This window comes from Salvia hispanica, chromosome 2, assembly GCF_023119035.1.
Source record: "Salvia hispanica cultivar TCC Black 2014 chromosome 2, UniMelb_Shisp_WGS_1.0, whole genome shotgun sequence".
Taxonomy (NCBI): Eukaryota; Viridiplantae; Streptophyta; class Magnoliopsida; order Lamiales; family Lamiaceae; genus Salvia; species Salvia hispanica.
Window position 1 is genome coordinate 39722330 of NC_062966.1, and position 68918 is coordinate 39791247.

At 37.7% G+C, this 68918-nt stretch overlaps 11 protein-coding genes, 1 long non-coding RNA gene and 4 pseudogenes across 12 annotated transcripts in view; 8 read left to right on the top strand and 8 right to left on the bottom strand.

Moving 5' to 3' along the window:
- The first annotated feature begins 1751 nt into the window (after positions 1–1751).
- LOC125204348 lies at positions 1752–2274 on the top strand. Its single transcript, XR_007173542.1, has 2 exons — positions 1752–1890; positions 1980–2274. It is a non-coding gene; the product is annotated as an uncharacterized LOC125204348 (long non-coding RNA).
- A 1758-nt stretch (positions 2275–4032) lies between these two features.
- LOC125207051 lies at positions 4033–6562 on the bottom strand (annotated as a pseudogene).
- A 4354-nt stretch (positions 6563–10916) lies between these two features.
- LOC125207052 lies at positions 10917–15698 on the bottom strand (annotated as a pseudogene).
- Positions 15699–17419: 1721 nt separating this feature from the next.
- LOC125207053 lies at positions 17420–21516 on the bottom strand (annotated as a pseudogene).
- Positions 21517–22679: 1163 nt separating this feature from the next.
- LOC125207054 lies at positions 22680–28330 on the top strand (annotated as a pseudogene).
- Positions 28331–29646: 1316 nt separating this feature from the next.
- LOC125203684 (60S ribosomal protein L18a-like protein) lies at positions 29647–31947 on the top strand. Its single transcript, XM_048102091.1, has 4 exons — positions 29647–30012; positions 30537–30615; positions 31156–31270; positions 31674–31947. Exons 1-4 carry the CDS (start codon positions 29808–29810, stop codon positions 31725–31727), a joined length of 453 nt encoding a protein of 150 aa, XP_047958048.1. The 5' UTR covers positions 29647–29807; the 3' UTR covers positions 31728–31947.
- A 537-nt stretch (positions 31948–32484) lies between these two features.
- Positions 32485–33941, top strand: LOC125207055 (acyl-acyl carrier protein thioesterase ATL3, chloroplastic-like). Its single transcript, XM_048106258.1, has 5 exons — positions 32485–32669; positions 32713–32813; positions 33485–33576; positions 33755–33850; positions 33936–33941. Exons 1-5 carry the CDS (start codon positions 32485–32487, stop codon positions 33939–33941), a joined length of 480 nt encoding a protein of 159 aa, XP_047962215.1.
- Positions 33942–34366: 425 nt separating this feature from the next.
- Positions 34367–35964, bottom strand: LOC125207937 (WEB family protein At1g75720-like). Its single transcript, XM_048107458.1, has 3 exons — positions 35943–35964; positions 35685–35855; positions 34367–34983 (listed from the first exon to the last, which is right to left on the bottom strand). Exons 2-3 carry the CDS (start codon positions 35823–35825, stop codon positions 34543–34545), a joined length of 582 nt encoding a protein of 193 aa, XP_047963415.1. The 5' UTR covers positions 35826–35855; positions 35943–35964; the 3' UTR covers positions 34367–34542.
- Positions 35965–37176: 1212 nt separating this feature from the next.
- On the bottom strand, positions 37177–41182 carry LOC125207057 (SH2 domain-containing protein A-like). The gene is made up of 10 exons (XM_048106259.1): positions 40809–41182; positions 40209–40400; positions 39529–39738; positions 39355–39444; positions 39153–39230; positions 38905–39069; positions 38396–38758; positions 37938–38218; positions 37499–37658; positions 37177–37278 (listed from the first exon to the last, which is right to left on the bottom strand). Exons 1-10 carry the CDS (start codon positions 40974–40976, stop codon positions 37177–37179), a joined length of 1809 nt encoding a protein of 602 aa, XP_047962216.1. The 5' UTR covers positions 40977–41182.
- A 116-nt stretch (positions 41183–41298) lies between these two features.
- On the bottom strand, positions 41299–43257 carry LOC125207058 (probable sodium/metabolite cotransporter BASS1, chloroplastic). The gene is made up of 5 exons (XM_048106260.1): positions 42718–43257; positions 42038–42131; positions 41924–41957; positions 41730–41844; positions 41299–41611 (listed from the first exon to the last, which is right to left on the bottom strand). Exons 1-5 carry the CDS (start codon positions 43180–43182, stop codon positions 41438–41440), a joined length of 882 nt encoding a protein of 293 aa, XP_047962217.1. The 5' UTR covers positions 43183–43257; the 3' UTR covers positions 41299–41437.
- A 2164-nt stretch (positions 43258–45421) lies between these two features.
- Positions 45422–48826, bottom strand: LOC125207059 (ABC transporter E family member 2-like). Its single transcript, XM_048106261.1, has 9 exons — positions 48756–48826; positions 48570–48687; positions 48402–48491; positions 47460–47767; positions 47200–47389; positions 46921–47125; positions 46579–46853; positions 45616–45861; positions 45422–45541 (listed from the first exon to the last, which is right to left on the bottom strand). Exons 1-9 carry the CDS (start codon positions 48824–48826, stop codon positions 45422–45424), a joined length of 1623 nt encoding a protein of 540 aa, XP_047962218.1.
- Positions 48827–55367: 6541 nt separating this feature from the next.
- Positions 55368–58537, top strand: LOC125205903 (trifunctional UDP-glucose 4,6-dehydratase/UDP-4-keto-6-deoxy-D-glucose 3,5-epimerase/UDP-4-keto-L-rhamnose-reductase RHM1-like). Its single transcript, XM_048105096.1, has 3 exons — positions 55368–55548; positions 56235–57809; positions 57893–58537. The coding sequence occupies exons 2-3, from the start codon at positions 56250–56252 to the stop codon at positions 58343–58345; spliced, it is 2013 nt and encodes a 670-aa protein (XP_047961053.1). The 5' UTR covers positions 55368–55548; positions 56235–56249; the 3' UTR covers positions 58346–58537.
- Positions 58538–59540: 1003 nt separating this feature from the next.
- Positions 59541–62363, top strand: LOC125203858 (B-box zinc finger protein 22-like). The gene is made up of 3 exons (XM_048102357.1): positions 59541–59781; positions 60723–61154; positions 61964–62363. The coding sequence occupies exons 1-3, from the start codon at positions 59599–59601 to the stop codon at positions 62210–62212; spliced, it is 864 nt and encodes a 287-aa protein (XP_047958314.1). The 5' UTR covers positions 59541–59598; the 3' UTR covers positions 62213–62363.
- Positions 62364–62425: 62 nt separating this feature from the next.
- On the top strand, positions 62426–63467 carry LOC125207060 (putative late blight resistance protein homolog R1A-10). Its single transcript, XM_048106263.1, has one exon. It carries the CDS (start codon positions 62433–62435, stop codon positions 63465–63467), a length of 1035 nt encoding a protein of 344 aa, XP_047962220.1. The 5' UTR covers positions 62426–62432.
- A 1514-nt stretch (positions 63468–64981) lies between these two features.
- On the top strand, positions 64982–67632 carry LOC125207061 (putative late blight resistance protein homolog R1B-16). The gene is made up of 2 exons (XM_048106264.1): positions 64982–65968; positions 66089–67632. The coding sequence occupies exons 1-2, from the start codon at positions 65170–65172 to the stop codon at positions 67630–67632; spliced, it is 2343 nt and encodes a 780-aa protein (XP_047962221.1). The 5' UTR covers positions 64982–65169.
- A 313-nt stretch (positions 67633–67945) lies between these two features.
- Positions 67946–68918, bottom strand: part of LOC125207062 (putative F-box protein At3g52320) — a 1239-nt gene continuing 266 nt past the window's right edge. Inside the window, exon 1 of the mRNA XM_048106265.1 lies at positions 67946–68918. This exon is cut by the window's right edge and continues 266 nt beyond it. Within this exon, the coding sequence (XP_047962222.1) occupies positions 67946–68918 (973 nt within the window).

Sequence of the window (68918 nt, forward strand, 5' to 3'; positions counted from 1 at the left end):
CATTATAATTGGCATCCTTGAGTTTGCTCTGTGGACTGGATTCAATGTCTTTATCATTTCCCAGATGGGTCGCCAGTTTAAAGCAGTATCTTCACATTTGATTCAGGATATCCTTTTATTGTTTGTAAACATGGATTAAATTTTCATGCATGATGAAATTTTTGAGTTGGGGCTGTTCTATCTGGAAACCATATCATTTTCCTTTTCATATGTAATTGAAAAATGTTGGTAATTGATTTTCTTAGATAGGTGTGAAAATGAATTCAATTGTCTACGATTTTATGTAGTCATTTATCCTGATTCACAAATGATGTCTTTTTAGCAGGATCAACAACCGAATATAACCTCTTTGGTACTGTTGTACATTCAGGTTTCTCTCCGATTCTGGGCACTACTATGCATATATCAAGGTCTTTTAGAGTTATTGCATTTCTTCAAATTGTTTCTCTTGACTTTAGTTTGTAACCAGAAGTATATTGTCTGACTTGGTTTGTATAATCAGGATGCGATTGGCCGCTGGTACTGCTGCAATGACTCTTATGTTTCAGTCTCAACCCTGCAGGAGGTTTTACAGAAAAAGTGTAATCTTTTTTTCCCCGTGCAAAACAGAGACCAACTCGGTTGATGCAGTGGTTAATGGATCTAAGAAAAAGGGCAAATGGCAATAAAATATCACAATGCCAAAATCTGGTTCTAAGATAATTTTTTTCCAAAAAAAATTCCAATTTTTCCAGAGACCAAAAGCCCAATGGCAGTGGACCCTTTTTCCCAAAGTCAGGTTGTGCAGAAAACCTTTAGCATGAAAATTTCTGCCAACTTCTGACTAACAGGTAAAATTCACGAAATGGCACTAAACACATACAGGCCAAAGGCTGTAATGTGGAGCCCCTCCAATTGGGGAGATCTTCTGATAACCAACCTGGGCGGTAAACCTTTCCTTGGTTTTTTTGGGTAAAAACAATTTTGGGGGGGAAAATGCTTCAAAGTCTTCACCCACCAAGTCAGACAAGTGATTCATTTAAAATCTAAGATTGATCGGGGCCCCTAGTCAGCAGAGAACATTATGACTCGGGGAAACCCAAAGGTCTTCCCCCGGGAATATAGGACCTTCAAAGAAAGAGCCCGGGGAAAAAGGCCCCAAATTTCCCCTTTTAGTGGGGGCGGGGTAAAAGTGACATTTTTTTGTATGGGAAAAGTCAGCTGATATTCAGGGGGGGTTTATTTTTCCCCTGAAGGGGGCCTATGGGGGGAACTCCAAAAGAATTCCGGAAGTAAATATTGGGGTTAACAAATTGTGTAAAAAGGGGAAATAAAATATTTTTCATTTTTTTTAAAATGACCAATCTATTTTTAAAATGAAGCATTCAAAAAATCGTTTTCCCTTTACTTTAATAATTAAGTAAGTTGAATTTTTTCAATTACTATTTCTGCTTGAAAATGATATGTTTAGGACAAAGTTTTTTGCTAAATAATTTTTCCTACCCCAATTGGGAAAACTTATGACAAGTTCTGTAGGCCAGGAAGTCCACATCACAAAAAAAAATTTTAAGAAAAAATTTATAATGCGATGAAATGGTTTTTTATTTATAATTTTCTTAAAATGTTTTGATTTTCTTTGCTCCATCTGGTTGGGTTTTTATACTTGACTTTTTCTTTGTTTTTTAAAAGGATTTGTGCTATGTTTGTCTTCTTTATTCTCGTTTTTGGATATTCCTGAACACCTCATTAAATATTTTATATATGGTGGTTGAGCAGGAGCTTACTCGTTTCACAAGCGAAGAGAGCTTTTCTTTCTAAGGTTCCCGAATCACTGAAAGCAAAATTGGTTGAGCGTCTCAAATCATTTAGCCAAGAGAAGCAACTATCTGGAACTTAACCGAGCAAGACATGGTATGCTTCGCACTTCAATGTTTGATATAACAGTGTCTGTATGATCTTATGCATAGTTAGTGTTCATTTTTCATATTTTGGTCTTGCAGCAGTTTTGGCGAGAGTGTAATCTGTTCACATTCGATGAATATGATTGTAAATATTTTGCGGATGCAAACTGAGATAACCCGGTTGGTTGAGTTAGGCAAGTCTTGCTGAGGCGGCGCAGCTGCACAGTTGGTCCAGAGAGAGAACAATTCAATCTTTGTACAAAATTATTTTTGTCCGTAGCTCAATCCTCATTTTTATAGACTAACCAGTTTTGAATACGGTCTGTCGAGGAGTTTTGGATGTATTGCAACTTTTAATGTTATAAAATCTACAGGCATCGTTCCATTTGGTTTTGGTTTTGGTTTTGGTTTTGGTTTTGCTGAGTGTGGAGGGAATTGTGTATACTGCATTTGCTGTCGGTTTTGGTTCAGAGCAGCCAGCTTCGGTTCCAAGGGAGTGGAACCATAACCGACCTGACCCGACCATGTCAACCGGAACTGATTATTCATCGTCAAATATGTTCGATTAAGTGGCCCTCGGACAAGCCCTTTCAACCAAAACAAAAAACAGCCGGCAGCCTTGGTAGCGACGGCAGAACATTTCTCTCTACCTTCAATTTAATCCAAAAACAATGTCAGGTGAAGAGAGAGAGGTTGCTAGTAAGGCCCAAAAAACACCACCAAGAAACTGGACAATCATCAATCATAAAAAAGAAGCAACCACTTCGGTTAATCCGTCCCAGGTGCAGGCTCGGATTTCCTTCTCTTGGGCTCGTTCTCGACCAGCTGCAAAGAAAAACTTAGGTCCTGATCACAGGCGTTTCTCAAGGCAGACAGATTCTCAGACTCCACTCTATCATGTCTATCATCATGATGGCCACTGGAATTTTGGAAAATAGATGCAAAACTCTCTTTATATTACTCCCTCCGTCCCACAAAGATTGTCCCATTTTTCCATTTCAGTCCAAATCCCACGAAAGTTTATACTCATTTTACTTTTACCATTTTTGGTAGTGGGACCTAAATATCCATTTAATTCATTCTTACTCACATTTTATTATAAAACTACTCCCTCCGTCCCCCGATTAAGAGTCACACTTTGACCGGAGCACGAGTTTTAAAGAAATGTAAAGAAAAGTTGATTAGAAAAAGTTAGTGGAATGTGGATCCCATTTTTTATATTGATTTTATAATAAAATATTAGTGAATTGAGTTAGTGAAATGTGAGACCTACTTACTATTTATAGTAAAAATGAAGTGTGACTCTTAATTGGGGACGGACCGAAATGGAAAAGTGTGATTCTTAATTGGGGACGGAGGGAGTAATATATAAGTATGACAATTCACATTCCATTTAACTCACTTTCCATTACATTTATTAAAACTCGTCTTGCCGGTCAAAGTGGGACAATCATTGTGGGACGGAGGGAGTAGCATAGATAAGGCCAATATTGAGTGATTATTTTATACTCCCTCCGTCCCGCTTTAGGAGTCCGGTTGATCAATTTTTTGGGCGTCCTGCTTTAGGAGTCCCGGTTAGGATAAATTAATAAAAAAATGTCTGAAAATGTTAAAAGTGTTAAAAATGGATCCCAACATCCACTACAACTAATAAAAAAGTATTAAAAGTGGGTCCCAACATCCACTACAACATTTATTTATTGGACACTCAACTAAAAGTGGGTCCCAACATCCACTACAATATTTAATTATCTACACACGTCCGTGAAAATTTGATACATATTTACTTATTTCTGCGTCTGTCCCTAAAAGTTTGATACACTTCACTTTTACCATTTTTGGTAGTGGACCCCATATTCCACTAACTCATTCCTACTCACATTTTATTATAAAATTAATACTTTAAAAGTAGGACCCACATCCCACCAACTTTTTCAACTTACTTTCCATTACATTTCTTAAAACCGTATCGGGTCAAAGTGTAAGCAAATTTTGGGGGACGGAGGTAGTAGATACATACTCAAAACTCTCTTTCTTAATATATGTAGTATAGATTCAGATAGAACTCCTAGAGTTCATTGGATTTTATAATCTTCTCCAAAGAGTTTGATTCAAATATAAGCGTCATAGACATAGATTTCATACTGAACGACGTAAATCTCTTGCTATTTGAACTTTTGCTCATTGACATCTACAACTTAATTTACACCAAATATTCACAAATCAACCAAAAACCTCACATCTTGTGATTAACATAAGAGTAACAATTATGATTAGAGTTCAACCTATACTTAGACGACGACCCCTTAACCCTCACAAAATCCCTTAGCCTCTTCCAAATGCACCGCCGCGGCAGCGCTCCCCCCACCTCCGGCGGCCGGTACGTCCTGATCAACGGCCACTTTATCCCGCTAAAAAACACGTGGCGCTTTATCTCCGTCGCACCCTTGGCGCACCCTAGCCTCCGCGCCGGATCCTTCACCAGCAGCTTCTCAATCAAATCCCGCGCCGCCGCCATCCCGCCGCCGTCCTCCTCCGCCGCCTCCGCCGCCGGAAACCTCACCTCTTCCGAATCCGCTATCTTCCGAAGCGTGCTCTCCTTGCTCCCGCCCTTAAACGGCGTCGTTCCGTAGAGAAGCTCGTAGATCAGGATCCCGAACGCCCACCAGTCGACTCCGCTGCCGTGCCCCTCGCCGGCGACGAGCTCCGGCGCGAGGTACTCGTGCGTCCCGACGCGCGATCGCGAGAACGCCGCGGTCGGCTCGGCTGAGAATTCCGCGATGTGAGTTTCCGACCGCGTGTTTCCGAAGCAGGAGTTGGAGGTGGAGGCGATTTCAAGGTGGCGGTGTAGGGCTGGGGAGACGTCGGATTGGAAGGAGAGGTCGAAATCGGAGAGCATGACGTGGCCGTCGTCGCGGAGGAGGATGTTCTCCGGCTTGAGGTCGCGGTAGACGATCCCCTGCGGGCGGACGAAAAAAAAATTTATTTAAACTATATTCATATACTCACTCTTTCCCGTAGATATATGTCATATTTTCTTTTTCAATCGAAAATTTATGGAAATCTTTTTCTCCTTTTTCTTTATCATTTATGGATTCCACAGTTCACTTCACAATTTCAATTACTTCCTCCGTTTCGCCATAATTGAGACAGAACTTTTCGGCACAGAGTTTTAGAAATGAATATTGGATGTGTTAATATAAATAAATACTACCTCCGTCCCCTAAAATTTGCTACACTTTGACTGTGGACACGGGTTTTAAGAAATGTAATAAAAAGTTAGTTGAAAAAGTTGGTGGAATGTGGGTCCTACTTGTAAAGTATTAGTTTTATAATAAAATGTGAGTATGAATGAGTTAGTGGAATATAAAGTCCACTACCAAAAATGGTAAAAGTGAAGTGTATCAAATTTTCGTGGACGGATCGAAATAGTAAACTGTATCAAATTTTCAGTGACTATGAGGTAGTACTACATAAAAGTAAGAGGGCAAGAAAGGTAGAGAAAATAAAATATAAAATGAATAAAGTTGAGAAAGAATAAAGTAAAGAAGAAAGGAAAGTATGGAAAAGAAAAAAAGTTACCATATAGAAATGTATCAACTATGAAAAACTTTCCGAAATGCAGTAAAAAAATTACTCAACTATGGCGAAACGGAGGGAGACTTTTTCTCCTTCTCGGTCCTACTTTACCAATTCCACGTTAAAACACGCGCACGATCTCAATTGTCTATTTCTGCTGGGACATAGAGAGTATTAGTATAGGGGCTTTTGTCTAAGAATTTGCATAAAATTAGTACTCCCTCCGCTTTCTTCACAAGCTTGAGTCATTTACCATTTCTAAGAAGTTTTTCCATAGGTTGAGTCGCTTTCCTTATAACTTTTTCCTTTCTTCTCTTACTTTATTCACTTTATACTTTATTCTCTCTACCTTTTTCTCTTTCTTACTTTTTTATCTATTTATTTAACACCCATATTCATTTTAAAACTCAGTCTGAAAAGTTCCGTCTTAACTATGAAAAACGGAGGGAGTATGAATTAAAAAATTTACAAAGATAAAATATAAAAAAAATTCATGTTTATGCGTGTCCGCCGGTACCTGCGCGTGGAGGTGCTCGACGGCGAGGAGGACTTCGGCGGCGAAGAATCGGACGGAGCGGAGCGGGAGCGGCGGCGGGGGTGGCGGCGGAGGAGGGAGTGGGGTCGCCGTTGGGGCAGAAGTCGATGAGGAGGCACTGTAGTGCGAGGCCTCGACGCGTGCGTAGAGCGTGGGGAGGAAGGGGTGGTCGAGGGCGGAGAGGATTCGGGCCTCCGTTTCGACTGTCGGCGAGCTTTTGGGGGTTAGGGTTTCGCGGTCGATGACTTTGAGGGCGAAGTTGGACTGGTCGGGCCGCGGAGGCGGCAGTGGAAGACGCGGGCGAGGTTTCCGAGCCGACGAGGCGGAGGAGGTGGAGGTCGCGGAGGCGGAGGGGGCGGCGGTGGAGGTGATGGCGGTGTAGTTGGGGTTGTGGTGGGTGCGGTGGGGGCGGGGGTGGGGAGTGGGGGAGGGGGAGAGGAGGGATTCGGTGAAGCTGGAGCGGCGGAGAGGGTGGTGGCGGTGGTGGTGGTGGTGGGGAGGTGGAGGTGAAGCTGAGGTCGAGGTCGGAGTCGGTTAAGGAGGAGATTGGGTCGTTTTGATGATCCATTGATTGGATTTGGTTGTGGAGTGCATGTGTTGTTGCTCTTTTATATACATGTAGGTGGAGGAGAGATGGAGAGAGAATAAAATTAATGTTGATGACGTGTTAGGTTCATGCAACTACGTGGTACATTTTGTTTTGATCTTGAAGTTTAATGCTACGTGTGAATTACTCCTCGGTTACGGATAATTGGTCCTTTGACCTAGCACGGGTTTTAAAAGTTGTAATGAAAAGTGAGTTGAAAGAGTTATGGAATGGGTCCTACCGTTATATATTAGTTTTATAATAAAATGTGTGTAGGAATGAGTTAGTGGAATATGAGATCCACTACCAAAATTGGTGATGGGACAAATTATGTGGGACGGATCGAAATGGAACGGGACGAATTATCCCGACGGGGAGTAATTAGTAGATCAGTTAATGGATGAAGAGAGTGTAGTGTGTGTTTACGAGACATGACGGAGGTCTATTTAATGATGGATTTGGGAAAATGTAACTTTGTGAGTCTGAGTCGAATGAAAAAGGTTGTTACTCGACGTTAAAGAGCGTCGGATGTACGTTAGGAATGGACGACGGGTGAAAAAGAACTGAATTGCAATCTTGATTTCGAAGGTTGAATTTGGTGGATTTTACGATCTATGTGGGCTAGCGCTGAGGTCGGTCAACCCTAATCAACCTCACTTGAATTTGTGTTATTCGTGATCCAGAGAGTCGATCCAACACGAATCTATAGAAGATGGGTCACGTATGATAAAGTTGTAAATAAGTGAAAAAAATGTGACACAACATAAACATATTTTTGTATCATAATCTAAATAAAAAAGTCTGCAATAATTTGTTGAACTAAGAAGTTCATGTTTGTGCAAGAGATGAAAATAGTAGTTTCACATTGGTAATTACCCTTCCGTTCCCAGATAATTTGAGACACTTTGACCAACGGGTTTTTAAAAAATCTAATGGAAAGTAAGTTGAAAAGTTGGTGAGATGTGGGTCCTAATTTTAAAGTTGTATTAGTTTTATAATAAAATGTGAGTATGAATGCGTTAGTGAAATATGTGGTCAAGCACTAAAAATGGTAAAAGTGAAATAGAACAGAATTGTCGGACGATCCGAAATAGAATCTGGACGGAGGGAGTAATATAGATAAGAACTCTAGGGCATATCTCATGAATGTGATATATTGAGAAGATTTTTAGTTCATATATAGACACGTAACATGTTAGTAAGTATTAATAACAATATAATGTACCAACCTTTTGAGTTAATTATATATATTAACACACATGCATCCCACTCTCCTCTTAAATCAGATCTAATATGAGCATTAACTTCACTTATTCCACTATATGATATATGATTTGTGGATTCCCTTACTTTATTTTTTTCCTTCAATCCTTACAAACCTTTATTGGACATAAAAGATTCCGACAAAAATCTTACTATTTGATGAAAATAAATATGGACAGCGACCATATGCAATGAACTGTACTTCACCATTTCGATTCAAAAACACCAATAAATTGATATGATATAACAAATGATATGTGACATGAATTTGACTTCAATTCCATATTAGTTATGGGCTTCATGTATGCTTGTTCTTCAACAATTTACTGACTATTGTTTTATCATTTATAGATTTCCCAGACTTTGTCCTGTTCCCTTATTGCATCAAATCTTGCTGCAGAAGGTCGATTCAAAGAAAAATATTTAAAAGTTTCCTATGCTTTTTAACAGTATTTAAATGGATAAGTACTATTCGTGTCCCCTAAGCACTCTCCAAATAAATTAATTATAGCAAAAGAGATTATTGCTAGTATTTAAATGGATAAGTACTTTCCAAATATATTAATACTCATCGGTTCCAAATTTCGAGTCTCATTTCTTGACAGATGAGTTTTAAGAAATATTTAGAAAAGTTAATGTAATATGAGTCTATACGTAAGTTTTAAATGAAATATTAGTGGAATGTGAGAACTTATTACTATTTGTAGTAAAAGTGAATCGGGACTCCTATTCGTGGATAGCCAAGTAACAGGAAACCCTCCGTCATCATAACGAGTCTCATTTCTAGGCGGCTCGGTTTTAAGAAATACTTTAGAAAAAGTATGTGGAAAAAAGTTAGTGGAATATGGGTCTATATATTAATTTTAAATGAAATATTAGTGCAATGTACATTTATAGTAGAAATAAGCCGGGCTTCTATTCGCGGACAGCAGAGTAAATTAATACTCCTCCATCCATTGGAGTCTCATTTCAGCGACACGAGTTTTTAAAATGTGTTAAAAAGTTAATGGAATATAAGTCTATATATTAGTTTTAAATGAAATGTTAGTGAAACGTGAGACCCTATTAATACTTCTCCATCCATTGGAGTCTCATTTCTTAGCGACACGAGTTTTTAAAAATGTGTAGAAAAGTTAGTGGAATATAAGTCTATATATTAGTTTTAAATGAAATGTTAGTGAAACATGAGACCCTATTACTATCTATAGTAAAAGTGAATCGGGACTATTCACTGACGGATAGAGTAACAAGAAAAAGAGGGATGCACCGCGGGCGAGAATACCGAGTGACCACAAATCCATGTGTAGAGACACATGGCAAGCACACCACCTACACCGTTAACCGGAGGGCAAAGACCACTCCGGGTCTACACGCACGTGGCATCGAGGGTTTTTTACAGGAAAACCCTCGGCGAAAAACAACCCAAACCAACCAACTCTGATTACAGAAATGAGTTTAGGGTTCAGTTAATTTGCGCGTGTAGCCCGGCCCCACACCCCATGTCTACTCAATCCCATATCACTCAGTTTATACAATATTTACGTACTCTATTTTCAGCCGATTGAATTTTACTTGTTTGATTTTATATAATCTTTGACATAAAGTGATGTTGTGAATAATTTTCATTTTGATGAAAATTTTCTTTACTAATGATCAGCTACCATTAAGCTGCATTTTTATCGTGAATTATTACACTCCTATTTACGAGAATTAAAGGAAATATATAGCTGTATAAATTAGTAATAGTATAAAATAAGGGTTGGGGTTTTTGTTCCCTGAATAATTCATCAATTATTTGGTGCAGTACTGGTACTTAATTAATCATCATTCTAACACCCATTTTTTTCGCACACATTTTATTATAAAACTAATACTCCATCCGTCCACGATTAAGAGTCTCATTTTTTCAATGGTGCGGGTTTTAAGAAATGTTAAGAAAAGTGGGTGGAAAAAAAGTTAATGGAATAGGGGTTCCACTTGTATATATTAGTTTTAAATGATATGTGAGTGGAATGAGTTAGTAGAATGTGGGGTCTCTTTACCATTTATGGTAATTATGAACCGGGACTCTTATTTGTGGACGAACAAAAATGGGAAAAGCGGGACTCTTATTCGTGGACGGAGGGAGTAACCATTAGCTCCCACATATTAATTAAGCTGCATTTTTATCGTGAATTATTACACTCCTATTTACGAGAATTAAAGGAAATATATAGCTGTATAAATTAGTAATAGTATAAAATAAGGGTTGGGGTTTTTGTTCCCTGAATAATTCATCAATTATTTGGTGCAGTACTGGTCAACTTAATTAATGCATCATTATATACACCCATTAAAATAATAAAAATAGTAGAAATAATAATTAGGCTGCATGCAGTTGGCACGTGATAATGCTCTCTCATCTCAAAATATGTTATGTATGAGAAATAAAGAATATAAGTAAATCTCAATCTCAACTTTTGGTTTAGTCCTTCACTTCACCATTGATTATTGTCATTTTTGCAAAGTGTGATTGTGATTATTCACAACATCTATAACTAACACGGTCTATGATAATATAACTCCCTCCGTTTCACCATAGTTGAGGCGGAACTTTTCGGTACGGAGTTTAAGAAAGGGATGTTGAGTGTGTTGAATAAATAGATAAAATAAGTAAGAGAGAGAAAAAGGTGGAGAGAATAAAGTAAAAAGTGAATAAAGTAGAGAGAAAAAAGTAGGAGAGAGTAAAGTAAGAAAGAGAAAATAATTACTACTATATTTGGAAACGACTCAACTATGAAGAAACTTCCCGAAATGGTAAAATGACTCAACTATGGTAAAACGGAGAGGAGTATAATCGGAAAGTGAAGTTGAAAAAGTTGGTGGGATGTGGGTCCATACTTTTAAAGTATTAGTTTTATAATAAAATGTGAGTATGAATGAGTTATGGTGGAATATGGGGTCCACTATCAAAAATGGTAAAAGTGAAGTTTATACTTAGGACAAATTATGTGGGACGGACCCGAGATATTTTGAATTAGATGAAATATATGAATGATATAACAAAGGCCAAATAAAACATTGCCAATGATGATTGATAAAAAAAAAGATTCAATCCAGTTTCATTTGTTTATGTACACTAGCAAACCAAATCTCATCAAACAAATACACAATGCCATGAGATGATAAGCATCATCAATCAAAAAAAGAAACTGAAAAAAAGAGAAATCCCTATGCATTAACTTGATAAAACAAGAAGACCTCAAACCACTAAAGAAGAGTCCTAGCTGAGGTTGTTCCAATGTTCCATCCTCTTTCTTTTTCTCTGTGGCTTTGCTTCTGCTGAACATCCTTTACTGCTCTTCTAGCATTCCCAAGAAGCACCCGTTGGCCCATTTTCCCTCGCCCCCCGATCGAGACTCTGACCTTCTCCATACCAACATTAACACCAATCCTACGCAGGGGCGGCTGCATTGGACCCTTCGTGTTGATTTTCTTATGGAGGCTTTTCCTTAGTGCACTATTCAGTTTTTTTATTCTGTTTCTTTGATCTTTTGGACTTTCACAAGGTATTTGCTCTGGAAAGCCAGCGAGCTCAGCCCCATATTCGGCCTTGTTGACCTGAACCGGAGTTAGTGGCAGAAACGAGGTAGGTGGTGGCTTAGGTGTTCCTGGTAAAGTTGGCTGAGGAATGAGAGAGTAGCGGCGGAGACTTGGTGTGGCATAAACCTTCTGAACAGTTGGACAGGCAGACGCTCTGCCCGTCTGCTTTTGAGGGCGTAGTTGATGAGCCATCTCAGGGATGTTTTCTTTATCCATTACTTCGTTCCTGGCAGTTCCATCCATGGGAATGGGATAGAATGAGAAGTCATCATCGTCTTCAGCAGACAGAGAAACATTTGTTTGATCTTTGCTTTCTGCTTGAGATTTGGCTCCTGCACTATAGTTGTAAGAGGATGAAATTTCCTAGTTCAGACCGGTGTTCCCTCGTGCTGTTGTTTCATTTCTTGTCGCTGCAGCTGCTCAGCAATTTTGGAGTCCACATGCTGCCTTGCTAACTTCCTCTCCACCATCAATTGAGATTCCAATTCTTTGATCTGATATTATTTAGTTCAGTGACTATACTGAAATGTGTGCTGAGATAGAATGTGCATCGAGAATATAAACATACCTTTTCCTGAAGGTTTCGGGTTTTCATATCTCTCTCTTTTTTCTTTACCTCGAGACCATAGTTGGTGTCCTCCAATTTCCGAACTTGCAAATCCTTTGCTTTCATGTCTAGTTTGAGTTTCTCAGCCTTCAAACACAAAAAAATTGTGTAAACACACTTTGCCAGATATCACAAATGAGACGGAAACATGAACTATGCTGTTCGAAAAGAGGAATTGCATATTGCAGCTGCTACTATTACCATTTGTTTGTATTTGAATAGCTCAGTCTTGTTGTCCATTTGCTTCTTTGCAGGACCTAACTCGATTCCACGAACTCTACTAGCAAAATTTAGAGAGCAAAGGGTCTCAGTCAGGTCGTTTTCGTTGGGACTGATCTGCACAAACATCAAGGTTTTGGAGTCCCCTCCTGCAATTCAAGAAGTTAGAAATTACAGCACCTATGCAAGTATGTACGCGAATAGGGACGGTAAAGTGCTGAAGAAAGATGCACGAATGAATTCTCTTCATACCTAAAGAGTCTTGAAGCAAGTGGGTGAGTTTGGAATTCCTACACCAAATTAAAAGCAAGAAACTTAGGAAAATAACAACGAACGGAATCTCTGCAATGACTAAGTGACTACTATGATTTCTGTACCTAAATGGGATGTGCGGACTTCTAGTTGCAAGAGAAGATATCACGTCTCCGAGTGCAGAAAGTGATCTATTAATGTTTTGAGTTTCTTTCAGTCTTTCTCCCTGAACTTCTGTCTTGGCTATTCTCTCGCTCCCGCTAAGTCAACCAGCCAAAGCTTGCTTCTTGTGCATTCTCCGTTTAGTATGTTCTCGCCCTTCACCATCACACAGTGCATGCTGTATCCAAGAAATAAATCATTTCAGCATTGATTTACCTTCTTGATAGTGACATACAATGGAATAAGGTGCACAGAAATACAAACCAGTGTGATCGGCTGCTGTGTTCATTTGCATTGGTTGATCCAACTGCCCTCCCATTACTGCCAGTCCGAAGGACATCCCAGACCTCACTCACATTTTTCACTCGTGCCTCAACTAATCCCGGAACATGATGTCCTCCCTCGCCTACTTGTTTTATCTCAAGCCTGCATTTATGCCAATTCAAATAGAATATTAATAACCGTATAGAATAAAGCATATCACAGACTATGTGTTGCACTATACAAACGGAGTAATGCATGATGCCTGAGGATCTATGAAAGATCTACCTCTTTGAACTTGCTGCAGCCTGTGAATCCGAAACTAGCAAATCCCTTATCTGCTCATTATAAACCTCCAACACACTCACTGATACTTCATATCGGAATGTGCTCTTTCGTTCCTCCATGATGTGAAATAGCTCCTCAAGAGTTCTGAAGTTAACTCCTCGGGCTTCATTTGTTCCCTCCATAGTAAAAGTCTTGCCAGTTCCGGTTTGTCCATAAGCAAATATACAAACATTATATCCATCGAGAACTGAAGTTGCTAGAGGGGCTGTCTCCTCAAAAACATGAGCTGCATTCAAGAAGCAAAGTGGAAAGTGATGTAAGATAACAGCTATATAAATAAACTGTTAAAGCATGGTTCTGAGGGCAATTACTTTGTTCAGCTTCTGGACTGAAGACAGCATCGAACTTAAAGGTCTTTTTAGATACCCCGTTTGATTTAACAGTTATTTCCCCATCCCTTGCAGCCTCAAAGTCGACTGCCACTGAAGCTCCTCCATCAATCTCGTTGGAGTTCATAGGACGACACGCAAAATACTCTAATGTTTCCTGTGCAAGTTATTTATCAAGGTTCTTCACATTCCAATATAAAAATCAAGATTCAAGAATGATTTTATCCCTTACCTTTCAGTGACAACACTTTGTTGTAGAGTTCTTTCCTTTCCTTGGCCTCTTTGAGGAACTTAGTTTTAATATCTTCGTTTAGTTGTACTTGCGTACTCACTGTCAATAATTATACACACATATAAATCTAAACAGAAGCAGAAGGATTTGAAGATTGATAGTTAAAAGAGTGTATAACAGTACATGTAGATAGCAGAGTGGATTTGACGCCCTCCATCTCCACAACGTACTGCTTGAAGAGAGCGCCTCTTCTGAAAGCGTGATATGCTCCATCTTCAGAATCTGTCATGAACAAACCCAAAATCAATAAAATGCACCCCAGCAAAACTGGAATGGCGATAAAATTATACAATTACCTTCAATTTTCTTGTTAAATCTTGTAGTGATGAAAACCATTTGCCTTTTTCTTTGACTTGGCCCTCAATTGCAAACGCTAGAGAATGAAAAATCAGCACAAAGAGCAAGAACTGATCATCAATAGAAACATGATTAATGTGACTAAAATGACTTCCTCACCCAATGATCCAACATGCATTGATTTTCGCATAAGCTCATTTTGAAGTTCTTTTAAAGAATTCCAAGCTTCTTGGCATTCTCTACTCTTGAGATTGTATTCCCTCTTCAGCTCCTCCAAAACCTTCTTAGTTTCCGAGAGCTCCTTCTGTAATTCATGTTCCACTCAAGCCCAACAATTTCTCCCTCAGTGAAGCAATTTGCTTCCTCCTACAAAATTTAGTCTGTCAAATCTGTAACCTGGGCTTAACTAACAAATGTTTAACTTAATTTATGAAATTAAGAAGATACATTATGCGATTTTGAGGAGACAAGCACTGAAACTCGACTTCTCTCAGATAGTTCAACCCCATCGAGACCTGAAATCGACAAAGCAATGTACACGATCATCGGTGGGAAAACATCAAAGCTGATGAACTCAACATACTCCTTGTGGAAATGCAGCCGACCTACCTTCATGTTCCACTTGAAGCCCAACAATTTCTCCCTCAGTAGAACAATTCTCCCCTCCTACAAAGTACACAACATTTAGTCAGTCTGACCCGAGCTTAACTAATCAACATCTAGCTAGATTTGTGAAATCAAGATCATACATTAAGCGATTTGCTAGGAGGCAAGCACTGAAACTCGACTTCTCTAGATAGTTCAACCCCATCGAGACCTGAAATCAACACAGAAATGTATACAATCATCAATGAGAAAACATCAAAGCTGTTGAAACTCTACATACTTCCTTGTAGAAATGCACCTCACCTTCACTCCTTGTAGATCCCTCATTGTTCGACAAACCCTCTTCGACTAATGGAGCTGTGGCGAGCTCGAAAGAAGCCTCAGCTAACAAATCGTCCATCTTTGCAGCTGTTCCCTCAAAGGGAAACCCTCATTTCAGAACCCTTAATCCCATTTTCTAAAGAGACATCAACTCTTTCCCCCAACAAACACTCAGGCGATTCCCCATATCTCTGATTAGTGAAATCAGGCGATCTACGCATACTAAATCAGGCGACGCCAATGAAAACCCCAATGCTGAATTGCCTAAAATTAGCACATGTTCAATTAATCGAGAAATTCAATACCCAAATGCCTAATTCGATGCTAAAAACAAATGAATTCAATCACATTACCGTCAAAATTATCCGGGCTAGATCCATCCGCGATCCCCATCAACGAAATCGGCGATTCGCCTAAAATTTGGGGAAATTACAAATTGTTAGGGATTTGAAAAATTGGCATTTCTATGAACTAAATTGAGCAGTGGAGAAGCTCACAATGAGTTTGACTTTGATCAGGATGCTGAAGGGAAGAAACGTCGGTTATAAGAAGTGGGTCATTCCATTCAAAATCTGCCATTGATAAAGGAGCAATCTCCTTTTCAGATTTGAAAACCACCAAAAATTAAATCAAAAATTAAAAGAGCACTTATTACAATCGTTCGGTTTCAAGAGGGAAAAGATGAAAAAAGTGAGAGATTATAATGCTTTTGGAAAAAATCACCACTCTCTTCAGAAGCTCAGTGAGTGTGAGAAGAGAGAGTTGGAAGAGAGAGATTCCGTTAATTTCGTTGTGCCGTTGAGATGAAGATTTTCAAATTTGAATATTTGAAGCGGGAAAAATTGTATTATTTGGTTTTATATAGAAAGGTAATTATGTAAGTGTGACTAATATTTGATTTTTTACTTTTGCAGTAAATTTGGGATTTTCCTAAATTTAAATTAGAGAAATACTCAGCTACTCCCTCCGTCACGGATAATTGGTCACTTTGGCCGGACCGGTTTTAAGAATTGTAATGAAAAGTGGGTTGAAAAAGTTAGTGGAGCATGGGTCCTACCTTTATATATTAGTAGTTTTATAGTAAAATGTGAGTAGGAATGAGTTAAGGGAATATGACTGACCCAAAATGGTAAAAGTGAAGTGAATCAAATTTTCAGTGACGGAGAAAATGGAAAACTGAGACGAATTATACGGGATGGAGGGAGTGCTTATTGAATTCGAACTTGAGAATTTTTTTATCGCGGATATTGAAATGATATTCATGTTTTTACATATGAGGAATACCAAATGATTTGGTTGAAAATAAGTATTTTTGGTTTATATGTATCATTTGGTTTAAATGCGATGTCACGGGTGAATTCAAACATGAGATTTTTTACCACAGATATCGAAAAGGATTTATTTGTTTTTGTATTACATGTTGTTGTCACGGATCTCATAATTTTTTGAAACTGTAACATAAAATTGTAACTTTTCAATTTTTCTAATTAAATTGATATAAAAGTGATTAAAATGAAACTAATATGACAAAGAAAAACAACATTATTTATATAATTAAATAACCTTAACATATCCAAGGGATTGGATTTTGGTACATCCATGGCAATGTGTGCTATGACAAGCTTTTAAATTATGAAAAAATGCTACTCAATGTATATACTAGGTTTAATTTAAGTATACATCACTTTAATTTGATATTTTACTTGTTTGGTAGTATAACAAAGATTGTTTGGTAGTATAACAAAGATAGGCACATTGGATGCCAAATTTTGATAAGGCATTGGGACAATGATAGACAATTTAGTTAGTAAGATGTTACACCTTTAATTGATGAGTAAGGTTCAAATCATGAGACATGACAATGACAATTTAGTCGATACAACGTTTCGATTACGATTAATATTTTAGTTCGAGTCATCACGATCATGGGGTAAATTAGTAATTTGTTCTTTTTGGAAAAAATAGTAAAGCACATTGTATGTCTCCTTGAATGAACATGAAAATGTAAATAAACCCCAATCACATCCAAAACACCTTAAAGAGTTGCTAAAAATAATTTAGAACCACTGGGGAAATATTGTTTCATGTTACAATAAAACAGATTAGCTCATTTTCTTCACTTTTTTCTAGTGCATCTACAACATGTAATTTCTGTAATTTTCTCAACGCAGAACCTATCCCTCTAACAAAACCGAACAATAAGAAAAAGATCGATCGCGACGTACCTAACTATTTACAGTCACAACGGCATTGAGGCAATAAGGCGATAATGCATTTGTATTGAGCAGGCCAACATGGACTCATGATATGCGGCACATGTAGACTGGTTTGCACCACGCACGAGTCAAATTCCTCGAGCCATTGAGAGGGGAATGCATACTAAGCTTCAAAATTTTGTATTGTGATGTCTTCACTAAAGCTGTGTTCTGACATCTTCTAACGCAGCTGACATTGGCGGATGCCTCTTCGAGTGTTCTTCTCTTTTGCACTGTATTGAAGGCCTCAACCGTGTCCCCAACCTCCCAATCGGTGAAGTCCTCAGCACCGACTCCACATTCGAGCCCTGCATTCACCTGTGAAATTTACAGAGGGAACACCCGTGAGAAGCGCACTCAAAGTCTAGAGCCGAATATGTGCCTAAAAGGATTATGAAAATGACCTCTTTCACCATCTCCTTGACCCGTTTCAAGGAACCAAGAACTAACGTGAACTTCTTTTCCTTTCCTCAGCAGCGTATTACAGTCTTTAACGACTTTTCCCTCTGTCACCATGCATCCAGCAACACGGCCGCTGCCACTGCTAAATACAGCTCTTACTTCTGCAGAACCTATTGGCAGTTGTTCCTGCCAAAAAACTCAAAAACTTTAATTTCTTAACGATTGATAACGTGAGTCGTAACAACATTATTAATGCAGACTTTCAGTCGAATATTCTTCAACCTCAGCCTTTCTACTCAACTAGGCTGCTCCTTTCTGTGTGCCAGCCAGTCGAGCTTGTGTCTTTATTAAAAAACAATCGAAGCGGGTGGAAAGAACTGAAGATCTCAGTCATATCAAGATGCTAAGCTGATAATTTTTCCCACAATTAAATTCCAGTTCAACCGTGTAGGTTTGTAAACAGTAGGAATTGTCTAACAAAAGGCTACTTAAAGAAAGATCAAATCTCACAAGACCCCTGCTATAAGCGCTTGGAACCCCATTAAAGCAGACGCATAAAATGTTGAGTTTTCAGTCTTAATGAAAATAGAATCACTAACAGCCACGATAACGTTAAATGAAAATGATTTACCTCAACAGAGTCCAAGAGTCCTCCATCGCTTTCCGCACATCATCAATGAGTTCATAGATAACTTTGTAAAGCCGAACTTCAACGTTTTTGTTATCCGCGTACTTCTTCACTGAGCCAGGTGCTTTGACATTGAATCCAAATATAATAGCTTTGCTAGTCACAGCAAGGTCAATATCACTCGTACTCACATCCCGGTTGCTTGCAGTAGGAACTTGAGAGTAATGTTGTCTTGAGGAAGCACCTGCAGGGCTTGTCTGACAGCCTCTATGGATCCCTAGTCATCATTTAAGATTGCTTTAATACCAGATGAAGCTGACCACATCACCTGACAAATCCATATCTTTTACTACGTACCCAAGGTCTTAAAGCATACGCATACCTGAACATCAACCTTCAGGATGATATTGAGTTGGTGCAAATCTAATCCAGCACTTTTTCCTGCTGAAACAGCAGAAGCAAAGAAGAAAGTGTAACTTTTCCATCCCCTGCTTTTTCTGTTATACGTTCGTTCTCAAACACTTCTCTCGTGACTCTGCCTTTTCTCGAGCAACGGCAAGGGAACCAACAACCTCAAACTCATCACCAGCTGAAGGAACATTATTCAACCCTATTACCTGCGAAAGTGTTGTGGAGCATCATAGTAAGTTATACTCCATATAGGTGGAGAAAGAAAAAGGAGAGTTCATGAGTCCACTAAATTTGTTTTTTTTTCTAGTGCAATCAACTACAAATGATTTCCTAATATAACTAGCAAGAACATTGCATGTATAATAGATTATTACATCTTACAATATGGGGTTGTGAAATTAGCTATATTAGTAACATATATAACCATTAATTTACCTGTACAGGAATAGAGGGACCTGCTTCATCAACTTGCTTTCCGCTATCATCAAATAGAGCCCGCACCTGACATTCGCAAGGAGGAATCTTTCAGAACAAGCGATAAATGAAGAAAGCACACAAGATCTTTCATAAACAAACCTTTCCGAATGCTTCACCGCAAACTACTATGTCCCCTTTTCTGAGTGTTCCATTTTGCACAATGACAGTAGCTACAGGCCCTTTGGATTTATCAAGACCAGCTTCAATTGCTGTTCCTTTAGCATTTCTATGTGGATTTGCCTTCAATTCTTGCAACTTGAAATACAAAATTGATGCAGAAACTGAGGATTAACTTAGACATAACAAATTAACAAAGCATAAACAACTACAAACAAAATTGACAATATTTTCACCGAGTTGAACCTCATAGTGAACAAGTGAAATTATGCCAACCGTGTATATAGTCATACTAAATTACTAATAATTTGTATAATTGGAAGTTACCTCAGCAACAAGCATGATTGTTTCAAGCAATTCATCGACATTCTCCCCTTTTAGAGCACTTATCTGTTACAGAACACTCCATGAGAACTCTAGCACCATAAAAGTATAAATCAAATACTACTTTTCTCTTAAAACTGCAAAATCAAGTTAAAAGTTTTGTCACCTTAACCATTGGTATATCACCACCCCATTCTTCAGGCATCAGGCCGACTGAAGAAAGATCTTGCACAACTCGGTCTGGATTAGCTCCATCCTTATCTATCTGTAGACAAAGAAATTAGAGCTCCATTGAAACAAAAGGTAACATCAGAATTGAAAAATACTACAAAATTTCAAGATACCTTGTTTATAGCTACAACAATTGGCACCCCAGCTGCCTTGGCATGAGCAATTGCCTCATGTGTTTGAGGTTGGAGCCCATCATCAGCTGCAACCACAATGACAGCAATGTCTGTCACTCTGGCTCCACGTGCCCTCATTGCTCCAAATGCCTGGAAGATGTTCAACAATCAAGATGCAGCTTTCACAATGAACAATGATACTCTTGTTAGAGTATTGTAAAGGAGTAATAATCTAACGAGCTTTACCTCATGTCCAGGAGTATCAAGAAACACACATGTTTGAGTCTTCCCATCAATTGGAACTTGAACCTTATACGCTCCAATTCCTTGTGTAATCCCACCAGCTTCAGCTGCTGCAACCTAAATAAACACAAGTATAGGTAAATTCCTTTGAGCTACATGTTATGAATGAGATCTAAGTTAGTAACTAATGTGGCCCAATGGTCTATACGCAGCAATGTATTAAAATCACTATGGTTAACTAATTGGTAGCCTGCGGCACCTTATACTCGTTACATACCATCTTCACCATATCTTTGCTCAACTTTTGCACGCCATCAGGCCTTATTCCCTTCGCATAAAAATACCCAAGAATTTCCCCTTCACTGATGGCCAAGTTCTCCGCCAGCTCTTCAACCAACATTCCGTCTTCACCAACTTCCATTATTTCCACCCGAACGGGCGCAGCATCTCTGGCTGCCTGGAGCCTAGCAGCCCTCCGACTTGCTTTACTCCATTTTCTACCTTTCGAGCAGCAGCAGCACCAGGTATGGAAACATTAAGTTCAGACGTATCCTCATCATGAATATCATCTTTTCCAGAACCCACACTTCTACGAGGTCCTCCCTTCTTTCTATAATCATCCTTAAACTTGGAAGCCGCCGGGTTCCTCCCCGCCTTTGGAGGGGCTAAGACCGCGTGAGCAATCAGAGGATCAACCACAGGCTTCTTAGCAGCAAATTTGTCAATGAGTAACGGCTTCCGCTGTTTAGATTCAGGTATAAAATCACTTCGACCGCCAACAGGTGACTTTTTCAAGATTACAGGTCTTCTTACCGGAGGAGCAGTAACAGACGGCCTTGTCTCTACCTTGGGGGGTTCTACTTTCTGAGGTGGCTGAGAGGGTCTAACCCGAGCAACAGTTCTCGAGCCATTCAAACCTCCTCCATCCACCCGAGGAACCTGCCTAACTTTTTCCACAGAAGCCACAGGTCACCCTTCCTCCAAACACTCTTCATCGTCTTAGACTTGCGACTCCCTGATTTAACCAGCATCACCTTCTTTTCCCCAGCCCTCTCACCGCATAAACTAACCTTCTTGCCAGTTTCCAGCTTCTCCACCTTCTCCAACACCTCGCCTAGCGACTCAACCGCTCTACTCATCTCCTTCTCCTTATCAATAATCGCCTCACCGCCCGAATCCCCCACGTCTACTCTCATCCCAGGCCATACTCAAAAGGGGATCAACATTGGACCCTGATTTCAAAACTGGCTTGGGAGCTCCTACAAGAAATGAACCAGCACCATTGTCTTTACCACCTCTACATGTAGAATCAGTAGACACCGAACTCCTCTGCTCCGCAATGTAATTGCTTGTTGCGAAACTACCCCATTTCTACGAAAAGGAACCCTCCTAATCGAACACACAGCTATCGAAATTGAAAATGAAACCGCCGAATTCACATTTGAGCCCAAATTCAGCGAAGAAGGTAAAGAAGCCATTGCCCAAGATTATATTTTTAACATCGAAACCGAAATTCAGCAATCGGGCATTCCATTATTCCACTTTTCTTAGCAATTCATAATTTGAGCTACTGATAACACCCAGTTGTATGAAAATCGAATACTACATACCCGTTGTGAATCCCTATTGATTTAGCTCCTCAATTTCTAGCAACGATTTGATAGAAAAATTGGCTAAAATTCTGAGACAAATTTGGGGATAACTGTTTCAGTGGCAATGGTTTTGGATATACTCTTAATTAAGTAATCAACTAATTATATTTTGGATATATTTAATTAAGTAATCTGCTGCTTATATTTTAGTTTTATTTAAAGTAATCAACTCATAATTTAATTGCTAATTACAATTAAATAATAGCGAGTTAGATATTCAAATTAAGAGCTTAGATCATTAATCCTTAAATGTCCAATCGATCAACTGAAAAACATCAATAAGATATATGATTAATTTCAAAAAATATCAGTAGGGTACTAATGTCAATTAACTACATGTTTAGTTATAACTAACTTTTAAAAGAAATCACAAATCTTTAAATTCATATAACATATATCAAATTAAAGATAATTTCATAAGGATTCCAAAATGTCAATATAAGCAATGAGTTAACATTCTTAAAGCATTGTGTCGACATTTCAAAAGACCGTTGATATTTTCGGAACAATCGCATTGACATTTTCATCCAAACCCTAATTTAGGTTTTTTTTATCTTTTTTAATTTAATTAAATAAAACTTAATTACACGGGGCAAATTGTAGACCACACGATTTCTAAAATCCTATGGCCTTAAATTAGTTGTAGTTAACAATTAAATAATTAGTTAGCAATTAAAATTAGTTAGTAAAATTGTTGATTAAATTAAATGCCCTTTTTGCAAAAGCAAAAAAGGCAAAAACGCAATAAGAATCCTCACAGCCCACCTCGCCACTCTGGTTCAGATAGTGGAGTTATTGAGTTCACAAAAGAGGACGTGGATGCCTTGCTCAGTGAGAAACCCGAAAGTAAAAATAAGTTTAACTTCAACTTCAAGGTATTTTGAGTGGCCATTCTTTGTTTTGGTACTCAGTAGGGATGTTTCTGATATTTTCTAAGGAAAAGAAAGAACAAATGGATGACTACATTAAAAGGATTAAGCAGTGTGTTCGATGGTTTCGACAACTAGAAGGCAATTATGTCACGCAGTGAGGAGAATCTCAGGAATTTGTTGGAAGTTGCAGAAAAGAAATGCAGTGATGTTGGTAATGGTTTTTTTCCTTCTTAAATAGGCTATTCTTCGGCTTTTTGCTAGTAAAAAAAGACTTGATGAATTTTATTTTAACTTCGAAGCTCGATTACGAGTTGCGGCAAAATCTGGATACATTAACTCGAAAAGCTTACTAAACTGGAGATAGATAAATCGGTACGAGACGCTCGTGGCACATTGAACATGGTTTTGGGTTGCTAATGTCCCAAGAAACTGCAAAGAACTAATTGTTAAATGTAGGAAGCTTTGGATTCTTTAGCACGAGAAAAGGAGTCCGACTTGCTGCTGAGAAAGTGCAAGTGTTCCTCTTAGAAGAGCTGAAACGAACTCGAGAAGACAATGCTAGTAATATCAAAAAGGTCTGTTTAGGATACCTTAAAGCATATTCTGAGGTTTGTTTATAAATTTTCAATCCTATAGTTGGTCAACTTGATTAACCTAACCATTATTATATATGCTTGATATTCAAAGGATTTGCAAAATGAAGTTACACGCTTGAGAGATGAAGTAGTGAAATACCGAGAATGGCTTGGAAAGGCTAGTGTTGAGTCACAACTAATTTAAGGCTAAGATTTTAGAAAACGCGTGGTCTATTTCAGATAGACCATTATGTACATTATATATACATAAAATGTGCATTACTAGTGTGTATAATTTATATTAATGACGTTTCACATGTATAAATAATTATTTAATTGCTCAAAGAAAAAATTATATTTTTTTCTAAACATTATTTTAATTTGGTTATAGAACTTTGGAAAATAAATAAATTTGTTAAACCAATAGGAGTAGAAGTCCATATGTTAGAATAGTGAATGTTTAAAAATTATTTTGCTATGATTTTAATGTATTAAATTTTATTTCAGATTAGTATTTTTGGTATATTAAAAGAAACTAATTTTCAAACTTGCATTTTTCTATTAAAAACAAATTTTGTAAAATTGTTGATTAAAATTAAATACTGTAGACATATATAATCATGATAAAATACTACTACTAGTATTGTACAAACACATAAAAAATGCGCGTCTTTTATTAGTTCTAGTTATCATACTCTCGTTCCATAGTAGTAGGCCATTTTGCCATTTTAGTACGTTCCATAGTAGTAGAGTCATTTCCTTTGGTAAAAGTCAACACATTTCTTCTCACCTACTTTACTCTCTCTACTTTATTCTCTCTACATCTCTCTACCTTTTGCATTTCCTACTTTATTTTTATTTACTTAACTCACCTAAAACAACTTTTCTTAATCTCAGTGCAAAAGAAATGCCCACTACTATGGAACGGAGGGAGTATAAAACTAAACCCTTGGCAAAAAGGCAAAAACGAGCAAGAATCCCTTTTCACGTGCAGATCCGGTCCTGCGTATGGCTTCCGAGAGCAACAAGCCTCCTCTCGCTTCAGATAGTGGAGTTATTGAGTTCACGAAAGAGGATGTGGATGCCTTGCTCAGTGAGAAACCCGTAAGTAAAAATAAATTTAACTACGACTTCAAGGTATCACTCGGTGTAAATAAGATTCAAGTCTGTTTCTAATATTTTCTCATAAAAAGAAAGAACAAATGGATGATTACATTAAAAGGCTTAAGCAGTGTGTTCGATGGTTTCTTACTAGTGTGTATAATTTACATTATTTACGTTTTACATGTATAAATAATTATTTAATTGCTCAAAGAAAAAATTATTTTTTTACTAAACACTTATTTTAATTTGGTTATAGAACTTTGGAAAATAAATAAATTTGTTAAACCAATAGGAGTAGAAGTCCATATGTTAGAATAGTGAATGTTTAAAAATTATTTTGCTATGATTTTAATGTATTAAATTTTATTTTAGATTAGTATTTTTTGTATATTAAAAGAAACTAATTTTCAAACTTGCATTTTTCTATTATAAACAAATTTTGTAAAATTGTTGATTAAAATTAAATACTGTAGACATATATAATCATGACAAAATACTACTGCTAGTATTATACAAACACATAAAAAATGCGGCGTCTTTTATTAGTTCTAGTTATTAAGAATTGTTAATTAACTAGTACTATCACTAATAAGTACTCCATATAGAACTAAACCCTTGGTAAAAAGGAAAGAGTAAACTACACAATTAATCCCTAATCTTGTAGTTCCGTTTCGATTGCAATTATGGTTGTGGTGCACGATTAGGGATTGTGGTGTAAAAATTTCTATATTTTTTGAAATCCTCTCGCTTCTTCACATGTGAGTTCCGTTTCGATTGCAATTATGGTTGTGGTGCACGATTAGGGGTTGTGGTGTAAAAATTTCTATATTTTTTGAAATTTTGAATTGAGGATTGTGGTTGCTCTTGTATATGCAGGGTGAGTTCAGTGGAATGTCAGATCTCATCTTCAAATCCAAATGTCTGTTCTTAATTGTAAAGATCATATGAAAATAAACATGTTAAAAGCTAATTCTCCACTAAAACAATTATATAAACGAAAGTAATTACCAGCAGAATCAATAGGTGGTTGTGGTTGTTGATTAAGAGTAATATCTCTAAATGTCTGTGTTGTATTGAAAAGATCATATGAAAATAAACAAGTTAAAAGCTATCCAATAGATCATAAACATAAATTACCGGGTCATTTCACCGGACCATTCAATCCGAAACATTTCACCGGAACATTCAATCGCATAATCTTAAACAGAATCAGAATACTGATATGGGTGGTTATTCGGTTAATAACTAAACCGACTTGTCGATTAACCGACACTAAAATTTGGTCAAAAAACTAACTGGAACCGACCCAATCTCAAGTTCGTTTATAGTTGTAGTTATTGATTAAGAGTAACATCATGAAACTAATGATATGTACAAGAGGTTACACTAATTTCATACTAGAAGAATTAAGAAGAGCTTGTGGATTATTTTTCCTTAGTTGGTAATGTGCATGTTGTCTAGTTGGTCAACTTGATTAACCTAACCTTAATTATATATGCTTGATATTCAAAGGATTTGCAAAATGAGGCTATAAAGAAAAAGGAGGCACTGGCCAATGAAGTTACACGCTTGAGAGGTGATTTACTACAAATAAGAGATGATCGTGATCGACAATTGTCTCTAGTTCAAGTTTTATCAACTGAAGTAGTGAAATACCAAGAATGTCTTGGAAAGGCTAGTGTTGAGTTACATTGCTTCGCTAGCGAGGTGAATGACCTAGAGGTTTGTTTTTCTGTCAAGAATTAACAACCTGGAATGATTGAAAACACTTTCTAATCTTTCTAATGGCTATTCTTTTCCTTTTTGTGTCAGACAACTTGCTTGTGTCAAACGGAGCAAATTAGACGATTACAAGAGCAACTGGCATTTGCAGAAAAGAAGCTGAAGGTTATTAATTTGGAATGTTATGGAGATCTATTATTATTGAATTAAGTTTCTCTCATAGCTCATTAAGTTTGCAATTTTACAAAAAATTGTGTCAAACAGAGCAAATTAGACGACTACAAGAGCAACTGGCATTTGCAACAGAGACAAGATCTGAATTTGAGGAACAAAAGACATTTATTTCTGAGTTACAAGACCGACTGGCCGATGCAGAATTGAAAATCACAGAAGGAGAAAAGCTTCGCAAAAAACTGCACAACACTATCCTTGTATAACATCTACACACTATCGGTTTTTTTTGAAATTTTTTTGCCATTTTTGTCTATCTTTATTTTTATAATAGAGTTTTTCAGTTGATATTGTAACTGACATCAATTTATCAATACAGGAGTTGAAGGAAAACATCCGTGTCTTTTGTAGAGTGAGGCCCTTTTTGTTTGATGATGGGGTTGAAACTGACACAAAAGTAATTTCTTTCCCATCATCTACAGGATCAATGGGCAGATGCATTGATGTCACTCAAAATGGTAGCTTACTTGCTTGAGCTTAGATTGACATGTTTTTGGTTATAGTTGTAGTTATTGATTAAGAGTAAATTCTTCTTGTCAGGGCAAAAGCTTGCTTTCACTTTTGACAAAGCATTCATGCCTGATACGTCCCAACAAGAAGTTTTTGTGGAGATATCACATGGAGATAAAAAACAGGTATGTTGCATTCCTCTTGTTTGCTTAAACTATTTTTCCCTTTTTTGCTTCAACTTACTATAATTAACTCTTCAGGGTTTCAAAATTGAAAATATAATGAAACATCCGTGATCGTTTGCCCATATAAATCGCTCGTGCCTCTCGCCGAATATCGGGGCAATACTATTAAAAATGATGCGTATGGAAACACTTTTTGATCTTTCAAGCATGGATGTTGGTACAAAAAGGGTTTTTTACCTCTTGACCCGGGGGGCCAAAAAGGGAATAAATAGTCAATCCTTTTATATCGAATAATATTACTTTTTTTTGGATGTATGCTTTGTTTCAAAAATTTTGAGCGAAAACTCGAAAGAAAAAAAAACGAGCTTGATCACAAATTTAAAAAGGAAAAGTTTTTTTTTTTGCCCCCTAAGCCTTTGTCAGCTTTTCTTTTATTTAGGTCCCTAGGAAAGACTCAAATGAATGAACAATCTTCAAGGGGCCATTTTTCTTCACCTTGCAATTACGGGTTTTAATGAGGTATATTACTATTTAACATTTTTTCCGATTCCAAACTTAACACGCCATATTTTCCCTTTTAACGGGGGGGATGAACAATACAAGGTGTTCTTAATCAAATTTACCTTGCTGGTAGCAACCGGTTATCTAAAGACGGGCCAGGAATCGGTTTAAAGAAACTCGGGTAGAACGATAATCATCTTCATTCTATCTAGGTTTATATGACATTGTTCCAACCCTTACCCAGGCCATCAAAAAAAACATCGCCTTTAAGTGATGTCTTTCCCGCGTTGGCCAAGAAGGAGAAGCATGTCCCCATAAAAACCCCAAATTTAAAATTTATCTTCTCCAGGTGATTGAAAAAAGCGTCATCCATTATAGACTATAGTAGACAAAAAACCGTGTAAAATTCCTTTTTTCCCTCTCTCTGTTGCAGCCTTGTTTGGGGGAAACCCCCAAGACGTTGATTTTCGTAAACGTGTCGCCGGATCCTTCACGAGGTGAACCAGTTTGCTCACTTCGGTTTGCTGAAAGGGGTTTAAAATATTGTGGAATGGGTTACCGGGGCCCCAAACCAGCCTCCCATTCGCCATTTTTCCCCGAAAGGAGAACCCAACGGGGTGCACCATTTGGGAATTTGAAGACAAAGGGCGGCGGGATTTTTTGGTTTCCATCGCCTCACAGAGATTCGAATCCCTTACTTTGCAAGGTGGCAAAATAGGGCTCAGCAAACTAAGGGTTTGCTTCTTCTATACTCAAAAGGCGAGTGTGATCATAATTACATATGCAATCCTCTAACTCGTGAATATATCTATTCCCCGGTTTCCCTTTTTCCCCCATGGGCGGTGGGTTTTATTTTGGATTCGGTGTGGGGCAAAAGTGGGCAATATAAGGGCTCCCGTGTCAATCCGGGTCTTTTAGTATCATCATGTATACACCCCCGGGAAGGGAAAATGGGGAAAGCATTGAAGCTGGCGCGATTTTGTTTTTCGATTCCATTACCAAAAACATTAAATATATGTGATGGACACCCCCCCTTGGGCCGATATAATATTAAGGGAAAATGATAAAAACCCAAGGATTTGTGCTTTTGACGTTTTGGGGAAAAGGAATCTTTAGCATTTTTTCATTTTCAATACACATGGACAAAGGACATGGGTGGAGATAAAGGTCCTTGGTACGTGAGATTTGGTGTTTTGGGGGGCTGCCTTTGTTTGTATTACCGAGGATTACGTTCCCCATCGAGCTTGACCTTTTTATGTTTTACTATTAATTACTTCATCCGTCCATCATTTAAAAAGTCATTTTGCCATTTTGTGTTGTCCGCGATTTATAGAACCATTTACTTTATTCTAGTTTTAAGTTGGACATCGCCCCCACTAACTATCTAAATCAGCCCAAATTTTAAAACTAATACAAAAATGAGTCACACTTTCCCACTGCCTCTCCTTTACTTTTCCCAGCAACGGAGAAAGGAGTATTTAAGCTTAAGGTAATTTTGTTATGACAATATATTTAATTATTCAATTTATTCCCATGAAATTTTCTTTGCATTTTTTCGGAGGTAAAAAAATAGTCTAAAATAAAATTTTACTTTAACTTTCAAGAAATTATATGAGTTTAATTTTTACAAATTGAAATTAATTTTATGGAGAGAAGGGGATGGAGAGGGGCATTTTTCAAATATTAGGTCAACCCCGGGGCTTCCATGACCTAAAAAGATAATTAAAAGCTTTCACCACAGGTTTTGATTTGGTGAATTTTGCAAAACTATGTCTCAAAAATATAGATTTATGTTAGCTGTTAATGGTTAAAGATGACCTCACTATCGCGAACCACCTCTATAAGATTGACTTACCATGAGTTCAAAATGGAAGCACTAATCGTTAAGGATGAAGTTCCTTAACTCGGATATGGGGTTTTTAACGTCGCGGGTGCTTTTCCCGTTGATCAATCCGATGTCCCCCGCGATCAATCGCGTCAAACAAATATTTAAAAATATATACGAAAAAGACACTTTTAAAAATATCCATCAATTTCTCTGCTGCATCAATTATTGTCTCATCTCACAACTTTGGATTTCGTCTTCCCAAAGCTCAATCCCGAAATTCTCTGCTAAAGATTCAATCTTTCCAGCAGCCCACAAACAGAATCGGCTCGAATCGAAAGTGAGCTAAGAAGATCAATCAAATTCAACCATGAGTGAAGAGAAAAAGGAGAGCTATCAGCACCACCATGTCCATGACCATCCACCGCCGCCTCCGTACGGAACATTCCAGGGCGTAGCAAACCACCCTCCGCCGCCGGCCATGGGCTTCCCCCAGCCCGTCCCGCCGCCCGGCGTTTCCGGAGCTCCGCCGCCGCAGTCTCACTACTACGCCCACGGCTATCAAGCTGTCCCAGGTATATACGTATCTGATTTTTCCACTGACCCTTGAAGAAATTTGGAGTCTTTATGTGTAATTTGTCAAGATCAGTTTTTGACTTTTTGTTGGAGTTTGGGATTTTTTTTTTCAATTATTGGATGGGGGTTTTTGGTAGTTGACATTTGGATGTAAGAAAATGTGAGATTTGGGTGATTTTGTATACCCAAATACTGGAATTAAGTATGATTAGGTGTATAGAGAGCCTAAAGATTTGATTTTGAGATCTGTGTATTGGTTGTGAAATTGTGCTAATATATTTCTTTTTGAATTTATGATCTAATTTTTTGATTGTGGAAAGTTTAAGGAATGTCTTTGATTTTGTGCACACTAATGTGTAAGGAAGAGTATAGCTTTGAATTTATATGATCTGATGTTTTGATTGTGGCAAGTGTAAGGAAGAGTGTATCTTTGATTTTTTGCACTAATTTGGTTTATTTGTGATGGGGTGTATATATATAAACTTAATTTTTCTGATAAAAAGAGATGTGTGTGTGAATGAAGGTTATGCTGCTGTTGCAACTGGAAGACCCGTAAGGGAGCCGCGACTTCCTTGCTGTGGAATCGGCCTCGGCTGGTTCTTGTAAGCGATAACTTTTCCTCATTGTCGAAATTCAGCAACACTAGTTGAAACTATAACATGTTTGGTGCAATGCTACTTTCTGTCAGAAATTCATTGTTGGCTACTTGGGATGATGAATCTTGATTGGGATCTTCTTCGAACGATCTTTTGCTTGCTTGGATGTTGAACCTTGAGAATAAAAATCTTATGAAGATATCAGAATACTTTAGTAGTTCTTTGAATATTTGGCGGGCACTTGCCTCTTTCCTTTGCGAAAAGGGCTGTGTGAATTTCGATTAGATAAAGAGTTTAGATCTCTTTTTAAGTGAAGTGTGCTACTTTTAATTTTCTCTTTCAAGTTAAAACTTTGTTATTTCTTTCCCGTAGAGAGTTTCATTGTCAACTTTACGTATGGATGAATAAATTTACGTAGCTCAAACTTTCTTGCTTAATCTCGTTTGACTTTCTAATACTTATTTTCCTCTTTTGAAGTTGCTTGCGAAGTAGTAACTACTTACTGTTTTGAATTATCGGTAAAATAGTTTCTCTGTTTTTGCGAAGGTTCATTATTGGATTCTTCATTGCCGGAATTCCATGGTATGTTGGTGCATTGCTTCTAATTTGTTCCAGAGTTGACCCTCGCGAGAAACCAGGATACGTTGCTTGCACGATTGCTGTAAGTACTCTTATCTTTTGCTTCTCAACCTACTCCAAAGTTAGGCTTCTTGTCCCGGCAAGTTCACGATCTGATCTTAATTTTAATAATCATACAATCTGCCATCAACTAGAGTGAACACTTGATAGGGAAGGAGTGAGTGGAGCCAGAAATCGAGCTAATTCGTGCATTGCTAATCGGTACCTAGGACAAAATATAGATAGTGACTTCTCCCTGGTTTATGACAACTCATGATTTTCCAACGAAATTTTTATATCTAACATGTGATCTATTAGTAACTAAGAAAGTTCTGTGTTGTTTCTCCGAGCTTCGTTGCTATCAACGGTTTCAAGTCCTGATACCTTAATGACATGTTTAGAACCTCTGCAAGAGTTTTGGGTGCTGATTTCTCTCTTTTCTGTAGGCTGTGATGGCTGCTATTGCGGTGGTCTTCGGATTGACTAGGATCGACGACTGATGAAACAATCACAGGGAACCTAAAACATCTGAAAGAAACTAGCCTGCTGTGTGTATATTTGAGCTCAAGTAATGTTTTATTTGTTATACTTTTACATATATGTTGTATGGATTATATTTCTGTAATGAAGCATGTTTGTAATCAGTGTTGTAATGTAATGCAAAACTCAAAATCTTGTAATTCCATATTTGTGAAATGACAGTTCCCATCTGTTAGTGTAGTTTCATTGTTTCATGTTGAAATCTTGCATAATAATGTAGTAGTAATAGATTGGTTGCAAAATCAGAATAAAATAATACCTACTAGTTTGGTAATTTCCATACAAATTTTATTGCTGATATATATGGTTAAAATAAACTAAGACTAAATATGGTCCATTGGATCAAATAGATGGTGTGGATCTAAGTTTGTCCGTGTGACCGTGTCCATTATATACATGCGAATAAACCATTGAAGGGTGAAATGGTCCGGCCAGAAATTATAAATATACATATAGGTATAAGGTAGTGATAAAATGTAAACTTAGAAAACACACTTAAACATTATATTTTTTTGGCATTTTATAATTGCGTTTAAGACATTATGTACATTAACTTAGAGTATACAAATACAAATACATTTATTTGTGCAAATTTCTTAGATCTAACGGCTAGGATTTGGTCTCTGTTAGCATATAAGGGGGCATTTTCGGTTTAACATGTGCCTATAAATATATGTATATATCTTCACGTGGTGCAATATTTATCCACTTTGAAGAATGTTGAATAATTCTTTAACTCACGTCTCCACACAAACACCACCGCTTAGCTTCCCTGCTGTTCCGCGGCGGCATGCAGAGCAGCTGCCGCCTCTCGTCAGGAGCCGCCAGCGGCAGCCGCTGCCGCCGATGAAGAGCTCTGCAAGCCTTGCGGTCAATAACAAATTGACTGGAGGTGGGAAAGGGTAAAATTCATGAATTGCTTTTTTTGGTTGGTGAATTTGACAGGATGAGTTGGTTTTTTGAACTGGAACAAGAAGTTCGAGAATATGAATTGGATCAGATTGGAGTTGTGAATCATGCTACATTAAACAATTTTTGTGAATATGGTAAGACTGCAAAACCTCAGTGTATTTATATACCCCCTCCGTTCCACAATAATAGTGGAGTGTTATATTGCTAACTCATAATTTAATTGCTAATTATAATTAAATAATAGTCATTAGATATTCAAATTAAGGGCTTAGATCATTAATCCCTAAATGTCAATACGATCAACGAAAAACGTCAATAAGGCCATAGGATTAATTCCAAAAAATATCAATAGGGATATAATGTTAGGGATGTATTCAAATCCTTTTCATATCTTTTGTCCTTTTTCCTTCTTAATTCTAGCCCCACGATTTTGTCATCTGACGGTTAGATTAATGCCACGTGTCATTTAATAATGCACATTTTCATTCTAATAATGCACACCGGCTAATAATGCAACATTATAGACTAATAATGCACATTTTCATTCTAATAATGCACAATGGCTAATAATGCAACATTATAGACTAATAATGCATTGATCACAACCATCCAATTCAAGGATCCAAGGGCTGAGATTAAGAAGAAAATAGGACACTTAGGGTGCAAAGGAGTCTAACGGGATATTAATGTTAATTAATTACATGTTTAGTTATAACTAACTTTTAAAAGAAATCACAAAACTTTAAATTCATATAACATATATCAAATTAAAGATAATTTCATAAGGATTCTAACGATTGAGCAGGTACATACAAACTCCTCGATAAGATCGGTTTTGATGCACATATAAAGTTAGCAATATCTGAAGTGACAATCAAATACCCCTCACCTTTGAAGGTATATGAAACCTTTAATTTTACTAAATTCTAGTTAAATTCTAATTTGTTTTGTAATTTAAAAATTAGTCATAAAAATACCGAATTTAACCATTTCTACAGTTTTCTCATAACAAAATATTGTGACTTCTCACATTTCATAATCTCATTTGTTATTTTCTTTTCGTTTTTTTTAACAGAGGAAAGACAAATATGTGCTAAAATTGAGGTTATATGACTATTCTACTACTCGATTCTATTTTGAGGACCAAATCCTTAGGCTACCAGATTATAAGGTTCGTTACTTTATTATTGTCTCCTTTTAATTTGAATTCTACATTGACTTATAAAAATTTGAATGAATTAGTTGGTGAAATGTAGGATTAAAGTTATAGTATCGTTTGATTTGTGCATGTTAGAATTTAGAACACCAATTCAATTTTTGACTAATGTCGGAATTAGAACATATGGGAAAAATCAGCAAAAATTAAAACGGTTTTAAATTGATATCAGACAAAAAGATAAAGTACATGATTTCAGCTATCATCAATTCAACTTATAAAAGTTGGTACAAAATTAGGATAGAAGTTAAAGTTAATGTACATAATTGTGTCCTTTGTCAAATGTTTTGTCCTTGTTGAAATCAACATCAAAGTTACTTGGACAAATAGTATTAAAAGTTTGAAAGATACCATAATATTTTGTATGTCATATATGTGCCCATCAACATTTTCAAATGAAATTTATTCCAAGAAAATGGTTTCATAATCAATATATATGATCAACAAAGTCAATCTACAATGCCCTAAAACTTAACCTCAAACAACCACTTTCAATTAATAGTAACAAAACATGAAAAAAGAAGGATTTCGATCTCAAGAGATCTCATTTTATCTGTGTTTACAACCAACATTTCGAGTAATCTCTAAAAAAAAGTAAAATCCTTCCATTTTCATGCAAAACATCTTTGAACTAAAGAAAGAAAAATTCAAGATTCACTCTCCTTAGCTCCCTTCTTGATCTTCTTCAAGAACAACCCTCCGATCAACGGAACCAACGGCTTCTTCTTCTTCTTCGTCTTCTTCTTCAACTCTTCGTCATCCAGCACCTTCGTCAGCAGCTGCGGGCTAGCAAACTTGACCGATCTCTTCTTCTGCAGCTCAATCTTGCCTTCATGCTTCATCTCCACGATGTCTTTGGTGTTGTCGATGAATTTGACCTCTTCGACCTCTCGTTCGAATAGGGTTTCTCTTGTTTTGAGGTGTCGAAGCTCCTTTTTCGTCTGTTCGAGTTCTTGCCTTAGTGAATTTAAGCAGTGAGCCATGAGATTTCCTTCTTCTTTTGCCTTTGATAGGGTTTCTTTGGTTTCTTCTAGCTCTGCTTTCACTGCTCCCAGCTTTGATGGCTGGTTTTTTGCTTTGTTTTGCATCTAAGTTAGCATGATTTGATGAATTTGTATTAATTGCCTTGGTGGAAAAAATAGCCACTTTGCTTAGTAGGGGCAAATTGCCATAAATATAATGAAATATAGTACAATTTTGGTTTATCCCAACAAAAACATTATGTTTGGATTCATCATAAACTATATTCAACGACAAAAAAAATGAAATTGTATCTGATATGAAGCCGGGAAATCATGTGTGGACGCCACTGCTGATGAGTTAACAATGTCTTTTTTTTTGTAAAGAAAATAACATCGTTTAGTTGAAAAACATCAACAAATATAACACGTAGGAGAGCTGATTTTTTCGCAATTGGATAGTTGCGATTTTTCTAGTTGATTTTTAAAGTTGCGAGACAGACCAGAATTTGACCAAAATCACAAAAAAATTTTGGCAATTTGCCTTGTATATAATAGCCAAAGAATAAAAATATAACTTTCACCTTTTTATACAGACTATATCATTTTAATTGTCATAAAAAAGTGGATTGTATTCATGCAAATATAGAATCATGCAAATAGAATCAACCTTTAACTTGAATTATTTTAAGATTTTAGATTACTATAAACATTTTGGTAAGAACGGTATATTTTAAATTTGGCTACTATTTGATATTGCTAAGTAAAATGCATGTGTAATAAAAATTACAAGAAATAGTTAAGTTTATATAGTAACAAAAAATGAGTACCTCTTTGAGTTTGTTGCCGTAGACTTCTCCGGCGAGCACTTTCTCTCCGAACAACATCACGGCCTCTCTCACGGAGCGAAACGGCTGTCGAGTGTCGATCTCGACTCGGCCTCTCACCACCACCCCTTCTCCTCCTTGCATCTCGAATTCCGGTGTACCGGAAAAAATTATCTATTATTTGGATGTGATGATGATTATGTTTAAATTCAAGAGCACTTATATATATATGTGTGTGGTGGAACAAGAATATAAATTTACCTAAGTTAGCTGAATGGTGGAAGAGATAAGTATTGAGTTTTGATTAAATGGAAGTTAAATAAAGAAGGAATGATTATCATAGAGGAGTTTGTTTAGTTTCTTGGCGTCCACTTCACTAGTCATTTTTGTTAATTGATGCTGATGGGTTTTATTTTATGTGAGAGGTGGTGGTTGGCCTTTCTTAGTTAGTTAAATCTTTTATATACATCTTACTTATAATTTTTTTTAATGAGATAATTGTCACAATCTTGTGTATGGGTATTTATTGAAGTAATACCATAAGTAGTGCAACTTGGTTGTATGTGGTGTGAAGTTTGGTTTAAGTGAAAGGGTTTGAATGAAGAATACTAGAAGTGGTATTTTGTTGATGTGGATTTGTCTCCTCTCTTGTGGAACCCAATTTTGTTATTTTTGTTGTCAAGAACACATCTCAACATTATACACAAATTTATATATGTGTGATGTTTGTTGATTTTGTGATGGAGAGTTTTTAAGCTTTTTGTACTATAACTCTATAAGAGGCACCTTGACATATAGTAGTCTCATTATGCTATAGTAAAAGTAAAAAATAGTTATGAATATAATATGTAAAATCTTATGTCCTGTGCATAGCACGGGTGATAACACTAATCATAACAAAGTGGAACATAAAAGGAAAGGGACGAAAGATGAATATCGACCGTCTTACTGCCAAAAGAGTCTTGCTCTCAAGGTTGGGTCGAAACATAAATGTGTTAGTTTCTCCGGTGGAAGCTCATACTCACGCTATTGGATAGAGGTCATAATGCCGAACCCAAGAAGACGCCAACGAACCCAAGGGACACTGGATTTTTAGCTAACGAACCTCTTTTAGTTTATTCCGAAATTACGACTAACGAGCCCAGTGTTGAATTTAAGCAATTGAACACCATTGTTTAGAGATAGATAGATAATCTTTTTGTATGTGTACACATGACAGTCGAGGAATAAGTATTGGGATCAAACTAACTTGATAAATATTTCATTCATTAGTTGAAAATAAAAGAGGTAAATAAAACATAAAATGAACACCCATATTTAGTCATAAAATGGGAGTATTAATTTGTCCTAACCTAATTAGGAAACAAAAAACTAAATAAGTTGTACTATAAATTGTGTAGTCTATACACATAGCAAGTAAGCCATAAGCATCAGCCGAAAACGAGGGGCGAAATCGTAAGTTCACTTCCTTCACCACAGCAAATCAGCAATGCCTCTACTCACTTCTTACCACTCTGCAACATCTCAACACACAGTGGCAATCAATCACCAACACGACATCCTGGCAGCCTGCTATTCTCCTCAAGCACTCAAGGTCCTGTGAGTTTAAGAGGATCAAATAGTTATCCTAACTTGAACTTCACATTAAGGAGAAAACAGCTGGCAGCATATAAATGCACAACTTTTGGTAGAATTGATTATCACGAAACGAGTAACCAGATAACGCGAAGTGAACGAACGTGATATGAAATAAAACATAATTTTACTCGTTTAGTTTGTTTCTTGTGCCTGTCACATGAGAGAGAGAGGAGCGAGACCTGATCCATTAAAGGACGAGTAGAGCAGGCTATCTTCATGAATTGTTCATTAATGATGAAAACGAGATTCTCCCATAGAACGTGGTGGTTGTTCCCTGATACTGACGTCCAGACTTGAATCCCCTCCTCGACCAATCTCTTCGCCATTTTGATTTGATGCCTGAAATATACAAGCTTGCTTCACTGATGAATGAAAATATTTGAATAAAACGATAAAAGGCAAAATGGAAGCAGCTCAACCGTAAAAAGTGAAAATCATACAGGGAGAGGGAGTATTATTCATCTCTTAAAGATCTTGCCAAGCATGGAGGGCTCGTACAAGACGCCAGTTACAAGATCTCATAAGTAATTCTCGATGAATAAATCTAACAAACGAATGTTTGATTGTAGTTGTGTGAGTGTGTGTGTGAGAGAGAGAGAGAGAGAGAGAGTATATTACCTGTGATGTAAGCATCCAGAGAACAGGGAAACCTGCTTTGCAAAATCGGCTAGTTGCTCTTCTGAAGCTGGAATAGCAATTTCCTTGAGAAGATGGCATTTCTCCGCTGGACCACCCAGGCAGTATTTGAATATTATCAAATCTGAGATCGGACTCGGAACACTGAGCACGCTTCTCGGGTCAGAGTTTGTTGCTTCGCTATTATCAGAAGCACATGAATTGTTCTCTGTTCCACAATGATCTTCCGGTTTCCTCTTCATACTCCTTGCATGTGCGTTGCCCTAATTCCGACAAATCATTGAATCTTAGGAATTACGTATGGATGATCAAACGAAACATATGTTGAGGATAAAGATAACGAAAGAGATCCCAATGTGGCACACAATTTTCAAAATGAGTGTAAAGAAACAAAAAAGGATAAGAAATCAACATATGGTCGAAAAAGGCTTAAAGGCTACCTGATTAGCAGTCCAAGCACGAGAGTGGTGAACTTTATTGGCTTGCCTACCTTCTTCTTTGAACATCACAAACGGCACATCTTGTCCTAATTTGATCCGCTTTGATGATGGACTTGGTTTGGCTTCACGAACAATATTGGTGATAAGTTGCATTGATCCATCATCAGGACTAGGCGATTCACATCCATTACCATAGTAAGTTCTACTGGATGACTTTCTCAGCGTAATAGAAGCTGTTCTTGCACTCCTGCCACGTGAAACACAGCGAATAGGCAGAGATAGGGTCTCAAGAAAAGGGTAATTTCCCAATCTTGGAACGTTGAACTTTATCTGGAACAGCCTGTTGTCACACTTCGAAGAAAGCTGAAATGCAAAAATTGAAGAACTCAGTATCACTATATGTAAGAACATATACCCATAGATGAAGGTTTCGATGTATTTCTGAGTTCACCTCCTCATAAACCCCTAACACTATATTGAAAGAGGTAAGAAGACGACTCAATGCAGACCTGTGATATCTTGAGCTTAACAGAGGCACGCCCGTTGATCAGTTTGCACGGTCTCTCATGAGAAGCATATTCAATACCATCACAGTTCATAAGAAGGGGAGGTTCCGCATCAGTAGTGTTCTCAACAGGGACACCACTGTCGGCATAGAGGAGAGAAGCGACAGCCTAAGATGAAGAGAGCAGCATGCATGTAAATACAAAGTTATAATGGTGAGATTATCAACTATAAGGAGACGGAGATCGGATACCTCGAGTTCTTTGCTCACTGGACCACCAAATGCATCCAATAGCACAACGTCCAGAGAAAATATCCTGCGGCAAGATGCCTGTTTTTTGTATTTTTCACAAGAGAAAATAGATTAAAGGAGTTAGACATTTTGATTTTGCAAGGAGGTACCAGTGATTCATATACGGATGAACAAAAACAAAGGGTGCTATGATCGATTTTACCTTGCCCCCAACGATGCTCCACACACTGTCACTGCCTTCTTCAATCTCCGATGCACTTGATTGGTCAATTGCCAGATATAACGGAGGATCCTGGGCATCATTAGGGGAAACAGTCTCAGAAACAAAGGAGTAGCTCATACCAAGAAAATAACTAATTTCAATTGATAAACAAACCTTGACATAGTGGTTTTTAATAGACGGTTCACGGAACAGGACACCAAGCCCATGAACATAGCCATGTAATTTATCTTTATTTTCTTCGGGGCATGTCAAGCATATATTTTTCAATCCCTCTTCATGCAAGTCCTTGTTAACTGAGCAGGTCAAAGGATTTTCTCCGACAATTTCTCCATCTACGTGAAGCCTCATAAGATCCCTCGAGACCTGAAATAGAATTCCCAAGCTATCAGGTTCACCTCATTAGGCATAAGAAAAAGAAAATGGCGTACACTAACTCACAACTTCACGAGTTTTAAGAAAGAAAGGTTAAACTATGAAGTAAGTCAGTAGTAGCACAGAAAAATATAAGCAAGCTGCATTAATATTTCTCATTTCCCAATTCCCATTTTATGTTTCTACCTTGCAGTATTGATCTTATAATGGAAAAATATAATAAGCTGCATCAATAGAAATACCTTCTGATCAAGTAATAATTGCTAGTACAGTCTCTAGTAATAGATTCAGTTATTTTGAAGATGAAGTCGAATCAATCACCACATATATAATGGAGAATCGAGTTAGTTAGAATTCGACAACCAAGATCAACCAAAAATCATCATTCCTTTTAGTAGATCAATTCATAGTAACTACTGTATTATCATAGGAAAGCATAACACCGATAGAAAACCAAATACCTCACACGCAACGTGAACCCATTTCTTCATAGGGAACTCAGCCTCAGTGGTAATACATGGAACATCAGTCAAGGGAATACGATTGTCGGGATTTAGAGCCTCTTTGTACATAAACAGCAACTGAAAGAGCTTCATTTTCTTCTCGTCGTCCAAGTACAAGAAAGGCGGATTACAATCGACATCTGGATGCTTCTGCATAATGTTTATTCATCGAAACTAAGCTCACACCTTAAAGAGCAACAAGATGAAAGACCATACTGTCACTTTCTCTAAACATAAACAAACAAAACACAATAACAACACAATCACCTAGCATCATACCACAATCTCTCCGATACACAACGTGATAACGACACATAAATTCATCCTCGTCCCACAACAGCCTTCTCCATCAATTCACAAGATGACATGAAAATGAAAACAAAAGTATCCAAACATCCCACATTTACCTAAGCCACCTAAATCAGCACAAATGAAGAACACAAACCACAAGAATTCCCCAAATGCATAAATAAAACACACAAGCGCCTCAAAGATTCAAACTTTCTTGAGTAAAGCGAAGAACCCTGCTCCATCATCAACAGAAAAGGGGAACTGAACCTGAACCAGAACGGAAGAGGGGAAAGAAGCACAATCATCAATGTAAATCCAGAAACAGAGCGCAAAACATCCATCTCCCTCTTCCCCATCGTCTTCCCTTGTGAAATCCACTTTGAGATTCCGCAGGGAAACATAATCTCGCTCCTCCGCTCCACTGAAATCGCTCATTTTCCCCCAAAATTTTGCTTGATCAAAACTTCAAACGCAGAAACCCTTTGCGAGAATCGGCAGAAGTTGAAGATGGGTTGGATTAAAGGTTCCTTTTTTTCCTGTAATTTCGGTTTGTTTTGTGGGGAAGTTGAGAGTGGAGATGTTGTGACGGCTGTTAATTGACGGTTGGTAGAGTCTTCGGCAGTTCGGCTTCAGGTCTTTTCCCCCGCTTCTAAAATTTGGGTTTTGCTTCCATGTTTCGCACCTAAAATATACTTCCGTCCACCATTAGGAGTCTCATTGAATAATCGACAATAGTTTCATGAAATACACCTTTTGCTCACCACCTTAACTGCCCCACTGCTTCATTGCACATAAAAAATCGAAACAACAACAACAACAAAGAACCATATCAATATGCCAAAGCTACAATTTGTTGGGATACAAAGCTGCCTAAATTCCAACACTAGACAGAGCAACTATGCATCTTGTTTCTCGTCTTGATCTTTCTGGGGGATGTCTCGTCTCCAAATCCCAGCCAACGCACTACCAAAGATCGAATGGCACACGCTGGAAACTGCGCATGGCACAGCTGTCAACGGGTTCCCAAAGTGTTTCGCAAGGACCACTCCAAGCACCGAGTTCTGAAAAAACAGACATCATAAGCAGTAGTTGTCAAGAGAAATCGTGTTTCTAGAAATCTCTCGACACTTGCGATACAAATAAGCAAACAAAGAAGTGCATCAAAGATATAAAGAACTCAATTCAAACAGTAAACATCCTCAAACTTATCCCTTCAAAGGTGCAAATAAAATTCGAGTCACTACTAACCACAGCAGAGAGCGTACTTGCAGCCGTCATCAACACGGAAAGAGCCACATTTCCGCTGTGGTATCACAGCTAGTCAGCACTTGCAATCAACATATTCGATCAATTAAAGACGGCCATTGCAATGATTTACCTACCGTGCAATGTATGTAACGATGTTACTGGCTGTCCCTGTAAGAAAAAAGACGTATATCTACTGAAAAGCTTGTGGTACGAGAGAATAGGCAACGAGTATACTTGATAGCAGTTACCTCCGGGGCAGCATCCCACCAGTATCAAGCCGGCTGCATAATATGACGGCAAGTTTAAGAGCTTGCTCACAAAATATCCGGATAATGGCATTATCTGCAACCAAAATCCTCTCCTCTAAGCTTGCATTACGAAATAAACGAACATATCATTCGAATTCATCACACGACATGTGGTATCAACAAGTAACATGCTAAGGTTTGCAAAAACAATAGTTTCTTGTTGAGCTTAATCCAGCCAAACATCTTTCCTTGTTGAGAAAAAGGGCATTTTGTGTAGATGTGGAATTTAATTCCATTTCAAATCTTCCCAATTCTATATTTTGAAGTCTATAATCTTCCAAACAATGGTAACATTGACACACTATAAACACACACTACATACACAATATAGGACATTTAATGCATACACACTCACACACACATAAACACACACTACATACACAATATTTATTGCACATTAATGCATACACACACACAACTCCACCAATAAATGGTAGGAAAAAATAATTATTTAATTAAAGTCAATGTCAAGTTTCAATCTTTTTCACTTACCAAACAAAATTTTTGAAATTAAGGAGTTCAATTTTACATCAATTGCTTAAAATAGAATAATAATATTACTACCATAATTTAAATTTCAATTTCAACACAATTTCAATGAGAGAAAGGAAGATAGATACCGAATACTGCAAGAAGAATCCAGCAAACAGCTCCTTAGGCATAGCGAGGGCGCCGCGGAGATCATCGAAGGTGAGCGTCATGCCCATTCCAAGCATGGTGAGGGTGATGCCCATCACCGTCAACTTCGGCTGCATCCAATTGAAGGAGCTCGGCCGCAGCAGCCCTAGCAAGCACCCCAGCGCCACCCACACCGGAAATGCGGTCGACACCGCCTCCCCGGCCGCCTCGATCCAGCTCCTCTCTTCTGCAGTCACGGCGTTCGACGAATTGCCGCAGTGAGTGGGTTTCAATTCGGGGCGGCGCGCTGCGAAAAGGGGCTTCGGAATTTGAAATTGAGATTGGGATTGGGGATTGTGGAGTTTGATTGAGATTGGTGAGATGTGTGATTTCGGTGAACGCGGCGGTGGAGGTCTGCGGAGGAGAGCGTAGATGGGTGAGTGAGATTTGGCGGTGGTCAACTCCATTGTTGGATTTCTCCGATGCGGCGGCGGTGGCTTTTGCTTTCGGAGTAGACTTGTAGAGAGTGACACTTGGCTTACTGATATTAGTCAATTCAATTGGGCAACGCACGTCACAACAAAATTACACAAGTCACAGTGGAAGGGAACCGGGAGACATTCTAACTTTTTTAAAATTTTATAAGTCTATTTGATATCGATTTTTTGGGAATGGAAAAGATGTTGATGGACCCAAGTGATTTTTTGATTTTCTGGGCCATTGCATTATCTTTGATTTGATTTTTAAATTAAGAAAGTTAGGATTTCATGGAATTTGAATAATTGAATTAATTAGAGCAAATTTGGTGGGATTATTGTCTAGTGCACTCCATTATTTTTTCTATGGGGAAATTTGAAAAATTTTTTGAGAGATCAAAGCTTTTAAAAGGGGGGGCCCAGAGGCCCGGTGAGAGGATTGTTATCTATTTTTTTTCCCAAGTTGGTGGTTCTTGTTCACAAAAGCTTGGGGTTATTTTATGTTCTTTATCTTTGAATTTTTTATCTATTGGTTTACTTTCCCTTTTGCTCCATAACAAATCGGTGAACAATGGTCGATACACGTTCCTCTGCATCCCTCGGGTGACACACCCCTCACGTGGAGGGTTTGGAGAAGCGGGCGGGAACTTTGCTCATGCCCCAGATACGTTACTTTAAGGGAAAAAATTCTTGGCGCCTCAACACCAATTTTTCACAAAAACTCCGTGGGCCCCGCATTGGGGGGAAAAATTTTTGGATAGACGTGGCCACGGTTCAAAAACCGTCGGTTCCGGGTTTGTCGAAAACTTGAACCCTCCCCCTTTTTATGGTTAAAAAGGGAAAGTTGAAAAGTAACCCCGGGCCCGGGTCCCGGGTTTTCCGGTTCGGTTTTTCCCCCGGGTTACCGCCCGGGTTTCCGGGTTGGAAATAACCACCCGGTTTTCCCCCGGGGTTCGGCGGTTGGTTCGGTTCCCGGGTTTTTTTTTTTTTTTTAAATCTTATAGTTATAACTTTTAAATTCTATAGTAAAATCAAACCCGAAAATTTAAAATTTATAAAGAATTGAGAGAAAAATTCTCGTTAACACAAAATAGGGGGAGTAGGAGTGATGGGAAAAAGGGTATTTATAGATGAAAAATGGAGGAAAAATCGATATTAAAAAAAAATTTGAATTTCAAAATTTTAAAAACGGTCGAAAACCCCGGTTTCGAAACCCCGGCTTTTTCGGCAAAAACCCGGCGGTTTGCTTTTTAAAATCCCCCCTCCACAACCCGCCCAACCCTGGGAAGGGCGTTTTTTAAAAACCCCCGGGTTTTTTCGACACAAACGGGCGGTTTCCATTTTTGGCCCTAACGCACCACGGGAACCCTGGCGTGACACTTTTCCCCGGTTGGGTTCGGAACGGTTAAACCCCCTTTTGCGTTTCCAACAACGGCCCGTTATCCCGAAAACCGGTTGGGCAGGCTTCGTCTTTAGTTCGGTTCCCGGCCGTTACAGCCCCCGGTTTTTTGGCCACCTAATTGGAGATTTCCCCGGCATGTCAGTCATCCCGTCCGGTTTCTCCCCCAATTCCCCAAGTGGTACTCCACCGGCAATGGCGTTACCTTCATTTGATCTTGATATCGATTACTAGGTATGGAAAAGATGGTGATTGGATTCAAGTGATTGCTGATTTCTAGGCCTATTGCATTATCTTTGATTTAGTTTTTAAATTAAGAAAGTTAAGGATTTCATGGGATTTGAATAAATTAGGGATTGATTGAATAATTGAATTAATTAGAGCAAATTTGGTGGGATTATTGTCTAGTGCACTCCTATATATTCCATAGGGGAGTTTGAAGAATGTATCCAGAGAGATCAAAGCTATTAGGCGGTGAAAACCGAGGCCTCGTGAGAGGATTATTATCTATTTTATTTCCAAGTTCCGTTGGTTCTTGTTCGCAAAAGCTTGAGAGTTATTTTCTGTTCTTTATCTTTGAGTTGTTTATGCCTTATCGCTCCATAACACTATTTTCTCCTTAATAAAATAAAAATTATCCAAAATTGTATAAAATAATAATTTAATAAATCATTAAATCTAGTAATTCAATTGATAGTCATCTACACATTGATGTTAAACCATGCTAAAATCCCAACAAATAGAGCTGAATAGGATTTTCTCAATCAAATTGCTTGATGCTACTATATCATTAGGCTGTATGCATAAATAAAACATTAGGCTATCTGCAAGTTAGTCATCCATATAATAGTAAGCTCGACTGGCCTTCTGCTCCCGGTCCTCTTTCGACTCGAGTTTGTTGAATCTAGGCAGCATATTCGCGGGGTCCCTTCTGACTGTGATATCCAAGTGCTACACATGGAACAAATATGTTATTGGAAGAACTGAATTTCTTTAGAAACATATAGTATGCATGTCAGGCTTACAGATAAGAAGAGGTTCATTCCGGTCAATAGTGGTTGAGGTGGACTGGCAACGCAATCAATCGATGGCTTTCCCTCGTACACGATCACCCTATCAGCAAGGTACGTTGCCATGGTTATATCATGCTCCACAACTAATGCAGTCTTCTTCGTGTTTCGTATGAAATTCTTGATGACATTTGCAGCAACAATCCAACTCTCTGAGTCAAGATATGTACTTGGTTCATCTATCAGATATATATCAGCTGGCTGCACCCACACCCAAAGTGTAAATAACACATTTTAGCATTATTGATTTCTAAATTTTGTTAATTGAAACATAAGGATAATCTATCTGAAACGTGATGAATCACTTTCGGATCAAATCAATTTCGGTGGTTCTACCAAACTATTTGATCGGATAAAATTCAGAGAAATCAAAACTTTCATATGTGTATTCGAGATTAGATTGAACCAAAATAATTGATCAATTCATAAACAAGATGAAGGGTTGCATCTGTTAATTTCGAAAGGTTGCATCTGTTAAATTCTTAACCGAATTTAACTGATTTTCAAACGTTTTCGAAATTTGCAAACTAGTCCTTTGACTTTCAGAAATTACATTTTCGGATGAATTTCTTATAAAGCAGCTCGACCCCAGCCAGGGACTCTGCCCCTTGGACCCCCGTTCATCTGTTATCATAATGAGTTCAAATAAGCGGGGGCTACTGCCCCTTGGACCCCGCTACCCGGGGGCGCTGCCCCCGGACCCCCGTTCATCTATTATCATAATGAATTTAAATAAGCGTGCACTCCGCACCTCCATACTTATATGATAATCATTATGATCAATCAAGTTAATCCAATTACACTAAAATATCCAACAAATAACACATTTTAGCATTATTGATTTCTAAATTTTGTTAATTGAACATAAAAAAAAAAAACAGAATAAATTTAGAGAGGGAGTATTGAACATGACCTCACCTTTCCAAGACAAAGGGTGAGAGAAAGCTTCTGTAATTCTCCAGCAGAAATGTCCCTAACATTTTTATCCATAAATTTTTGAATCGATAGAGGCTCAAACACATCGGATACGAAACGAGGATTCCTGATCGCATCAGGAATTCTCGCACACAACAGCATTCCGACTGTACACTCAAACTCCAGTTTAATACCGATTCTCTCTTGCTTGTAAGAGACGTTGTACTCAGGAATTTCGACATCAGATCCTTCTACCGAATCAGGCTTAAAATGCCAGCCTGACATTCGGAACGACAACATTGTTAATTCAGCATAAATTAACATGTTTGTTGAAAGCAAACAAACTATACAACAAATGTACCAGCATGTGTAGGAAGGTCGTCTTTCCCGTCCCATTTTCTCCGAGCATCACAATAATTTCTGAATCGGTGAATTCCCCCTGAACAACCTTGAGCCCGAACTTTCCCCCCCGAGTTATAGTCATGGTTGGATACTTGTATCTAGCACATGTTTCAATTTCCACATGACTTTCTTGTGGAGTCTCTGCAACCTGCAAGGAGGAGTGCATTTTATGGGAATCGGCATATATCTCAGTTTTTCGATATACTACACGTTAGGACTTACCATAAAAGGTTCATATCTAAACCCGAGATTTTCGGTTGGCACAAACCGAGCCAGGAAAATATTTATCCCTTCTCTAGCAGAGAATGGAAGAGTTACCACACCATACACACCGGGTTCCCCATAAAGGCAGCATATGAAATCCGACAAATAATCGAGCACGCTAAGATCATGCTCTGCCACAATCACATAGCTGAAAACAAAGATGACAAATCATAACCGTGCACATTTTCAGTTAACAGAAAAAAATGAACATCACTGACTTATTCGGTCGAACCAAGGATCTGACAACTTGGGCAGCTTTTAGCCTTTGTTTAACATCAAGATAGCTCGATGGCTCATCGAATAAAAAGATATCTGCATTCTGCAGAGCAGTGATAGCTATCGAAAACCTCTGAAGCTCTCCACGAGATAAATCTTCCACATTACGGTCCATAACCTGAATCAAGTCAAGGTCAGCCGCGAGTTCTTGTTTCATATCTTTCACCTTATCTGCCAGAGAAAGAAGTTGCCCAACGTTGCCTTGAACACGTTCGGGTAGGTACTCAACGTACTGGGGCTTGCAGATTACCTGAGAATCGATGTAAAAACTATGAGATAAATAAAGGCATGTAAAATAACAAATTATGACAAAATATGGAGCTATTACTGCATTTGCAATTACTACTTAATTACTAGTATCATCTGCTAAGGCAAAAAAAAAATCTATCTATGTCAATAAAAGAAGATAAAACTTACTAGTAGTATTAAAGATAAGCTAAGGATAATTTACAAGCTTATGATAAAAAAAAAACCCCATCACCATTATAATGTCAATAAATGAAATTAGAGAGATATTTAATTTAAAGCTAAGGATACAATGGCAGGTGAATATTCAATCAAATACAAGCTTATGATCTCTAGATCAAATCTTTGAAGCAATGTGATATCAAAGCCATGCAACTGGTTCACTTACTCACAAGAAGAATATATAATTATAAAGAAAATGAAATGCGTGTGCTAACTAATTTACATTAATAACTAATAACTAAATTTGCTACACTTTGACCCGATTAAATATCAACACAAAGACATAAGTTTATCAACACAAGAAGATTGATAAAATTATTTCTTTGTGTTGATATTTTTAACATACAAAATTGATATTAGTTAGTTATTACTGTAGATTAGTTAGTATTTGATCACACACCATGAAAGTAACTAACATTCAATTTATCTTCATAAATACGGTTGAAGTAATCGTGCAGCTCTGATCCTTTAAAATGATCCAAAATTTCTTGCAAATCAGGAGGATTCTGCAAACATGTATAGAGAGAAAATGTCAAGGAACATGCTAAGAAATGAAGGGTAGTTGAATAGGTAAAGAAAGTTACATGAAGGCGTCCCAAGTTAAATTTGAACTTCCCAGACAAAAGTCGAAGTGAAATAGATTTTCCTGTGCCATTATTTCCCACGAGGCCCAAAACATGGCCAGCTCTCGGTGCAGGTAAACTGTGAAAATGTTGCACAAGTTAGAAAGCAAGATAGTTGCCTATGAAACTGCAATTCCACAAACAAACCTGTGCAATTTGAAGGAGTTAGGCCCAAAACAATGGATTGTATCCTCGTCGGAGGCAATACGATCCGACATCTCTCTCTATTCAACTGGTTTGGTTTCTGACGAGATGATATCAAAATCAACAAAAACCCTAACCCTAATTCAACTGGTTTGGTAGAGAATGTGTTAGAGGTAGATGTATTTCATTGCTGATGATTTTATTGTTCTGAGCATGTCCCCTTTAAATAGGGATTACAGAATACTTGTACAAGGAAAATATGATGACAATGGAAGGGAGAATAAATCTAGGTGTATTAATCTATTTTTGGTGTGATATGTTTTCCTTTTCTGACATAACAAATTAGGTAAGTCATCTGACTAGAAAAACTCATATAACTACCTTATTTAGTTCAATGTCGTTTAACCATGCATGTAGTATTAATTTGGGGCGATTTATTACCATGTAAGCGAATTAAAATAATACGAGTATCAGTGGATATCCGACCGGAAAAAACTGGGTACCCAAATCCGAAAATCATCTAAATATCTATCCAAAACCCGATATATTTTTGAGTACTCCAATACCCGCCCCGATTATCCATACCCAACGTATCCGGTACACAAATACCCGACTCTTTACATGTGTTAATAACTAATAAAAAAATTTCAATTTTATACATTAATATAAAATATTTAAATATTTAAATTACTAATATCTTTAATGTTGCATTTATTTAAATATTTAAATATTTAAATTGACTAATATCTTTAATGTTGCATTTATTTTGTAGTATAAAACTATAAAAAAAAGATGGGTCACTTTTAATTTAAAATATATGATTATATTTATGGGGATTGGTTATGCAATATATAAGTAAAATAATAAAAGTTACACATTTAATTAAACTGTAGAAGAGACCAATAATATAATTCAAAAGTTATAATAATGAACTAAAATATAAAAACCACATGAGTTGGTTATGCAATACGTAAAACTTGAGAGTTTGTAGAAGTCGTGACCTAAAGTAAGACAGATTGACTTATTTATATAAGTTTAGAGAAAGTTAACCTAGTAAGTTGTAATTAATAAATTCCCAACGGCTAATTATATCGAAATAATACTAAAAATTGGCCCACATTTCACATGAAAACAATTGTTACAAATCCCATGTATACTATATAGTGTAACGTCTAAATAAATTCATTTAGCCAAAAAAATATATTTCAAGAAGATGGAAGCATTGTGGAATTTGGAAGAAAAATGGAACCTATCAACCGAAAAGGCCATAGCCATAGCCATATTCACATGCGCCTCTTTCCTACTCATCGGAATATGCGTCGCCGCCGCCGGCGCATGGCGGCGGCGGCGGAAGAGCGAGCCGTGCAAGGAGGCGGCGCCGCGGAGGAGCGCGGCGGTGGAGGTGCTGTTGGGGTCGGTGGGGTGGAGCAGGCGGCGGGGGAGCGAGTGGGAGGAGAGCCGGCGGCCGGTGGTGGTGGTGCAGAGCTCGGCTGCGCAGCGGTGTGGCAGCGGCCGATTTTGATGGGAGGGAAGTGTGAGCTGCCGAGGTTTAGTGGACTCATTCTCTATGATCAAAGAGGCTCTCCACTTCATCAATGTCAGCATGGAATTATGTGCAAACAGGTTTTGGAAAGTGAGTTGAAAAAGTTGGTGGGATGTGGGTCCTACTTTTAAAGTATTAGTTTTATAATAAAATGGTAATGATGAATGAGTTGTGTGGAATATGGGGTCCACTACCAAAAATGGTAAAAAGTGAAATGGGACAAATTATATAAGACGGCAGAAATAGAATATTTGGTCGAATTATACGGAGACGGAGGAATATATAATATGTTTGGTGGGTCACGAAATTTAATCTCATAACTCAATTTGATACGTACTACTCCCTCCGTCCTCGATTAGGAGTCATGACTCATATTTCACTAACTTTTTCAACTAACTTTTCTTTACATTTCTTAAAACTTGTGCCCGGTCAAAGAGTGACTCTTAATCAGAGACACATATTTTATTAAGGAAACTGTACACTACCTTAGTTAATTTGTTTGTCTTAGGTGGGCCTGATCTTGAGTCTAGGCATGAGGTGGGCTCGCTAAAAGGCCCATGTTAAAAGGGGGCCTGAAAAATATACTATAACACCCATTTATATGATATACATATAGAAGTAGTTCATTAAGTCTTTTTTCTCTATAAAGCCTCGTGAATTATGATACCCTATAACCTCTAGTTAGGTAATCGAATTTCAACACTCCCCTTTTTTTCTAAATCTATGACAAAGGGATTGTGAGTACACGAGAATTGTGCAAGAAGATCGAGTAATGAAGGATATATAATCAAATTATATATTGAAAAAAAATGGTGGGAGTGAATCTTGGGAATGAATGTTTTGAAATTTGGAATGGTAAGTGGACCGACTAAGTTGGACACATTTGTGTATTATATATTCGAATTAATCATGTATATTTAAGATATTTTGTATGTGTAAACTAACATGGTTTTGTCATGGTTTTGTTTGGGTTTTGTTTGGGTTTTGTAGGAGATGATGTCTAGTAGTCCAACTACATTGAGGGATCTTCTATGAATTTAATTGGAGTTTTCAATTTAAGTTTGTAGTGAGATTTGTCCCAATTAAGTAATGTTAAACCTATGATGAAAGTGTAGTGGTGGAAATTATTATAAGCGCATATATTCATCATGGGATTTATGCTAAATAGTAAAATGAAGTGATCAATGCCAGCAATAGCATAATCGTGTTCACGTCGATTAAAATTAAGTAATACTGTATGTATGTGAATTAATGTAAGATGTACCTAATAGTATAAAACTAAATAAAACTGTAACGTGCACATATAAAAGATTGATATTAATATTCATCTAGCAGCTGACAGCAAATGTTGTTCAATAAATAATTACTTGAAGCTCATTGGCGGATTTATTGTACGTTCAAAAATTTTAATTAATTAATGAATAAATAAATTGCGTGAAAATACAAGATTTTTTAACTAATTATTTTCTACATGAATTATAATATATCTTGCTTCTAAATATACAAATTTTCAATTGTTCTATTTAGCGAATTATCATTTGATATTAATCGTGGCTAATTAAAGTGATAAGTCAATGTGATCATGCAGGTTAGCTGAAGCCAACTTAGATCCAATTATGTACGCAAACATTCAAGTCTTTATTTTAGCATTAACTGGAGTGGTTGACAATTGTGTGAGAAATAATTAAAAATTAAAATTTTATGTACTGTATTTTGGTAATTATACTATATCTTTGAAAGTATTTAGCTAAGACATGTGCTTCCATGTGCAATGCCAATATTAATTTATTAATTTTATAGTTCTAGAACATGGACAACATTGGTAGGATGCATGTTTCTATAATAATTAATTGAAAATTGTAGCCAATAGCACACTCACATATACTTGTGTTGATTAGTTGTCTTGGTATTTAATTAACACATACAAGATCTATCTATGTACTATATTGCACCTTTAAAAATATACAGCTAGTTTTACTTCCAATAGAAGTCGATATAGTGTAAATTATAACTCTAAAGCCAGATTATTATTTTAAGTAGTTATAGAGATATTGTATCAAAGCCTAATTATATTGGACCTTTGTAAAATGTGTTTTGTTCGATAATAACCTTGATGGTTAGTTGTCAAACATCGTTCCTTAACTTTTGATTTCGATAATAAGATATTGATGCATGTGAAATGTGTTTCGGTTTCTTCGATGATTAGCAAACAAATTATAGAAAAATATTCATTTATGTGATATATACATTTAACCAAGTGACATACTAACTATTTAGGAGTATTATATTGTAATTACCAATTAGGTAACATACTAACTATTCAATAGATTATATAACTAGTTACGGATGTCAATTGGGCCAGCCCACCGGGTTTCGGGCCAACCCTATTCGGGTTGTGGGATAATCGGGTGCGGGCTAATCGGGTTGTGATTTCGGATCTGGCCCTAACGGGTTGCGGGATAATTAGGTGCGGACTTATCGGATTGTAATTTTATCGGGCTAGAAATTTTCAGCCCTAACCTATGTAAATTTGGCGGGCTACTCAGGCCGGCCCATGGGTTACGGGCTACATTGACATCCCATAAATAGTTTATGTTGAAATAACACTCAATGCCCGTTAACTCTCATCAATAAAAAATTATACATATATATTAAGCAGTAAAAAGTTGTTAACTTGAAAAAATATTTAGCACAAATAGCTCAGACAGGAATAGATTCTAAGTACTTAGGTCAAATTGAAATCTCTAATTTTATTAAAAAAAATATTTCGTCTATATGCTATTCATAATACAATATTCATGTAAAGCTATAGCACTACTAATCTTTTTCTCCCTAAAGTAATACGAGCGACGTGCGAACAAACTACATAATTCAACATAATTATAATACGAATAAAGTATTAGGCACCCAATCTTCTTATATTATTGCAACATACACATGAATCTCGCCTAAAAATCTCAATATAATCACATTTGAGAAAGGAAAAAAACACGTTATATATTTAGAAAAAAAATCAACCCATAATCTTGTACTAGTATTTATATATCAAGACCAAAAAATAACATTATTATGTATAAAGTATAATTTTGATACCTCAAGAATTTGTCATTAGCATTATTTATTTTATTTATATATATTTAGTGATCGTGATCAAATGCAAACTCTAAATATTGTACAAACTCCAAACTATGATCTGGACCGTTAGAAAATATCAACAGATCATGAAATAATAGCAACAAAAAATGTCAACACAATGTCAACGGTTGATGTTGTGTTGAAATTGTGTTGACATTGTATTGATATTGTGTTGACATCAAAATCTGAAAATTTTATATTGTGTTGACATTGTGTTGAAAAAGTTTGGAGTTTGTACAATATATGAGTTTGCATTTTATCACTACCACGATACTCTTACTATATAGAAATCTTTGATTATTTATTTTATTTTATATATTTAGTGATATATTTTTATACAACAGCATAAAAGTAAGTTCTTTTTATGCAAATTTATAACTAAATTGATTCATTAAATTGTAAAGCAAATAAATAGTCCAACTTATCGTAAATTCCAATCTAATTAATAATCAGAGTCACACTATGCTTTTTAGTAGTTGATTTTAGTTCATCTTTACCCCATAGTAATTAAGTTGACAAAAAAAGTCTACGTATATTATGTCTCTAACCACAATAAAAGAAATTAATTACACCCCACAAATAAATAAATACAGTAAGTAAATTAAAACTTTTGACTTTTCGTAAAATACAATCAAATAAATTTAACGTTTACTATATATACTAGTCCAAAAAAGACACTAGAATTATCTTCAAGTGAAAAATCTTATGACAAACATAAATTAGAAATAAATAAATAAATGAGGTGCTCTAAAGCAAAATAATATTCATTGAACTTGATGACAAACATAAACTTAAAAGAAATAAATAGATAAATAATTTAGTTCTACTAACCCACTAACTGATTATTACTAGTATTTATTAAAAAAATCAGCCGTGTCGACTTATTGCTTTTATACCTTAATGTGGATAAATACAAATTAAATATTTATTGTTCATCAATAAAGTTTCCACCCAACTCTCTTGTGAATCTCCTCCACCTCCACTATATATTAAAGTACTACGTATATTTTCACACACAAAACACACCATCAAAATCTTATATTCACAATTACATCCATCTATATTGAATAATGACGGATATAGGCGATCAAGAAATTAAATTTAATGAAGTTTTAGAAATTTATAAAAGAGAGAAAAATTAAAAATTGAGATAACTTTAGTAAGGGTTTGCCCTTTAGGCTCACGTGAGACAACTTGACTAACAGCGATCAGCATATTGCATCCGCCTTCATTGAACTAAATTAAAACCGACAATGATTTCGATCAACATATTGCATCCGCCTTCGATATACGTGTGATGAACTAAAAACCTGACAACGCTTATTTCTACAAGGAGAAAGAAGAGTCTATTAAGACGACTATTCCCTAAATTAAAACTGACAACGATTTTGTACAATCGTATATAACCCACAAATTTCGATTTTGAGATCCACCATGACTCGTATCCCGCCGTAGAAAAGGAAAGATTAAAAAAAGGGAAATAGCCAATCATACTAAGAATAACTTACCAAATTGATCTTGTAGATATGTCAAGATTTTTCTAATGTTTGCAATCCGCCTTCGATATACGTGTGATGAACTAAAAACCTGACAACGCTTACCCGCCGTAGAAAAGGAAAGATTAAAAAAAGGGAAATAGCCAATCATACTAAGAATAACTTACCAAATTGATCTTGTAGATATGTCATTTGCATAATCAAATGCATATGGAAGGACAATTTGGTCATTTACCTATATTCCCTCTAATCCTTCTACCCACGAACAAACCACTTTTCCTCTTTATTCTTGTCACACATAATAAATTCTTTTTCCACACACATAAATTAATTATTTTATTACCATTATTTTTCTAATTAAACTAAATTTTAAAAAAGAAATAAAGAGAGAAAAGTGAAAAATGCAATTTACATGATCCGCCGAGATCCTTGGCTTGTGCATATATAGGGGCGGGAAGGTGATCGACATTCCTCACTTCTCGCTGCTCAATTCCAATTTTCTTGGTCTAAATCACTTCCTCTCTCATTCATTACAGTTTCCTCTTGTTTTCAAGGGGTAACATTTTGATTTTTTTTTGAATTCTTTTTCCTCTGCTGAATCTGAGCCAGATAACTGCAAGATGTAAGTTTTCCGAGATCTCATTCGCTAGATCTGTTCCGCGGTTCTGACTTTTTGCTATCGCTGTTGTTGAGAATTCAATGCGTTTGTTTTGTTGCGTTTAATTGCAGATCTAATTCGTGTAATTTAGTGTCGGTGTCGGTTTGAGTTCGTGCTTGCTGATCAGTAATCGATAATGTCTGATTTGATTGGATTTTGAAAGTTTAGCTGATGATTTTGTTGTTTGATTTGGGGATAGTTAGCTAGCTTAATCGTGCTTAATTACTTTCTGGTATGGAAATGCCATGCGTTTAATGATCTAGGACTAGGTTTTTTTTTTCTACATTGGGGGAAAAATGATGATTTTTGGTGATTTCTGTGGAAATTGTTTGTTTTTGTTAGATCCTGAAGGTTTTGAGTTATTGATTTTGTTGTTTGATTTAGGGATAGTTAGTTAACTTAATCATGCTTTTAATTGCTTCGTGCTATGGAAATGCTTTGTATTTGATGATCTAGACTAGGTTTTGTTTTCTACGATGGGGGAAAATGGATGGTTTTTGGTGATTTCTGGATATTGTTTCTTTTTAAGTTCGATTTTGAGATGGAAAAACTTGATATTGTTAGTTTGCTTTTTGACTGAGGATGGAGTGAACATTTAGGTTTCGAATTGATTTCATAGATTCTGATATTTATGCACAAATTTGTTGCAGAATCCCCTGGTGAAAATGTCGACGTACACGCCCAAGAATATCCTTGTTACAGGGGCTGCTGGATTCATTGCATCACATGTTGCGAATAGGCTAGTTCGGAACTACCCTGAGTATAAGATCATTGTTCTTGACAAACTTGATTACTGCTCCAATCTGAAAAACCTGATGCCATCCAACTCTTCTCCCAACTTCAAGTTTGTTAAGGGAGACATCGGTAGTGCTGACCTCGTGAACTACCTTCTCATCACTGAGAATATTGATACCATTATGCACTTTGCTGCCCAGACTCATGTTGATAATTCGTTCGGCAACAGCTTTGAGTTCACCAAGAACAACATCTATGGCACCCATGTCCTGTTGGAGGCTTGCAAGGTGACTGGAAGTCAGATCAGGAGGTTTATCCATGTCAGCACTGACGAGGTCTATGGGGAGACGGATGAGGATGCCGTTGTTGGCAACCATGAGGCGTCACAGCTGCTTCCCACGAATCCTTACTCGGCCACGAAGGCAGGGGCGGAGATGCTTGTCATGGCCTATGGTAGATCTTATGGATTGCCTGTGATCACGACCCGTGGGAACAATGTTTATGGCCCGAATCAGTTCCCCGAGAAGTTGATTCCCAAGTTTATCCTCTTGGCCTTGAGAGGGCAGACGCTTCCTATCCATGGCGATGGCTCTAATGTGCGGAGTTATCTTTACTGCGAGGATGTTGCGGAGGCATTTGAAGTGGTTCTCCACAAGGGAGAAGTCGGCCACGTGTACAACATTGGGACGAAGAAGGAAAGAAGGGTCATCGATGTTGCTCAAGATATATGCAAGCTGTTTAACATGGATGCTGATAAGAGCATTGAGTTTGTGGAGAATAGGCCCTTCAATGATCAGAGGTATTTCCTTGATGATGAGAAGCTGAAGAATATCGGTTGGGCCGAGAGGACCACTTGGGAAGACGGGTTGAGGAAGACGATGGAGTGGTACATTAGCAACCCCGACTGGTGGGGTGATGTCTCTGGTGCTCTGATACCTCACCCTAGAATGTTGATGATGCCCGGTGGCGCAGAGAGAGTGTCTGAGCAGTCTGAATCGGGATTGTCTGGTAACGATAACCAGTCTAAGTTGTTGGTCCCGGATGCCAAAACCAGCGCCTCGCCTCAGAAACCAGCCTTCAAGTTCTTGATCTACGGCAGGACAGGGTGGCTCGGGGGTTTGCTTGGGAAGCTGTGTGAGAAACAGGGGATCCCTTACGAATATGGGAAGGGGCGTTTACAGGATCGTGCTTCACTTATGGCTGATATTGCTGCGGTTAAGCCTACTCATGTGTTCAACGCTGCTGGTGTAACGGGGAGACCAAATGTTGATTGGTGTGAATCTCACAAGACGGAGACAATTCGTACCAATGTCATTGGTACATTGACTCTTGCAGATGTCTGCAGAGAGAAAGGTCTTCTAGTGATGAACTATGCAACTGGCTGTATATTCGAGTATGATGCTGCACACCCCGAAGGCTCTGGGATCGGGTTTAAGGAAGAAGACACACCCAATTTCGCTGGCTCGTACTATTCCAAGACCAAAGCCATGGTAATAATCTGAACACTCCTCAACATAAGCAGCATTACATCTTATTCTGCTCTGTATACTGATTCTTGATGTATAATCTGTAGGTCGAGGATCTCCTGAAAGAGTTCGAGAACGTGTGCACACTAAGAGTCCGGATGCCAATATCCTCCGACCTAGAGAACCCACGCAATTTCATCACAAAGATCTCTCGGTACAACAAGGTGGTGAACATCCCCAACAGCATGACAGTCTTGGATGAGCTTCTCCCAATCTCAATCGAGATGGCCAAGCGGAACCTCAGTGGCATATGGAACTTCACCAACCCTGGTGTCATCAGCCACAACGAGATCCTGGAGATGTACAAGAAGTACATCAACCCGGAGTTCACGTGGAGCAACTTCACGCTCGAGGAGCAAGCCAAGGTGATCGTTGCTGCGAGGAGTAACAACGAGATGGATGCCTCCAAGCTGAAGAAGGAGTTCCCGGAGCTGCTATCCATCCAGGAGTCGTTGATCAAGTACGTTTTCGAGCCCAATAAGAAAACCTCTGCTGCTTGAGGGTTGTTCAAATCTGTATACCTGTGGCATACACTGTATTACATATTGTATTAGTCATTACTGCACCTTGTTGTTACTCTCTTTTATTCCTATATGTTAGTTTTCTAGCTACTTGTTTTTGAATTTTAGAGTGTACAACTCTGAGATTGGTTATTTACGGTTTGATTTATACAATGTTTGATTTATTCTTCATTTTCTATAATACAGTATAACTCAATTATTTGCAGCTGAGAGGTCTGCCCTGTTTGAAAAGTGAAAATAGGCAATGCAAAAGCGTTAAAGTGTATTAGCAACTCTGTAACTATAATAACTAACTATTCTTTGCTCTTCATTTAATCCACCAAAGTCAATTTTAATGAATTGTCTAATTATTTTAAACTCTCCCTAAGTTTATTAGAAATAAGTAATAAGTTTACTAAATTGGGAATATTGATTAATACTGTATTATTTATGTTTATTTTGAGTACATGTTTTTTAATTATGTAAATATTTTAATTAAAATAAAATTTTACTTCTACTTTTCATCTATTCGGCATTTAAGTAGAATTTGCATTTTTGAATTACTCACAAAATTAAAGATATAATAAAATGACGAATTAAGATAAATCAATTTTCGTATATATATTAATATCGAGAATCCACCCAAACTTCATGAATTTTTTCGATAAACCGATTTTAAAATACATATATTGATATCGAGAATCATCCAAACATCATGATTTTCCCGATAATCGATTTTCGTACATGTATTAATATCGAATCATCCAAACATCATGATTTTTCTCATAAACAGATTTTCGTACATATACTAATATCAGAATCATCCAAACTTCGTGATTTTTCCGATAAACCGATTTTCGTATATATATTAATATCAGAATCATCCAAACATCATGATTTTTCTCATAAATGAGATTTTCGTACATATACTAATATCGAGAATCATCCAAACTTCGTGATTTTTCCGATAAACCGATTTTCGTATATATATTAATATCGAGAATCATCCAGACTTCATGATTTTCCCGATAATCCGATTTTCGTATATATATTAATATCGAGAATCATCCAAACTTTATGATTTTCCCAATAATCCGATTACTTCACCTCACATCCTGCCAAACTGCGCACACATCGACACTTGTGATCACCCGCTTTCTACAAGTATCAACCTCATGCGCAAAAGCAACTATTCCCCACCGCCCGCACCATCTTCTCTCTCCCGATCAGCCCCACCTCTTCACCAAAAATCAATGAAGATCCAGTGCAGCGTCTGCGAGGCGGCGGAGGCGACGGTGCTCTGCTGCGCCGACGACGCGGCGATGTGCGCCGACTGCGATCAGAAGGTGCACGCCGCCAACAGGCTCTCTGGCAAGCACCAGAGGGTTCCTCTCTCCGCTTCTTCGTCGAAGATGCCCAAGTGTGACGTGTGCCAGGTGAGATCGATCTCGAATTTTGCAGATCTCGGTTGACTGTTCTGTTTTCTGCATTCAATGTGTTTGATGTTTGGGTTGTTTGAAGCTATGAACAAAACCTGATTGAATTGAATGACTATACTTACCTTTTTGTAGCGTTTTCGATGGAAATTGATGATTCGAGCTTCCATAGATGTTTAGTTGAAGACTAGCTAATCTGTAGAAATATTGGAGAACATTATTTCAGAAGGAGGTAGATTTATTAGATTTACTTAATCGTATATACTTAGCTTTTTTGTAGCGTTTTCGATGGAAATTGAACTGTCGTGAGTTATAGCTGTTGGAGATTCGAGCTTCCATAGATGTTTAGTTGAAGACTAGCTAATCTGTAGAAATATTGGAGAACATTATTTCAGAAGGAGGTAGATTTATTAGATTTAAATGATTTGCGATATGAAGTGAACGAACGATAAAATAGACGTTGAGTTGAAGACTAGCTAATAAGTAGACATGGCGGCACGGAACATGGTTTTGGAAGAAGGAAGATCTACTTGATGGAAATGGTTTGAGTTAAGCGAATGAGCGGGAAATGAGAGTTTTTTTTTTACTTTGAATAGGTAAAGTTGCAATTTTACCATAAAACAACGTTAACGTTTGTTTGATGTATTCTTAAAAAATTCGTGACACGTTCAAGACATAATTTTGGAAGGAGGCGGATCTATCAGATGAAAATGGTGGTTTTAACTGCTACTTCTTGTTGATATGATGTTGATTCAGTTAAATAAATAGAGAAAAAGGAAAAGCACGCGTTTGTTAATAAAAGCACGTTGCTTCAAAGTATAACTATCGCAGCTTCTTCTTCATCTCTAGCTTCTAACGGCCAATATGCTAACAATTTAGAACAAATTATTATTTTCTTCGACTTAGCAATAGGTTTTGATATTTGAATTCCATGTATGAAGGAAACAGCAGGATACTTCTTTTGCCTTGAGGACCGAGCTCTACTTTGCAGAAGATGTGATATTGCTACGCACACTGCAAATCGTTTGGTCTCTGCTCATCAGAGGTTCTTGCTCACTGGAGTTAAAGTAGGCCTCGAAGCAGCCAAACTTGATCCACCAGTGTCCTCAGGGACTAAACGTTCTCAATCAATCGATAAAACCTCAGGATCAAACCCCCCTCTTGCTCCGAGGAGTACTACCATGCAGGTAGCAGCAACTGATCAATCCAATAAAACTCTGCCTGTCCAAACCACTGTAGGTGGGGATATTTCATTGTCGAAGCTGCCTATTCTGGGCAGCTCGAAAACTAAAAGCTTTTCACAGTGGGAGTTGGATGAATTCCTTGAGCTTGGGGACTCCGGTCTTGAGTTCATGGATCCTGCGCTATCCAAGGTACGTTCTGCTCGTACAAATATGCGTTTTGGACAGAAAGATGATGATTTTCGATTAGATTCTACTCTTTTCCATCTTGTTATTGCCATAATATTTACTGAGCATGGATGATATTCCCGATTGTAGAGTAATCTAAAGATTAGAAGTGGCATACTCATTTGATGTGAAGTGATAGCTCAAGGTATTGTGTCAGAGAAACCTTTGAAAGATGTATAACATAAGATTTAATGGTGTCATTTTATAAGGTTGAATGGTTTTAACATCTAGTTTTTCTGTCTAGTTTGATAAAGCTTGATGATTTCATAAGTGGTAAAACTGAATACATTTAAATGGGTTTTCTATTAATGGTGATTTTATTTGATCCCACTACAGTGATGATGGAGGTTAGGGCAGTTGAGATTCGGTGTCCCGTTGGGTACCATTTTAATTTTTTTTAAATATAGTTTTACTTTTTTTCTTCAATTACAGTTTCTTCACACTTGTTGGGTGGCACATCACAAGATTTATGAGTTGTTGTTTAGTGTGTTTAGGTAGGGAGAGAAAAATGTGATTAGAGTATTAATGAAATAGAAAAGATAATTGAATGTATTGATGATAGTTTAGGTTTACATTTTCCAAAAAATGAAAGTGTGACATCTAGAATAAAAAAGAAAGTGAGACACCTGCTTGCGGGAACAGAGGGAGTATTTGGAATGCCGTTACCCATTAATCTTATTTCTTTGAAATGAAGAGGAATATGGTTCTTGAATTGTATTTCTATATTTTGTTATATAAACTTAATGCCACCTTCAAATAATTGTATGTTACAGTCGGATCGCTCGTCTCTCCTGAGAGTTACTGATTTGGAGGTCGAGGGTGACGAGTGTCTGGGTCAGTCGCCGAATGCTTTCTGGACGGTGCCAGAGGTTCCATCTTCCCCGACAGCATCCGGGCTTGCCTGGCCCAAGATTCCTCAGACCCCATCCGATTCTGCTGCCTTCGTGCCCGATTCTGCTGCCATCGTGCCCGGTATCATCTCCTTACCTGCACGCTCCCCCGGTGGTGAAAATTTGTTTTGAGTAACCCCTCTGCAATATTACTTTTCACTTATACTGTGTCCTATGTCACATTAGCTAGTTTTGTAGGGCTATGAATATGAGTATTCTTACCAAATAATGTTGAATTCCTACTTGTTAATATTGTATGCAATTTGCAAACAGAGTTGTTTTACTGTGGTCTTGATCATAAACTAACTTGCACCATTCATAATTAGTTAAACAGTCAGTAAGATTAGGTACCATGCTGGGATTTGACGGCTACATGGAGCAGCTTCTGGATGAGCTCACCGGGCATGATTCTCATCGCCGAATACTCCCAATTGTTGGAATGGGAGGCGCTGGTAAGACCACTCTTGCCAGGAATGTCTATGAAAATTCACTCGTGTTATATCGTTTTGATGTTCGTGCTTGGGTTACTGTGTCTCAAGAATATAGTGCAACTCATATGCTGTCACAAGCACTTTCATGCTTTGGGCAATCCGGGAATATAACTGATGATGAACTAGGTATAAAGTTACATAAGTATTTATTTGGTCGGAGATATCTGATTGTATTGGATGATATGTGGAGTGTTAAGGCCTGGGAAGAGATACGGAATTCCTTCCCAGAAAATGGTAATGGAAGCCGAATTATTGTGACCACCAGGCAACAAGAATTGGTTGATTACTTCGGCTCCTCTTCACTCGCTGTGGGTTTTCTTGATTATGAAAATAGTTGGAACCTTTTTTGCGAAGCAACATTTGCAGAACAAAAATGCCCTCCTCAACTCGAAGGTATAGCAGAGAAGATTGTCAAAAAATGCAAAGGACTTCCACTTGCAATCCTTGTGCTCGGGGGGCTTCTTGGAAAAGGACCAAGGACGCAAGAGCATTGGGAGGAAATCGCAAAAGACAAGAGCTTGGTCATGGAATATTCAGATGATGGCGACAAACCATACAACATCTTGTATATGAGTTACAAGTACATGCCTGTTTGGTTGAGATCATGCTTTCTTTACATGGGGCTATTCCCAGAAGACCATCTAATAGACGTGTCCCGTCTTATCAAGATGTGGGTTGCGGAGGGCTTCATAAAACCAACTGAAAACCAGACTTTGGAACAAGTCGCTGAGAGTTACATGAAGGAGCTTGTTGATAGGAATCTTCTTTTAGTTGGTAAGTCGAATGAACACGATAAAGTTTTAAGTTATTGCCTTCATGATCTCGTACGAGAGCTGTGCATAAAGACAGCAAACATAGAAAACTTTTATTGTGTCCAAAGAGACCCTCTAACTTGAGAAAAGCCATCAAGCTTTCAGGCCTCTAATATCAGTTGTGAAAAGTGAAAAGCCCCATTTTAAGTCTAGATTGTTGAAAGTGTCTGTTGGTAAAATTTGGGCGAGAGTAGTACTAGAAAATTCTCTCTTGACATATCAACTTGGCGCTTATATAGACCATGAATGTCCACAATTTAGTGTCATTCTTCTGTCAATATCACTATGTTGGAGTCTGCAAACTTTGATTGTGTCATATAGTCCTACAGTTGTTTTACTATCCGGAGATCTGAAGATGCCACAACTTAGGCATATAGATATTAGAAATCGCCGTTTTTAAACCTCCTGTTGCTGGTGATGTCTTTGTTTTACAAAACTTACGGACACTTAAAATAGCCAAAGAATCGCCATTTTCAGCAAGGAGATGTGGTAAACAGAATACCCAACATTGTTGCAAGAATTGAATATTGCATGTGACATTGAGCGGTGTTTCCGTCTGAATAATATTGTCCGCTTAAGCAAGCTTGAAATCACTAACGATTCAATGCTTCATAGGAGTTCCATCTGTGGGTGATTTTATTAAAACTGCCGGAGTTCTTTGAGGAGCTCACTTTGGTGGAATGCTATATGGCGTGGAGTGGCATGGAAATGATTGCCTCGTTTGCCTCATCTCCGACTTCTTGAATTGAAAGGAATTGCAGTTAAAGGATCGGAATGGAATTTTGTTGATGAGAAATTTCCAAGCTTGGAAACATCTGACCATATCTATGAATATAAGTCTAATTCATTGGATTGGGACAGGTCCAATTTTCCATTGTTGGAGACTCTTCATCTCGATAGTTTACATTCTTCTGCATGAGATAGCACCTTTGGATATTGAGAGATACCCACTTGAAAAGATAACTGTCTCTTGGTTGTTCAGAATCAGTAGAAATGTCAGCAATAAAGATACTGAGAGGAACAAAGAGGATCTCGGAAATCAAGCCCTTCAAGTCGTAATTGGGAGCAACTCACCAAATCTTCAGAACACTACACATTCCCAAATCTTCAGATCTGCGGGTAATTTGGAATGACAAACATGCATTTTGATTCTCTTTTATTAAGCATTTCTACACACGTTGTCTCTTCTACACAATTTCATAATTTACACATTTCAGTTTTAATAAAAGAACTGTAATTTTTAACGCACAACTGATGTGGATTCACGTTTTCATGGTTTAGAGGCATATTTTAGTGTTGGTTTGCTCTTGTAGGAGGAGCTTTGACGAAGAAGGATCAAAGATACCCGCAGGTCGAAAAATGGAACAAAAAAGATACCTGCACGTATCACATGGACTGGGTGAATCAACTCGGAATTGCAGTTCCTATTCATCAAACTGGCCAAAGAGAAGTTCATGCCAGCAGGTCTGAAGCTCTGGAAGGCACGGGACCATGCAAGTGCTTGGTCCACAAGCAAGCTCTTGATTCTCATTTATCACTCTCACAGAGTCGTACCATAATAATAACATAACATTGAAAAAAGTCTATTAATTATTTCTCCTCCAATGGCGAGTTGTAGAATATCCAAGATCAATCTGTTTTCTTCTTTATCTTTCCAGATTCTTTCTCTGCATTATTGATCCTTCCTCTCCTCTCAACTTCTCAGCCTTCCTTCCTCCTTTGATTTTGCCGAGACAAACAACAAAATTTGATCAAACCAGAAAAAAACAGAGTCCTTACATAGTAAATGGCGGCGACGGCTTATGCTTCTCTAGTGTCGTTGTTGAATACTATGGATCTGATCCTGATTCATCCTCACCTCTCGACTTGTTTCGAAAACTACCAGCTCCAATCTCTTCGCGAAATTGTTGATTTCCTTGTCGATTTTGTGGAGAATTATTCAGAAGCTGAAAATCTGATGAGGCGAGTCGCGGATGCAGCTCATGAGGCTGAAGACTTAATCGAAGTCGAAGCTGCTGATCGAATTCGTGGTAAATATACTACCAAGAGTGTAAAGATGCAGCTCCGTCGTCTTGAGAAAATGGTACAAGAGATGAGCTACATCAAGGAAAAAGTCATCAAGTTTAAAGAGGAAACTGGATTCGTAAGATCCATGCGTCGTCCATCACCACCGCCATCGTCATCTTCAGCTCGTTGTGCAGCTAAGAAGACTACCATGCTGGGGTTCGACCGCTATGTGGCGCAGCTTCTGGATGAGCTCATTGGATATGATTCCCGGAGGATACTCCCGATTGTCGGAATGGGAGGAATTGGTAAGACCACTCTTGCCAGAAACGTTTATGAAAATTCACTTGTGGTGTATCATTTTGATGTTCGTGCTTGGGTCACTGTATCTCAAGAATATAGTGAAAGTGATATGCTTTCACAAGCACTTTCTTGCCTTGGGGGGTCAAGTAATAAAGATGATGATGAATTAGGTGAAGAGTTACATCGAACTTTATATGGTCGGAGATATTTGATTGTACTGGATGATGTGTGGAGTGTCGCGGCTTGGGAAAAGATAAAGTCTTTCTTCCCAGAAAACGGTAATGGAAGCCGAATTGTTGTGACAACCCGTCAACAAGAAGTGGTTAATTACTTTGGCTCCTCCTCACTTTTTGTTGATTTTCTTGATTATAAACATAGTTGGGACCTTTTTTGTGAAGTGACATTTGCAGAACAAAACTGTCCTCCTCAATTGGAAGGAATCGCGGAGAAGATTGTCCGAAAATGCAGAGGACTTCCACTTGCGATCCGAGTGATAGGAGGGCTTCTTGGAAAATCACCGAGGACACAAGAGTATTGGGAGGAAATCGCGAAAGACAAGAGCTTGGTTCTTGAATATTCAAGTGAGGGCAGCAAACCTTCTAGCATACTTTATATGAGTTACAAGCATTTGCCTGTTTGGTTGAAATCATGTTTTCTCTACTTGGGATTATTTCCTGAAGACCATAAGATAGACGTGTCGCGTCTTATTAAGTTATGGGTCGCTGAGGGATTTATAAAACGAACTAAAAACCGAAGTTTGGAACAAGTTGCGGAGAGTTACATAAAGGAACTTGTCGATAGGAATCTTCTTTTAGTTGGTGAGTTGACGAAACACAAGAAAGTTCTCTATTATTGCCTTCATGATCTTGTAAGAGAGCTATGCATAAAAACGGCCGAGAACGAAGACTTCTATTGTTTGCAAAGAGAGATAGACGAAAAGAATCAATTCGGAGCGCCATTGAAGTCTAGATTGCTGAGAGTGGTTGTGGATGATCGCGAGAGTAGCCTAGAAAATACGTTCAAACGAGTCAACTTACGTTATGTATCTCGCTCTTACAAAATAAATAGCATGTCGATTCCTTCGTCGATATCACTATGTTGGAGTCTGCAAACGTTGATTGTGAAATACTGGTCTCCGGTCGTTGTACCATTCGAGATTTGGAAGATGCCGCAACTTAGGCACATCGATATCGACCCAATCATGCGTCTTCCTCATCCTCCTTCACGCGACAAAGTTGTTTTACACAACTTACAGACACTCAAGACAGTAGACAATCTCATTCTCACCGAAGAGGCGTGTGTCCGAATACCCAACGTTCGAGAATTGGATGTTGCATACCACTCCTTTGAGGAGCATGCTGAGCTAGGTTGGTCTTTCCATCTGCATAACGTCGTCCGCTTAAGCAAGCTTGAATCGCTAAGCTTACGTGGCACGAGAGAGCAATGCGTAGGCAATCTTTTCGGGAGTCTCACGCTGCCTAATTCCCTCACCGAGCTCACATTAGACAATTGCTATATCGCATGGAGCGGTATGGCAATGGTTGCCTATTTGCCTCGTCTTCAACTTCTTCATTTGAAAGGGCAAGCGATGTTAGGATCGGAGTGGAAGTTTGTTAAAGAGGAATTTCGTGGCTTGAAACATCTTACCATTTCTGATAGTTATGAGCTGATTAGTTGGATTGCAGACAAGTCCAATTTCCCAGTGTTGGAGACGCTTTATCTTTTGAATTTAAAGAAACTTGTTGAGATTCCTTGGGACATTGGAGAGATCCCTACACTTGAAAAAATAAGTGTTGTTAATTGTTCGGAATCAGCGAGGATGTCAGCAATAAAGATTCTAGAGGAGCAAGAGAATCTCGGAAATCAAGATCTTCAAGTTGAAATTGATCGGAGGAACCAGATCCGGGGACTCTACGAGTCCCCGAATCTCCACTTTGTCTGAGAGATTTTAGGGAGAGATTGTAATTCTTTGCCATTACAAAGTGAAACGGATCAAACTTATTATCATGTACCACAGAAAATAAAAAGACAAATATCAAAAGTCATTGTATTTTCATGTATTTCCACTCTACTAACAAAATCTCATTTTCTTAAATCTCGTGCCGAAAAGTTTGTGCTCACTTATCTGGAGACGGAGGAAGTACAAAACATGACCGGGCCCATGAATTAAGCCCGACTCAACTGAATAATTAAAATATGTTGTCCTAACAAAATAACCTTAAATACTAATTAAATAAAACATAAAAAGGACAAGCTCAATGGGGAACATAATCCTCGTATCGCTTGGGGCGCCGTCGGTTGCGCTGTGGTCGTCCAGCAGGGGCTGGCGGCTCTACCTCGTCCGCAATCTGCTCAACTTGTGCTTGTGGTTGCATACGCGTTTGAAACGAGATCACATTCTCGCCTCCAAAATTCTTGAGTGAGAAAAGGCTAGGAGTAAAAATGGTGGCATGGGTAATGTCAAACATACCGACTCGTTGAGTAGTTTCCGTCTTGTTGGAGTAGTAGACGAGGCATACGTCATCCAGAAACATCAAAACATCACCATTTTTGTAAACTTTGATTGGAGCAACAATCATATATTCCATTTCGAACTTACAATAACAATCAATCCTAATCTGGTGCTTGGTCCAAGATTCCTCGACTTGGTATTCCTTCATCGACCAGATGACGAAATATTCGCTTTCGCCTAGAGAGTAAGACAAACAAAGGCAGCCCCCCAAAACACTCAATCTCAAGCACCAAAGAGTTTCATCTCCAGCATGTCCACGTGCATCGGGCGCAGTGAAGATGCTAAAAGATTCTGTTTCAACATCAAAAGCCCAAATCCTAAAGGTTTTATCATCTTTATCAATATTATATACCATCCAATGGGGGTTTCCATTATATACAGTGTAATGATCTTCTGGGTCATTGTCACCGAATCGACAACCAGAAGTCGCGCCAGCTTCAATGCGCCTCCATGTTCCTGTTCCGAGGGTGTATACATGATGATACTCAGCACCCGGATTGACACAGACGACCTTATATTGCCCACTTTTGCTCACACCGAATCCAAAATAAAACCCATCGCCCATTCGGGATACATCAGGGCTGCCGAGATCGATATATTCACGAGTTAGAGGATTGCATATGTAATTATGACGATCCATTTCTGTCCATAGAAGAAGCAAACCATTAGTTTGCTGAACCCAAAATGATCCCCATACATCGAGAGGGATTTGAATA

Bases quoted from the DNA above. Each gene is read 5' to 3' on its own strand.
- LOC125203684 (XM_048102091.1), top strand. From the start codon at position 29,808: ATGAGTGAAGAGAAAAAGGAGAGCTATCAGCACCACCATGTCCATGAC. The intron at 30,013-30,536 runs GTATATACGTAT...GTGTGAATGAAG, and splicing joins CGGCTATCAAGCTGTCCCAG to GTTATGCTGCTGTTGCAACT. The intron at 30,616-31,155 runs GTAAGCGATAAC...GTTTTTGCGAAG, and splicing joins ATCGGCCTCGGCTGGTTCTT to GTTCATTATTGGATTCTTCA.
- LOC125207055 (XM_048106258.1), top strand. From the start codon at position 32,485: ATGTTGAATAATTCTTTAACTCACGTCTCCACACAAACACCACCGCTT. The intron at 32,814-33,484 runs GTAAGACTGCAA...ACGATTGAGCAG, and splicing joins AAACAATTTTTGTGAATATG to GTACATACAAACTCCTCGAT. The intron at 33,577-33,754 runs GTATATGAAACC...TTTTTTTAACAG, and splicing joins AATACCCCTCACCTTTGAAG to AGGAAAGACAAATATGTGCT.
- LOC125207937 (XM_048107458.1), bottom strand. From the start codon at position 35,825: ATGCAAGGAGGAGAAGGGGTGGTGGTGAGAGGCCGAGTCGAGATCGAC. The intron at 34,984-35,684 runs GTACTCATTTTT...ATGCTAACTTAG, and splicing joins ACGGCAACAAACTCAAAGAG to ATGCAAAACAAAGCAAAAAA.
- LOC125207057 (XM_048106259.1), bottom strand. From the start codon at position 40,976: ATGAGCGATTTCAGTGGAGCGGAGGAGCGAGATTATGTTTCCCTGCGG. The intron at 39,739-40,208 runs GTATTTGGTTTT...ATTCTATTTCAG, and splicing joins GGGTTCACGTTGCGTGTGAG to GTCTCGAGGGATCTTATGAG. The intron at 39,231-39,354 runs GTAAAATCGATC...TACAAAAAACAG, and splicing joins GGAGCATCGTTGGGGGCAAG to GCATCTTGCCGCAGGATATT.
- LOC125207058 (XM_048106260.1), bottom strand. From the start codon at position 43,182: ATGGAGTTGACCACCGCCAAATCTCACTCACCCATCTACGCTCTCCTC. The intron at 41,958-42,037 runs GTAACTGCTATC...TTTTTCTTACAG, and splicing joins GGTGGGATGCTGCCCCGGAG to GGACAGCCAGTAACATCGTT. The intron at 41,845-41,923 runs GTAGGTAAATCA...GTGATACCACAG, and splicing joins ATCGTTACATACATTGCACG to CGGAAATGTGGCTCTTTCCG.
- LOC125207059 (XM_048106261.1), bottom strand. From the start codon at position 48,826: ATGTCGGATCGTATTGCCTCCGACGAGGATACAATCCATTGTTTTGGG. The intron at 47,768-48,401 runs GTTAGTTACTTT...ATCGATTCTCAG, and splicing joins TTTATGAAGATAAATTGAAT to GTAATCTGCAAGCCCCAGTA. The intron at 45,862-46,578 runs GTGAGGTCATGT...GTGTGGGTGCAG, and splicing joins TCACCCTTTGTCTTGGAAAG to CCAGCTGATATATATCTGAT.
- LOC125205903 (XM_048105096.1), top strand. From the start codon at position 56,250: ATGTCGACGTACACGCCCAAGAATATCCTTGTTACAGGGGCTGCTGGA. The intron at 57,810-57,892 runs GTAATAATCTGA...TATAATCTGTAG, and splicing joins ATTCCAAGACCAAAGCCATG to GTCGAGGATCTCCTGAAAGA.
- LOC125203858 (XM_048102357.1), top strand. From the start codon at position 59,599: ATGAAGATCCAGTGCAGCGTCTGCGAGGCGGCGGAGGCGACGGTGCTC. The intron at 59,782-60,722 runs GTGAGATCGATC...CCATGTATGAAG, and splicing joins CCAAGTGTGACGTGTGCCAG to GAAACAGCAGGATACTTCTT. The intron at 61,155-61,963 runs GTACGTTCTGCT...TGTATGTTACAG, and splicing joins TGGATCCTGCGCTATCCAAG to TCGGATCGCTCGTCTCTCCT.
- LOC125207060 (XM_048106263.1), top strand. From the start codon at position 62,433: ATGCTGGGATTTGACGGCTACATGGAGCAGCTTCTGGATGAGCTCACC.
- LOC125207061 (XM_048106264.1), top strand. From the start codon at position 65,170: ATGGCGGCGACGGCTTATGCTTCTCTAGTGTCGTTGTTGAATACTATG. The intron at 65,969-66,088 runs GTAATGGAAGCC...TTTTTTGTGAAG, and splicing joins GTCTTTCTTCCCAGAAAACG to TGACATTTGCAGAACAAAAC.